General features: G+C 29.8%; 8 protein-coding genes, 1 non-coding gene and 1 pseudogene across 9 annotated transcripts; 7 read left to right on the top strand and 3 right to left on the bottom strand.

The window, feature by feature from the left end:
* The first annotated feature begins 8,678 nt into the window (after window positions 1-8,678).
* Window positions 8,679-9,778, top strand: LOC108478269 (uncharacterized). The gene has a single exon (XM_017780707.2). The coding sequence runs from the start codon at window positions 8,902-8,904 to the stop codon at window positions 9,619-9,621; it is 720 nt and encodes a 239-aa protein (XP_017636196.1). The 5' UTR covers window positions 8,679-8,901; the 3' UTR covers window positions 9,622-9,778.
* A 2,035-nt stretch (window positions 9,779-11,813) lies between these two features.
* On the top strand, window positions 11,814-12,731 carry LOC108477991 (short-chain dehydrogenase TIC 32, chloroplastic-like). The gene is made up of 2 exons (XM_053018756.1): window positions 11,814-12,001; window positions 12,394-12,731. The coding sequence occupies exons 1-2, from the start codon at window positions 11,903-11,905 to the stop codon at window positions 12,535-12,537; spliced, it is 243 nt and encodes an 80-aa protein (XP_052874716.1). The 5' UTR covers window positions 11,814-11,902; the 3' UTR covers window positions 12,538-12,731.
* LOC108476750 (uncharacterized) lies at window positions 12,623-16,123 on the bottom strand. Its single transcript, XM_017779054.2, has 2 exons — window positions 15,686-16,123; window positions 12,623-14,700 (listed from the first exon to the last, which is right to left on the bottom strand). The coding sequence occupies exons 1-2, from the start codon at window positions 15,776-15,778 to the stop codon at window positions 13,357-13,359; spliced, it is 1,437 nt and encodes a 478-aa protein (XP_017634543.1). The 5' UTR covers window positions 15,779-16,123; the 3' UTR covers window positions 12,623-13,356.
* A 3,480-nt stretch (window positions 16,124-19,603) lies between these two features.
* On the bottom strand, window positions 19,604-21,950 carry LOC108478902 (UPF0496 protein At3g49070). Its single transcript, XM_017781357.2, has 2 exons — window positions 21,715-21,950; window positions 19,604-20,721 (listed from the first exon to the last, which is right to left on the bottom strand). Exons 1-2 carry the CDS (start codon window positions 21,764-21,766, stop codon window positions 19,658-19,660), a joined length of 1,116 nt encoding a protein of 371 aa, XP_017636846.1. The 5' UTR covers window positions 21,767-21,950; the 3' UTR covers window positions 19,604-19,657.
* Window positions 21,951-41,027: 19,077 nt separating this feature from the next.
* On the bottom strand, window positions 41,028-43,069 carry LOC108479075 (cytokinin hydroxylase-like). The gene is made up of 4 exons (XM_053018642.1): window positions 42,775-43,069; window positions 42,450-42,682; window positions 41,696-42,304; window positions 41,028-41,456 (listed from the first exon to the last, which is right to left on the bottom strand). Exons 1-4 carry the CDS (start codon window positions 43,067-43,069, stop codon window positions 41,028-41,030), a joined length of 1,566 nt encoding a protein of 521 aa, XP_052874602.1.
* An 11,892-nt stretch (window positions 43,070-54,961) lies between these two features.
* Window positions 54,962-55,033, top strand: TRNAC-GCA (transfer RNA cysteine (anticodon GCA)). The gene has a single exon. It is a non-coding gene; the product is annotated as a tRNA-Cys (tRNA).
* A 3,044-nt stretch (window positions 55,034-58,077) lies between these two features.
* Window positions 58,078-58,865, top strand: LOC108477990 (uncharacterized; annotated as a pseudogene).
* Window positions 58,866-59,979: 1,114 nt separating this feature from the next.
* Window positions 59,980-61,067, top strand: LOC108478866 (actin-depolymerizing factor 7). Its single transcript, XM_017781324.2, has 3 exons — window positions 59,980-60,205; window positions 60,317-60,576; window positions 60,676-61,067. Exons 1-3 carry the CDS (start codon window positions 60,203-60,205, stop codon window positions 60,824-60,826), a joined length of 414 nt encoding a protein of 137 aa, XP_017636813.2. The 5' UTR covers window positions 59,980-60,202; the 3' UTR covers window positions 60,827-61,067.
* Window positions 61,068-63,528: 2,461 nt separating this feature from the next.
* LOC108477989 (late embryogenesis abundant protein At1g64065-like) lies at window positions 63,529-64,496 on the top strand. The gene has a single exon (XM_017780438.2). The coding sequence runs from the start codon at window positions 63,681-63,683 to the stop codon at window positions 64,290-64,292; it is 612 nt and encodes a 203-aa protein (XP_017635927.1). The 5' UTR covers window positions 63,529-63,680; the 3' UTR covers window positions 64,293-64,496.
* Window positions 64,497-65,218: 722 nt separating this feature from the next.
* Window positions 65,219-66,589, top strand: LOC108477988 (receptor-like protein EIX1). The gene has a single exon (XM_053018641.1). It carries the CDS (start codon window positions 65,219-65,221, stop codon window positions 66,587-66,589), a length of 1,371 nt encoding a protein of 456 aa, XP_052874601.1.
* The last annotated feature ends 2,778 nt before the right edge of the window (window positions 66,590-69,367 follow it).

Raw genomic sequence — 69,367 nt, 5'->3', positions numbered from 1 at the left:
AAAAGGACTTAATTGACTTACCAAATTAACTCCAAGCTTCAAATCCTTAGTTTTCTCTTTTATTTTTCTTTCCTTTTTTCTTTCTCTTTTTCTCCCCTGCTTCCCGTTTTCAATTCTGTTTCTATTCCCTTTTATTTCTTTATTTCTCTTTTATATTTATTTGCTTTACAAATTTAATTAGCATATATTATAATATATTTATTTTAAATATCTATTTTAACATCATTTACATATTTTACAATTGTACACATATTTAATTCTACATTTGTACCAATAATTTTATTACATTTGTCATTATTTAATTTGTTTCTCAAACAAAAATCTCATAATTTAAAATTTTAATTATTTAATTAACAAATATCTTTTACTTAAATTATAAGTAATTTAGTATTTAAATTACAAATGTACCAATATAATTTTTACTCATGTAAATTTTATTACCATATATTTATCAACTATTTAATTTATTTAAAATATAATATTCATTAAATAATCATAATAATTATAAAACCATAATAATAATAATTTTAATATTATAAATATATAATACATACATTCAAGAAAAATCTTGATTTTTCTTCCATTTACCGCCTCAATTTATGTAAATGGCTTAATTGTCATTTTGATCCTTTTATTTTCTATTACTTTAGAATTAAACTTTTACCCTTTTTCAATTTAGTTCTTTTGCTAATTATTCTAAATTAAGCTAATTTAACCTAATTAAATCCTAATTAGACACACCACTAGGCTCATAAATATTTTTAATAATTACTTTCGAACTTATTTCACTAAGACGAGGGCCCTATAACTCACTTTTCCGGTGCCTGTGGATTTTATTAACATTACCTCTTATTTATAAGTTGGAATATTACCATTTACCTCATCAAGGTCAGTATGGTCAGATTCTATTAACATTCATTAGATCTATAAGAAAATATTCTTAACCTCGTTTTCAGGCATTTGTTGAACCTGTATACTATGACTTGCACCAGAATCAAAAGTTGGAATGTTACTATTAACTTCATTAGTTTCGTCACGATTAGATTCAGATGACATCTTTATAATCTACAATAAAATAGGGGTTAGATCGGATCAATCCATATCACACTATCACTGGTTTATATGGCATGTAATTTCTAGACTTCGAACACGCTACGTTCATTCTAAGAATCGACTAAATTGTGGCTCTAATACCACTTAATATAATACCCATAAACCATTTTCATCATCAGAATAGGGTTACAGAGTATTATCGTATAATTCGGACCATCTCATAACAATTAACATCTAATAATCATATCAATTTTGAAAATACATATATAATTTAGAATGAAATAAACATATATTTATGGAGCTTAAATCGAGCCTAGGAGGCTTTAAAAATATATTAGGAACAATTAGGGACCAATTCAAATCAAATCAAGAAGTTCAGAGAAAAATTGAAAATTTTCAAACAAGGGTCACACGGTCGTGTGTCTAAGACGTGTGACAGAATCTAAACCGTGTGCCTCTAGACATGGCTATGTGGCTATCCCACACGCTCGTGTGGCTACTCCTCACGTCCGTGTGCTCACCTGTGTATCCACTTGTGTAACTCACTAACTTGGCTCACATGTCAGTGTCTCCTCCGTGTGCCAGCCCGTGTGAACCCTGCACTTAACACACTCGGAGCATACACCTGTGTAGGTTGCCCATGTGTGATACAGGATCATGTGACAACCTATGTCTCGGCCGTGTGTGCCCAAAAATGACCCAAAACATGCACTTTTCACATCTAAATGCTTAGGTACCTAAACCATTTTATAACACATGATCACAAGACTTCAAAACACATTTGAGAACATCCAAAACATGCTAAATCATTCAGCCAAGACCTAACCTAATGTGTCAAAAAGACACCACAAGTCCAACCCTATGATCTCATTACCTTAGCAAATATACACAAACCACAAACACACTCAAATTCAGTCCCAACTTACCATGTCTAATTCATGCCAACTTATCATTCCATGTTCATCCATTATGCTTAAGTTTAGAATTAAGCATGCATATCTAACAAAGTTATTCAAGCCACAACCTTACATTCACAACAACTATACAATATAAGTAGTTAGGAGCCATTACAAAACATAATAAAATTTTCCTATTACATGCCATATAAGCCAAATTGAATTCAAAATCTACCAAAAAGGTCTTCAGGTAGTGTGATTCTTTGAGTTGATTCGATCTCCCGATTTCCACAAAATGTAATCTACAAAGAAAAAGACAAGGAAACGAGTAAGCTTACATAAAGCTTAGTAAGTTCGTCAATTAAACAATAAAACTTACTGAATTAAACAAAATAATTCAAATAACAAGATAAATGAATAGAGTTACTGTCAACAAGGTTATTATCAGAATTCTTGTCAATCACATCTTACAGCAAGTGAGTAATGCTCAAACATTAGTTCAAATCAAATTTCCACATTTCAACAACATTCGCATTTCTTACTATCACAATGCATAATCGCTTTAACATATAATGATAATAAAACATTTACTACCTTTACACGTATATATTACAAACCGCTTATCGTTTCACACATCAAATCACATTTAGATCCTCATTTATTTCCATATGATGAATATAAAGATGATTGAAACCCCAATACACGTTCCATATTGTGCTCTCACTATGGTCTTACGTTTATAATTTTCATAGCCTTGTTATGGTCTTACGTACGAATATAGCCTGTTTCCATTGATATAAAAAAAAATACCATTTTCGTAACTTTTTACAGTTTCAGTTCTATAAATAAATCAATTTAAATATTAGTAATTTTATATCCTTTAAGCTCTAACATTCATAAACAATTAGAAATATAATTTATTTCATATTAAATGAACTTACCAGAGCTAAACTGTAGAAATGACAAAAGTTCAAGGACTATTCAGCAACTTTCTCTTTTCTTCGATTTTCAATTCATTCACAATCTAAATAATAATTTCATCCAATTATCAATTTCCAGCAACATAATTAACTATTATATGCAATTAAGTCATTTTTGACATTTTTATAAAATTACCTCCAATATTTTACTTTTATATAATTTAGTCTCTAAGCTCCAAACTTGCTATTTAACCAATTTTAACCAAATCCAAATCAAATCGAATCGCGTCCTATTACATTAAAACTCAAACTTGCTATTATTTCACATCAAGTCCTTGTAATTTTATCACTTTAACATTTTGGTCCTTTAACATTAAAATTACAAAAAAAAATGCTTTACAAAATAGTCTTATTTAACAACCAAGCTTAATAATCTACCATTAAACTTCAAGAACACACTAAATCATCAATGGCATAATCTACAACGTTTAACAATTTTACAAATTAGACCTTAAGTTAGCTAGATCAAGCTAAAATAAACTTAAAAACATAAAAAATACTAACAATGAGCAAGGTTTAGCTCATAAATGGAAGAATCCTAGTTGGACGAACTTGTTTCTCCTCTAAAAATGGTGTTTTCAGTTTTCTTGAATGGATAAAAAGATGATAGCTTTTTAAATTTAGTTATCTTTTATTTTTCATTAACCTATTTACTTATTTACAAAATTAACCTTTAAATTACACTTATAATATCTCTAACACATGTTCATAATTTTCCATCAAATATATATGGCATAATTACCATCTAGGTCCATCTAATTTACATTTCCAATTAATAAAACTTAACTTCTTCATTCTTTACGATTTAGTCCTTTTTAATTCATTACTAAATAATAAGGATCTAATAGCAATTAATCACAAAACTAGAGAATTTCATATCCTTCCTACCGTTTGGCCATTTAAGAAAAGTCCAATTGCACAATTGGTCCTTCAATTATATTAAATCAAATCAAACAACTTTATTTCAACTTAACCTTAAACTAATTAGGACCTAATGAACAAATATCCCAAAGGTTAGTGGAATGATTACCATCCACCACCGCTTGGACTTTTGGCAACGGTCTAATTTCCATGTTAATCCCTTTGGTAATTTAAAATCTATAATGGGTAATTTTTACCTTTTTTACAATTTAATTCTTTTTCCTTAATTAAGAAATCAATCGTCAAAATTACCGAACCAAACTTAAATTCACCTATAATAAGACTCCATAAATATTTAATAAAAATATTTACGGCCTTAAATTACGGAAATGAGGTCCCAACGTCTCATTTTCAATAACTACTTGACTTTGGATTAAACCACTTTTACTTATCTATTCGTTCAATTTATAAAAATTATTAATCACGAATTCAATATAATATTGAAACTGACTCATAAATATTAAATAATAAATATATAGACTTATTCATCGAATTTGTGGTCCCGAAACCATTGTTTCTGACACCACGGAAAAATGGGTTGTTACATGCCTGGTAAGGTAACCCGGCCAATTAACAAGTCTAGCTAACAAGAGATCAAAAAAGAGAAAATTGAATAATTGAGTGATCATTTTGTAAATTTTCATAATTCAAAGCATAAAAGAGAAATTTACTAATAGTTGAGTGACTACAAGTGTGCTTTACCCAAATAAATATTCGAATAACATATATGTTTATAATTTAATAATTTGATCTACCCTACCCATTTCTTTTTCTTTTTTTAACTATAACAATGTTTTCAGAACTGGACTGATGGTCGAATCAGTTAAATAACTATTTTTCATTTAGACCAATTCGTCCAGTTTTATTAAATAAATTATTTAAAAATTCAAATCAATATAAAAATAATTTTTAAGAAATAGTGAAAATCGATTCAACTAGTCTCTATTGGTTCGTGGGTCAACCAATCTAACCCCTGTAATTATACTAGTATCCAAACCAGTTTCCAATCCAACCAATCCAGTACGGTTCAAACAAAATCTAGATCATTGTGTAGTTCTTTTAGCACATATGTAACATGAATCAAGACAATAAAGGTAAATAATAGAAAATCACCAGTATCATTCCAAAAAAAAAAAAGAACACAGGTAAATTATAGTTGAAATTATGAGTAAATTAGTTTTCAAATAAAATTTTTATTTATTGAGATGCCACATTATCCCAGCCAGAGATAGTCATATGAAACCAAACGGGATTCTAACAGGTGGAAGAATATGAAACTCCACACAATTTAGCCATTTTCGCAATCTCAACTCTGTCAAAAACACGTTTGACATCTTCTATCTTCATGTACTCGCAATAGCATGGTGCTTGTTCCTTCATCTTCTGGCAACAACCGGCTGATGGAGGTGGCTTCTTATACGCGTTCAAGCATGAGCTATACTCTAGGGGGTTATCACATTTTGGCGCTGGTGCTGCTTCTGAACCTGAAAACAACACCACCACTAGAGTCACCACGCACAAAACAATAAGGGAAAACCTCTTCATTTTTTTAAATAAAAAGTTAGCTAGCCGGTTGACTAATATTGGTAATTTGTGATGGCGTGTTTTTTTCAATGAACTTTGGCACAATTTATAACAGTTGGATTGGTAATTGCCGAGAGTGTTGGACAAAACGCGTAAATGTGTGAATTTGGTAAAAGGATGTTGTTAGGTTTACTATTTTTGAGAGAGAGAGAGAATTTGTGGTAAAAAAAATCGAAACGTGCCTACTAATCCTAGAAAATAGATTAATTTTTTAGATCACTGTTTATAAAATGATTATCCTCTTATTCATTTCCCTTCGGCTGCATTTGTTTCATGGAAAATAACTTACAAGTCATTGAAAAATAAGTTCATTTTCCTGAAATTTTCTAAAGTAACAATCTACTTCGAGGTTTAAAATTGTTAATGTAGAATTCCTTAAGGAAAGTAGCATAAGTCAGAAACCTTAACCATTTGGTCTTTTGGGTTTTAAAATTATCCGCTCTTACTCCACTTTGGACAGCCAACAAATATGCACAATTCTATCTGTGCTTCCAACTTTTTTTCATCTTTAGCCAACACGTAGGTTGGGCATCCCCAATTCCTAAAATGATTTAGGCCTGGCTTCATGTTGTGCCACATTTTGTATGGATCCTAAGGTGCTTCCTTAGTTTGTATGTAATTTAGAATATAGCAAGTAGTTAGTAATGCTTACCCCTAGAATGATATTGACAATTTTGAATAACTTAACATTGAAGAAACTATATTAAGTAAGGTTTTGTTCCATCTCTCTACCAGGCCATTTTGTTGTATTGTATGTAACACCTCTAACTATCGGGTCATTACACGATGGATGTGACTTGTATTCTAAAAGTGTCGATTGCCCAGTATAAATAAATGAACAGGCTTATTTGGCATTTCAATAGGGATGGTGTGTATACAGTTCACTCTGGGTACCAGTTAGCGCTGTCCTTGAACGCTGATATTGAGTCTCTTTTTCTTGAGGGACCATGGTTGAAATTATGGGGATGTCGTGTACTGCCGATGGTGAAGCACTTTCTTTGGCGTTGTTTATGTCATTTCATTCCCACGAAAGAAAGGTTGCTTGAGAAAGGGGTTTCTATCGCTGTTGAGTGTGTCTTGCTGTTTGAGTGAATACTTGGATCATGTTTTACTTAACTGCAGTAGAGCACGAACGGCATGGCAGCTTGCAAGGTTTCAATCCGCACCTACAGTTGTTAAAGATTTTATTATTTTTCTTCTAAAATTGCCTCATGATCGGCTGCAACAGAGAGGTATCACAAGTTTATGGTCCTTGTGGTTTCATCGTAACCTTTTGTGCTGGAAGGGTGTGTAGGTACAACAGGTTGGTATTGTTGTAGGCAGGTATTTCCTTCTTATTATTCGATTTCTCTTGTTTTTTCGGTTAATGAATTTGCTTATGTTTCCTTTAAAAAACTATATTAATTAAGGTTAAAAGATTTTTGTTAAATTTTAAATTATTTTTATTTTTAATTTTATAAGTAAACTTTTATACTTTCATAGTTATTAACGAGATAAAATAGAGTTATAACTTAAATAAAAGTCTAAATATATAAATAGAGATTGATTTTATTTTTAATTATCATTTAATTAGTGTTAGAGTTATATTAATACTGGAGAAATATCTAAAATTATTTTAATTGATGATAAGCTAATATAATAATTTATTTTTGAAGTTGTCTATATCGTAAAGCAAGTATTATTTTATACTTTTTTATCTTATTATTTATGATATAATATTTCAATAAATATTTTTAATTATCATTATTAAATGTATTTATTAATTTAATGTAAATATCTTTTATATTTAACCAATTTAATGCAATTATTTTTTGCACTTATCGATATTATTACTATGATTGATGCATGTTGTTTTACTTATTTTTATTTTAATATAAAATTATTATTTACTTTATAGTATACTTCTAAATTTTTATTTTTTTCAATAATTTTATGCATTAATTCAAAGATAATATTAAGAAGAAAAACTTAGACATAGTAAAAAAATATATATATATTCGATAGGTTTATGAATATGATAATAAATTTGAATTGTTATTTACTTCTTATATTACGGTTAAAGAAACAACTTCAACAATTCATAAAAGTGTTCTATTTTATGAGTTTTTTTTATGATTTGAAAGAGCACGTGAATAAGTAATCCGGTATAATTTTATTATTAATTCTATACTTGATATTAATTACTTTTTCCTTTACTTTGTATAATATATAATTTTTACTTAGTATTAATTTAAATTATAATACTAAATTCTTTTATACATAAAATATTATCTACATTAAATGTGTTATATTTTATATATTATATTTTAATTTGTAAAGAATATGTCTATTACCTACAACGCATATGAGAAAGAAAATTAGTATATATAACAGTATAAGTTTAGAAAATTTTTGAACTGGTGAATTTAGTTCTTATTGTTCATTATATCATAGAAATTGTTGTTTTAAATTTTTATTATTTATAAGATTTATTTATTTTAGTAAAGTTATATATTAATCATCAAGAAAGTAAGAACAGTTATATCCAATCCTATGTCTCTCCAACATACGGAAATCAAAAGCACTATGATTCGACTCTACAATAAAATAAAGCGACGTGGGAAAAGCATCCCATAGATGATACAACCGGCATTGGACAAAGCTCTATCTAAGCAACCTCATGAGCCACTTTGTTAGTAAATAGTCTTAGCCCATTGGAAGGTTTAGTAAGAGCCATTACGGTATATGATTTAATCTTAATTCCTTAAGCCACGAAAGAGTCTTGCAGAGAGTAAGAAGTTTTGCCATCCACACTTCTACTGCATTAAGAAGGGTGTCGGACAATCTGCACACAAACAAACCATCATGATTTCGAATAAAGGAGCAACTTGATAAAAAAAAATATAAGAAATTAAAGCTTTGATTGTTAGTTGATATAAAAAAATCCCCCTGCCTTACCTTTATCATTTCCATAAAAAATTCCTTTATTTTTTACATATTCATTTTCAGCTTGAGTTCCATATAGATTGAAGTCACTATTCTTTAACTAATAACATAACAAAATACACATTTTGTTGGCACAACAACAAACTATCTTTTTTCTTTTCAAAAGAAAAACAGTATTCAATGGATAAAGATTAAAGTTGCAAATTTAATTATTATTTAATCAATTCCCAATTTCTATTAAACGACATAAGTCCCATTTCCAATTCCAAGCCTCGGTTTCCGTACAAAGTCCACCTGGAACTCTTCCACGGCTGCTACATGTCCATCTTCATTACCTCAACCCTCCTATCACCTCCTCTCCAAAATTCTATTTCTCCCTTCCTTAACTTACCCCATCCAAGCCTTTTCTCTCACTTTCCTCTGCACTATAACTTTTCCAGGAAAAATCTTCATACAGTATTTCTTTCACTTTCTTTCTTTGCTAGAGGAAAGATAAACAAACCTGCTACTGTTCGTCATCACATCTGAGAAAGAAAAAAAAAATGTCAGGAGGGGTTGGCCCAACCTGCAATGATATAAGCCTACCAAATGAAGGAATTCAAGGCCATGAAAAATCATCCCACCCCAATCCTCTTAAACCGACTCGATTTCTCACCCTCAGGCAACTCAATTGTCTTGCCGTTATGATCATCGTGGCGGCGAGCGGCATGGTCGGTCTCGAAGACTTCGCCTTTGTGGTATTTTCTATCTTCTACATGTACTTGCTTCTCAAAGTTGCCTTCCCTAGGAAAATCTCTCCACCAAATTCCTTGGTTTTCGATCCAAGGAACAAGATCCTTGGGTTGTACGTGACGGTGGGTGCCATTATTGGGCTTTATCTCCCGGTGGCGTACATCTTTCACGGGATCCTGGAGGGCGATAAACAAGGGATAAAGGCCGCGGCGCCGCATGTATTTCTTTTGTCAAGTCAAGTTTTCATGGAAGGAGTGGCGTTTTCAGACAGGTTTTCGATTCCGGTTCGGGTTTATGTTCCGGTATTTTACAATACGAGGAGGATTTTCAGTCTGGTAGACTGGTTGAGGTGTGAGTTTACAAAGGTGGATAACGAGTATGCGGGATCTGGTAAGAGAGTTTACGTAGGAAGAGTGCTGGCTTTGGCTAATATGGGGTTTTGGTGCTTCAATCTGTTTGGGTTCTTGTTGCCTGTTTATCTACCTAAAGCTTTTAAGATGTATTACTCTGAAACTAAGGTCAAAGACTGAATACGATAGTAGAGTAGTTGAAATGAAATGTTCTCATTTCATATCTTCCCACTAAAGTTAAATTGGTCTGGTTTGGTTTATGTAATTTTAATCCTTCTATATAATGTGTCTCTGTAATTTTGATCTTATGGTTGAGGTTTCTGGTTGAGGTTTCTAACGTTTATTCATACATGTGCAATCTAACATTTGAAGCCACTCCATATCCCAAAGTGTTCTCTAGTCCAACAGTTGGTAGAATGAGTGATGCCCTTGTCACGATTCTTGGATGGATCATATTCCCTAGCCTGCCCTAAGTAGTGAGTTAGAAGTAGGTTGGGTCCATTCTGTCTACTCTACGTTCTTGCATCATTTCGGCCTAATCCACTCATGCTAAAAGCATCAAACTCCTAATTAACAGTGACAGAAGGGCAGATATTAACCCATCATCCCTCTCTCTTCGATAATAAAACTATAATCAAGACCCTGTGTGTTCGGCTGTTTGGACAGAAGTACGAGTCTAAAAAATATGGATTTAGATAAGATTTTGGGTCGGTTTGGGAATATACTTATTATATTTTACTAAAATTTATAGTTATATTTGTAAATTAATAAATAAAATTCTTAATTTAAAAATCAAACCTAGCACCGTGAACAACAGAAGGATAAGCAAATGCTACATGGTAAGCCCGAATCTCACTTTCAAACCATTAACTCAAAAAGTATAAAACCAAAAATAAAAATGCACGTAGATGGTGCACAAGGGAGCTCGAGTTAAAAATCATATGGATGCAAATACAATCCCTATGGGCGTTGTTTTTTTAGTATTTGAATTTTCCAAAAGTAAATATTATTTCTATCATATGGTGATAATTAACATGTAACGACATTAAGTACATCATGATTATGCATACTCCCGTACTGTTAATTACGTGAAACTACAAGACAATGGATGATTCCTTATATATGCTGCAAAGCACAAGGGACTAAAGATATTCTTTTCTCTCTCTATTTCTTCTTCCTCTTCTTTTAACACTTGAACTCCGACTCTTCACTTGTCATGCTGAACCGACACTCCTATATTCACCACCTTTTTCTCCTTGTTGAAATCCATGATTATAAGAGCATCCAGTGATATATATTGACATTGAAACTACACGAGTTCTAGCTCTGCGTGGTGTTCATGTAATAATGGGGGTCAGAAACATTGTTGCCGCTAGAGATATCAAAGATGCAAATTGTCAAGGAAATTCCCCATAGCTAAAGTTGATGCAATGGAGCTAGACCTTATATCAATGGCATCCGTGAGAAAATTTGAATCAGATTTTAGCTTGTTGGATCCTCCACTAAATCTCCTTCTGTAAGCAAACTAAAATAGGGGAAAAATAATAATCATAATTTGCCAGCCGAAGATGATAAGTGTAATAGTAATCTCTGTGCATGGATGTGTTACTTGTGTTACCAATCTCCAACTCCTTGTATGTTTTTCATATGGCTTCTCTTCGGGCATGCTAACAAGGGAATCAGACAACAAGAGGATGATTTTGTGTTTGTGTTTTCGTCAGTAATAATGCAAGAATTATAGGGATTCCTTTCACCCTTTCAAAGGACAAAATAGAACTACTGTTTGCCACCAACCACATAGGTATGTTGGCAGAAAAGTGATCTGAATGGTATTTTAGTTACAGTACTTACATTGAAGCATCAACACACAACTCTAGAATGGAAAACGGATGATCTCTGACTGTAATGCATTTGAGTAATGCCCTTACTACACTTTCTTCATGCTAATGAACTCGCAAGACAGCTAAACGTGTGCAATCACTTTCAGTAGCGAGGAGATTATTTTAATCAGTGGTAAAAGTTTCTGGTGATTACACACCATTAATCAATTATAAACATTAGAATGACTTCCTTTTATTTCAATTGCAAAATTTAGTCAATATCATATCTTGGCTTTAAATGAATTTGTACCCATTACTTGCAATGTCGTTCTTTTGAAAGCCAATCTTTTGCACTAAATGGGTGAAGTTGTAGTGCCTGGCTCTATGTAAATCAAAGTACTTTATCGGGTATGTGTCTTGGGAGCACCTGACTTCCAAGTTCCACGAGGGCAATGTGGAGGGCGAAGTTGAAACTCGGACATCGCCTGTCACCCAAGTCTTAGTTGTTGAACTTGAAGCCCTTTTCTTTATCAGAGATGTTAATTTGTATGTTGATATAAATCATGTTATATCTCTGCCAGTTACGTTCATTCTAAGTACTCAATAGAAATTAATGTCTGTGCTAACTGAATTTGGCATAAATGATGGTGGTTGGTGTCAACGAGCAGGAGGATGGAGTGAATATAACAGCAGTCAGCAAATGCACTTCATTCAGGAGGAGTTTCCACCAATCTTTTCCGGTATATGGATGTTTTTGGTGGTAATTATTCAGGTGTATGACTATAATTTATTGGTTAAATATGGACTTAAACATCTAAGATTCGCCAATGCAAGCATGCATGCATTTTACATATAGTTTTTGCCCTTGATAGTAGTAGGGTTGCATTTTAAAATGTCCAGCAGGTAAACATCTTTTCTAACTGCATATCCTGTTACTTATATCATCATCGGCCCCATTTTTTTCCCATAAAATACAAGAATATGCCCGTCGCGGAAAACCATACTCTATAGTAATGTTCAAAAGTCTGTCAAATATGATTATTTTTTAATACATATATATGAAAAGTTCGAGTTATATAGAATATTAGAACATATTTTCTCATTATATATTTGTCCTTTTATCTGATTACAGGGAACTGCCACAATGCATCCAGAAGTGAAGGGTAAAAGTGGTCAATATTTCAAGAACAGTAATATAGACCAAGCAAGTGAACATGGAAGGGATGTTAAATTGGCCAAGAAATTATGGGATTTCAGCATTAAGATTGTTGAATGAGCAAAATAGCCGATACCTACCGTCCCTGAATCAAATATATATATATATATTCATCTCAAGTACTAAGTTGATCTTCCTGTCAAACTTTTTAGAAAAAAGAGAGTATTTATTCGAGGAACAATATTACATATATTTGTTGTTTTGTGCTTACATTGTTGATAACAGACTGCTTCGGGTGCAAGCTATTTGGTTAATTCTGGATTCAGATGTTAAAATTCCTTCTTTTGCTGCAACTTGAGACTAACTCAACCCATTATACACGCCTGAGCATGGTTAATAACATAGCACAAGTTTCTGACTGTGGCTGGAAAAAGAAATCCGAAAGAATAAGAATGAACTAGCAAATCTCTTAAAAGAAAATGAAAGAATGAACGAATGAACTAGCAAACTGAAATGTATGACCAAATGTTGTTGAAAGGATGCTGAAGCATTGTAAGTACCTAAAAAGACCAAGAAACTAACCGTAAATATATCATCAAATGAACTGAAGATTGCTACCAAGAAGAAAAAAAAGTATCCTTACTGTCACAACTCTAAAGAAATAATAGCAATAAAACACAATACCATGTATGTGAATACTGTTCAATTTTTTTGGTGTAACATCAGGTAAGGAAGTATTAAAAGAATGCTCTATCAGTACCCATACTGTTGATGCCTTGGAACTTTTCATTGTATAATCTTTCAGGCCATTGGGAATAAAGGTTCTCTGAACTCTGAAACCTGGTCTTCACTCCACCATCTAAATTAAGCAAACAACCGAATGACATAGTTTATGCATCCAGGTGAAACTAAGTTCACATGGTTTCAGTATCAGCTCACCTATGACTGCAACATAGGAAAGAAAGACCAGTTGTTACCAGGCTTAACTTCCTTTCCAGCAACTTTTTCATTGGCCCACCACTCGGACCTGATGCTAGGCTTATCAGAAGCTTCTCCTTTTGTACTGTCAAAATTGAACTCTTTAATTGACCCAAGTGTAACAGAACGATGCTTTTGATAACAATGCTCCTCTTCAGATTCTCCTGAAGCTTTTTCAACCGTTTCATTGGAAGTTTCCCTGCTAAACAACTTACAAGAACTTTCTAGATCTTTTTTCATTCCATCTCTATCTATCCTGCCCTCTGCAACCAAGTCCTTCGGACATTCTGACTTGGTTCTATTTGATATAAATGACTTGCTGTCAAGATAGCGTGCAATATCTTCACCACTCAACTCAAAAGAGACCCTGTGGTCAACTATAGTTTCATCATTTTTAGGTCCATTCTCTGTATTTGAAAACAACGCTACCTCAGAAATCTGACTCTCCAAAACAAAAATGTCTCGTGAGGAAGGAGGCAAACCATCAGGTGTCCATGATCCTGAATCCAACCCCATACCATCTGGAGTCATACATCCAGAACCCAGTCTTGGACCTTGCCCCAGTCCATCTGGAGTTAATGATCCAGAGCCTAGCCTTGAACCCCATTTGCCAGTAGTAAAATGTTCAAAGCCTAAGATTTTAGGAGCCTCCGCTATGCGCAACTCAAGGATGGGACGTCTATCAGGAAATGGAGAGGAAGTGCCAGAATTAGAGATTACAGACCCAGGTGATATGAGATTACCACCAGGCGACACAGGGTATATTTGATGAGACTGAAATTCGTAATGGGATAACCCAAATTTCTGATTGATCCCACTGTTTCTCTGAGCACGCTCCAATGAAGATGTCAGCAATTTAGCAAATGGTACTTCAGGGGATGAAGGTGTGGTCACTTGAACTGATTCGGGAGGGGGTGTAAAAGGAGCAGTAGATGGTTCAGTTGCCAAGGCAGAGAATACAGGTGGCGTGACTAACTGGGTTTCATGTGCATAAGGGCCAATGGCAAAAATAGATGCAGGTCCACGGGGGGAGTAGGCATTAACTGAAAGCGATGCTAGGGATAGCAATCCAGCAGGCGACTGGGTGGCAGAAGGAGGATCTGATAGGAGAAATGATGCAGGAGATGAGGGAGGGGCAATAAAGGGCAATAGAATGCCAGTTGGATTACTTGCATTTTGTGCAGCTACAACTGCAACTCCAGGTACCAATGCTTCGGGGACAAGAACAGCATGACCTATTCGCTTACTGCTTCTGTGAGATCCAAAACACCAGTAAAAACTCCAGCAGCTTCCCCATCTTTTCTTCTGTAGTTAAACAATAGAGTGTGAATCAGTACTACATAGGGGAATTAAGTTTTTCATCCTCAAGAACCTATATAAGGAGCAATAAACTGCTAAAATAAGATGGGAGCAAAGGATCAAATGAAGAGCCAGATGCATATAATCTTCAGTCTCTACGCCTCATCTCCCTCAAGGAACGTATTACAACAATCATGAATTGTAAATTTAAATCAACCAATGTTTAAGTATCAATTCTCATGCTGCTGTGGGGAGACAATTTGGAGAATACCGTGATCCACACTATATCAACAATATCAATTTTCAAGTCTAGAAAGAAATAAACCTATAGGTTAAAAGGGAAAATGAAAAATAAAAAAGAGTATACTTCAGATCCAATAGCATCTACCAGACTCTAGAATAAAAATTTTCCTTTCATTTCCTTGAAAACTTTAAAAAAATAACACCTAACTTTCTAAAAAATCAAGTCTCGCTTTAAAAGCATATATAATCAGAATTCCAATATTAAGGGGTTTTTTTTTCTTTGTATGAAAAACCACAAAGAGAAATGGACCTTGACAGAGACTAGTTCAGCAAACTGAATTGCCTGCTAAGACAAAAACATAGTAAAATCACTTTTCCCTCAATTTCTCAGCAACCAAAAAGAGAAGAAAGAAATAAAAGCAACAAAGTTCAATACTGAGAATAAATCACGAAAAAGAATATCAGACGTTTCAACATCAATAGAGCAAGCAAAGAGCAACACCAACAAAATTTGCGAAACTCCACTTTTCTGTTCACTCTCCCCTAGAGAAAACTTAATCCAAAGAGACCTCCAGTAATCTCAAAATCCCGAATTTTTCCGGTGATTTTTTGGGTACCAGGAAACAAGCACAAAACAAACAAGGCAGCGTTTAGAAATAGCAAAAACCAACTTTAAAAAACTATTACTGACAAAAGTGAAGGTTAAGATTCATATATTTAAAACAATATACATTCATAAACATGTTACCTGAACGGTTGAAGGCTGGACTCTGGAGTCGGCGGAGACGATTGCTGTGGCCGCGGCGTTGACGGTCTGGACGCTGTCGCTTACGTTTCTCATCTTCGATTTCTAACGTTAAGAACGTCAGCTTCATGTAACTCTGAATCTCTCGAAATTCAAATCTCAAAAACGACCTGAAGACTACGGGAGTGGGAATAAAAGAAATTAAAATTTCGAGATTTTCTTATTATTTTTGTTTAAATCAATTCATATTTTCATATAAGAAAATAGATTCATAGATCAGCTCTCTCTCTCTCTCTTTCTCTATTGGCCTTACTCTTACGGTTCAGTTGCCCTCCAGTCATTATCTTCCAGTATTAATCCATTTTGCACCGAGTTATCGCCACGTCATCTTATAGGAAGGTTGGGACCCACGAGCTTAGTTTTTCTTTTTATTGTTTTTCTCATTCATTGCTACCTGCATTAACGTATAGTTTTTATTAATGAATCCAACATCACTGCTCTGTTCTATGGGCAATATGTCTATGATCCAATCATTTTCAATTTAATCTCTTTAAAATTTTTAAATTAATTTTAACTTCAATTACCTTCTTTATTAAAAAAATTAGAGAAAATTAACTACAAATATCAAATATGAAATCATTATAAAATAATAAATATCTAATCTAATATCATACTTATATTTAATCACATTTTACTAAATTTAATTATAAAATTATAAAATAACCTTTTAAAATTATAATTAATATTACCATAACGGCACTATTACATTATTTTTAAATAAAAAATTACAAATTACAAATTATAAATCCAATGATTAAACATGTATTCGATAATACTGTAATACAAGTTTGTTATCACTTCATTTACATTTATTATAAAATCTATTTTTATAATTTAAATATTTTATTCAATTGAAGTTACTCTTAGCCAGATCACAAATTTAATTATGAAATTATAAAAATACCTCTACTTTTAAATTATAATTGATATTATTATGATTATGACTCTTATATTATCTTTAGATGAAAGAATTAAGAATTATAAACCTAAAATTGAACATATATTTAATAATATTAAAATATAAATTCATTATCATTCTACCTATATTTATTATTAAATAATTTTTTAAAAAATATAAAATTATTTTTCACTCAACATAATATAAATACACAAACATATTAAAATAGTATTAAATTTATCCAAACTCATATAAATAAAGATTAATTAATTATAATGGGAATTGAGAGAAGGGCGTGAGAAACTCGTGATTGTAATGAAGTGAGCAGCCCATCATCCCATGCATGCAAGAGTCTCGTGACTGCAATGCAGTCTCCTGGTTCTCGTGGGCCATCCCATTAACCAAAACATCACTTTGATTTTCTTTTAATTCAGATTATTTCTCTAACCAATAAGTTAAACATCACTTTGATATGATTGCTAATATACATAATTTATACTCTCAATTTTACTACCTATATAATCCTGAAGCTCCAACTCAATGTGTTTCTAAACATATAAAATAATTCCACGTGCAAAAGCCACCAAGTTCCACTATTTTCTTTTTCTATTTCATTTTTTTTTTTTACTTCGGAACAAGATAAGTGAAACTCGTGTTTGTCAAAGCTGCGCACGTGTGCTTATAACTTGTTCGAAAAATGGGTCCCTTTATCTTTTGGTTCTTTCATTCCACCTTTTCCCCTTCATTTACTTTTTTCTTCCTTTCTTTTTTCATTTTTCGTATAATGACTTATTTGGTTATGTAATTTTATAAAAAAAAAATATATTTTAGTTATTGATTTAATTTTTATCTTTTTAATTTTTTAATTTTTGTTATTTATTAAATCACCCTAAAATGAATAAAAAGTTAACAATTGTTAACTTTATTGATGCGTATATACGTGGTAATTTATGTGTATGTCATGTCAATAATTAATTTATTTTTTAATACTCAATAATTATGAAAATTATTTTTAAAAATTAAAATTATTTTAAAAATATAAAATATTTTAAAAATATAAAATATTTTTACTTTTTAGAAAATTAATTAATTACTAACTTGGTATACATGTGAACTGTTAGATGAATGCTAACTTGGCTACAATAAACTTAACATATGTTAATTTTTTTATTTATTTTGGCTTAATTTGACAAATAACGCAAGTTTAAGGGTTAAAAGAGACAAAAAATTAAAATGGAGGCCTAAAACGATTTTTTATATAAAGTTAGAGAGCCAAATAAGATCATTATGTATTTATTTTTGAGAATTATAAATTCTAAACATAAACAACAAAATAGACATTTGGAATATCAAGAAAAAAGTTAACTTTATTTTTGTACTAGTTTACATCCTATGCAATGCACGAGTTTAATTATATGTATCAATTAAAATATTATTTTATAAAGTAATAAAATCACTTAAAATAGTAACAAAAGGTTTATAGGGCAAAATATTAATTAAAGATAAATTACGAATAAAAAGTACAGAGTAATAATTGAGGAAGTAGTCTGGTAGTTAGAAAAAGTGATAAAATTTTAAGATGATAATTAAGGAAGTAATCTGAAACCAGGAAGAATGTTAAAACTCAAAAAATGAATTTAAAATTTAAAATTTTTATATACGATCTTCTATAATATATATTATTGATTGCTTTTTAGAAGCTATAAAATTTACCTAGATTTCATTAATTACCATATTTTATTTTTGTAAATAAGATGAAAGTGATAGGCAAATGATTCATACATCCTTTTGATCTTGGGAAAGCCTACTTTTTAAAAACAACCAAAAACAAAAATTGGTTTACCTTTATTCTTTCTCTTTTACTAATGGTTTAGAAAGTTACAATTTATGCATGGTAGATTCACCACTCCCCTAGTCCATTCAAAACATAATGATTTAGTCCATGAAATGTTATTTTCTTTGTAATAATACAATATTTTAAATTACATTCTTTTATTTGAAATTCGAAAATTATTTTGTATATTGGTAATTTTATATTCGTAATATTTTAGGATAATGCTGATTTTATACAATTTTACTCATCATTTGTCTAAACTAAACTAGCTCAGTTAAATTGATTAAAACTTATCTATTTATTTAATCAAAATGGAACTTGATGTACTCATCAAATATTCCAATGTTACTGCTGGTTTGATTACTCGGAACAAGGGATGGAGAAATTAATATACTTGGATTTTTCAACATATTTATAATCATAACTGAAAAATGAAGAGCACATTTATATAAGTCAATTTGCATCCGATAGAGCCACATCCATCGTTGTAGCAGTGAAGTGCGGATGGATCCCTCCGCACGCCTATCGTTTATTTATTTTGCATTCCACATAATATTCCGGTCAACTTGGAAGAATTAAAACGCTGTGTAAGTAATATCGGTACAACTTTTGTTAATGTTCGGGTGAAACCAATTGGATATTTTTTAGAAATGCGGTGGCTGAGTGTAGGTATGGTCCTACAAGCCCAAAGCCGAACAGGCACACCACATGTTGAAGCTATCAAAGTAGGTGGGGAGGGTGGCTTCATCCAAAATGAATTATAAACTTCATAAATGATAAAGAGTTCTATACTACAAAAATTCCTCTACCCATATGCACATTATTGTGTGTATATATATATCAATTAACATCATTCTTTTTCTTCTTTCAGAAAATAAATGTGAGGGAGAGGGACGTCACATATGCATGCAATGCTTGTTAGCAACCCCACACCATATCACCCAATTCTTCATCCCTCAGCATATATAACTTGCTTCCTTAAAAGTATATAATTTGTTCATCCTTTTTCAATATATTTGACAACATTCCTTAACAAAATTCCTAACTTAAAATTGTGGGTGACGAAGTTGGTAATTAAGTTTTTTTTTTCAATATTTGTGAAAATTAAAACCAATTAAGAGATATCAACTAATATGATGGATGGATTAATTTATTTATTTATTTAAGTAATAGTAAAATAAGGTCAGATGGGATCAGAATATCGGGTCATAAGTGGATCCAGATTCAGAATTTCTTTCACAACAAGGTTTCTAGCCCTATTTATGGTCATGAAACACAAATACAAATGCTCCTCTAATTCATCAAGTTGTTGAGTAAAGTTAGTATCGTTCTTCTTCAGTTGGCGCGCCACTTCTCCACTGGCTTGTAGTCGATCTTCTCCACCCGCAAGCCAAAACTTAACCATTGCATACATGTCCTCAAGTTCATCATTTAGTCGAGCCACTAGCCGACTAATTGTGTCCAGGTCTCTATTCAATATATAAGTTCCCTTAGCAGCTGCGTCCAGCTGAGCCGACTCCCTTGCAAGTCTTCTCGTGGAAGCCAGCTCAAGCGACACAGCTACAAGACCCGGCGCAGCCACAAGCAATGCTAGAGCATGGGATGCAACTATTATAGTGAGTGAAGCCGTTAACGCCACTAGAAATAGGCCCGACCCGTGTTGTAAACTGCTCATTATTTGGAGCTTAGATTGAACCTTGTGTCGGCTAGATTCAAGCCGTTTTAGCAATTCACAGCAACCGGCTTGAATCACACCAACTTTACTCGAAGATGGAGTAGTTGATTGAAAGGGGTTGGTTGAATTAGAGAATTCAAGTAAACAGGCGAGGATACCCGAAATTTCATTCCCAATCTCGAGGGCTTGAAAGGCGGCCCTAAAAGAACGGTACTTGACACGCGTACGGTCGATATCTTTTAGTAGGAGGCCACATAGGAGAGAAGCATTGGCTGTTTGGGAAAAATAGTCGGTTAAAAGAGTGCGGGTTTTGGGTCGGTTCTGGGTCAAAGTAAGGATCCGAGTAACTGAGGGTTGGTCCGGATCCAATAGATGCTCAGCGAAGAGTCGATAAGAAGGAAGGCGAGCTGCAGTGGTTGAATCCATGGGGCTAATACACGTGGCAAAATCCAAGTGGGATACTGAAAGAACACGTGCCCAAAACTCGTTGTATGATTCCGTCCTGAAGGCATTCGCATATTCTGCACGAACATCAATGCTATTCGGAATAATTGTAGAGTTGCCACTGGATGCTGGGAAAAAAATATATATATAACTTTCTATTTAAAAATTTTTAAGGTGGAGATTTATATAATTTTTGAATTTCTTTGGCTATCAGTTTGACTCTATTTCTTGGTTATACTTGTAATTCTTTTTAAAAATTAAATATTTCAGTAACATTTTGAATTAAAATTAAATAATAATATATTTTAATTAAAATTTAATTGTAAAATTTTAAATATTATTTTATTTTAAACATAATGTCAAATTTAGTTTTTAAAGTTTACATCTTTTATTATTTAGCGTTATTCTTTTTTAAAATTAAATTTGACTCTTAACTTTTTAAAAGAGTCAAATTATTTTTTAATAGAAATCTTGACTAAAGCTTTAAATTTTTAAGCATGACACACACATGGCAATCCACGTGTACTTCATGCTAATTTTATAAAAGATTTTTTATAATTTTAACTTTTATTTTAAAAATTCTTTTAATTTTAAAATTATTTATTGAGTTAGCATATAAAAAAATAGTGTCATGTCAATATAAAGTATATGTGAATTGTCACACCAACACGTTAAGAAATTAATGTTTTAACCAATATTTCCATTTAAAAAAAGCAATAAAACTCTTTTTAAAATATTAATGGCCAAATTTAACACAAAAAAATAATGATAAAATAAATAAAATTATAAATATTGAGGGCTAAATTTAAGATTATGCTAAAATAGAATTACTAGTTTGGCTAAACTTGACATTATCTTTAAGAGCATTTTCCTCCAATTTATATTAGAGAAGGATTTATAAGTAGAAATAGACAGAAAAGAAATTGTTTTAAAAAATCACAAGTTTAGTAACTCTAAATCATTCTTACAAGTAAAATTAATATCTAGTTTGGTTGAGTTAAAGAATTATGTATAGAAAAATGCTTGAACCCTGAATGGCTTCAAAATTCAAAAATGAAAATTACTTCATCCCACCCGGAATGATTATTATGAAAATGGAAATGGTGGTTTGGTGTACGTACCAGTACATGGAAGAAGAAACTTGCTGATCCTTGCCCTAATTCTTTTCTTCATAATTTTGCCTCCCACAACACTACCAAATTTCAGAGTGAACTATTCAGAGACATCTTATTATATCAAATTTACTTCATATAGAAAAAAAGAGAAGAAGTAAATGAAAGGATATATTGATGTGGTGAGAAATGCAGGGAGAACGAGGAAGAAGGCAGTTTATAATACAAGTTCCATTGGTGTTGTTTTGGTTATGCTTATAATGTAAGAAAATGGATGAATATAAAAGACTCTTCTTTTAATTTGGAAGTGAAGAATGGTCCCAAAAAATCTTATACTTGGAAGGCAAATAAGTAAGTTGCTTATTGCTTCTATTCTTAGACAAACCAAATTATTTTAAATTTGTGTCACACAAATACTCTTTTAAATTAAAAATAGGTTGGGTCCGGCTTCAAATAAATTAACAGCCCATGAATCGATGCCTATGTACTTTCAGCTTTCACTCAATGAATGAATGAAAGTGATAATAAAATGTAAGAACTGTGGTTGGGTTAAGGACAGACCAAGAGTCCATCATACTATATAAGATCGATGTTTTAAATTATATAAATATAAATATTCCATCCATCTAAACATGTGGTCCTTCTCCTTTAGATTTCCAACCATTTACTTACTATATGACACGAACCTTTACCACCCAAGGCTTTCAATTCGTTTGATAAAAGCGATAGATCTGGAGCAAGAATTAAACAAAGACCACCTAAAAGCAAGAAGAGGGTTTTTTTTTTTTTAATAAAAATAAAAGATGAATTTTGTTTATTCACATTGTAAATCCTATCTTTATTTTTTTAAAGTCCACTCGAAATGTACGAAGATTTGAACAAATATAAAAATTTAAAAAATAAGTTTGGGCTTAAAACTAAAGTCCGTTTAAAAAATGGGTTGAGCTCCGGGCAAATTTTTCTCAACTCAAACCCGACTCAAATTTTTTTACTTAAAATTTTTTATCCTTATTCCCAGACTCCTGGCCCTTCCCGATCCTAATCCTTAATTCCCTTTTTCAATCCCTAATCCCAGTCTCTAGTTCGTAAAAAGAAAACCCCTAAGTGCCGCTCACCACCTCCACCAATGACCTCCAACGCCACTACCCATCCCACTCCAGCTCATCAACGTTGCGACTTGCGTCTTCCATCTTCCTGTTGCTTCCTCTGTCATTGATGTTCACCACTGTTGCTTCCTCTATTGCCTTCTCCGCTCTAAACCAAATTTGGTTTGCTTCAATATATATTTCCAGAAGTGGTAAAATGAAGATATCAATATTATAAAAAGATTGTTTTGCTTTTGTTCTTGTGGTTTGGTGCCAACGTGAATGTTGCTAAACCCAAAAAGGGTCAATCTGTTGCGATTTTCTAACTAGACGTTGTTGGTCTTGCTGTGAGTTATTTTTGTCGCTTTGATGCTATATTTTCTTTTTCTTGGCAACTACAAAGAGTGTAGGACTCATTTATCATTAATTCTCTGTTTTGCAATTTAGGCTGCCGAATGAGCAAGAGTATTCGTTGCTTCAAGGACCATACAATATTTTTTTAATTCTCGATTCTGCATTTTGATTTACAGCTTGAACAAAAGTTTAAGGTCATTTTTAAGTTAAACTTAGGCCTACTAATTAAGTCTAAGTTTTGGTCGAATTCAACTTGACCCATAAACACCTCTATTTTAAACTAATTTAATATGTTAAAATATATCTCACATAAAATTTGATGTTAAGTTGAATGATCTAAAATCTATTATTCCCTTTTTTCCCTTTTAACATATTAGTTGTTTTTTTTCCTATCAATTTATACCGCATAATTTTTATTATCGATAAACTTATCAGCTTTGCAAAGTTTATTAAATAATCTTAGCGTATAAACAATCTTATCATCCATATCGACTTATTTTATAAATAAAATATTTTAAGAGAAATTAATGAAGGTTTCAAGATGTGTATCAATATCATTTTCTTTGAGGTTTTATTTTCATCACCTATATTTTAATGTGCAAAAGAGTTATTGGTAAATAAACCTTGAGGATACAGTGAAACCCAGTGGTTATCGACGTTTTGCACTGATGAAAATAATCTATTAAACATTGAGTGGAGCATAACAAGAATATTAATTTCTATAAAGAATTTTTGCAATAATTATTTATAAAATAATCTAGAAATGTAAAAATAGAGGGTGAATAGAAAGAAATTTTTTTTTTAATACAAATGAAATTTCATTCATATTTATAGGAACCTCGTATCTCTTCATAGAGACATAACTATCCAAATAAATAGTTATATCTTTAGCCATAAATATAATTATTCAATAATTATGACTATTTATTAATAATCAAGTGGCATAACTTTTAGTTAATAGCCGATGACATTTTTTTTGTTATTTATAACTTTTAATTTACAATTATCAAAACACTATATATATTTTAAAAATGTTTTAACACTTTTTAAATTTCGTAATAAGTTACTTATTCATTTTAAGTCAAATTTTTGTATGAAAATTACTTAACACCATTGCCTCCGATTCTTTACTGTTTTATATTATTTTGCAATTCTATATTATTTGTAATATTTAAAATTTTATATACTATTTTGTAATTTTATAGTTTTAATTTTTTTTGAAATGATCATAATTTAAATAAAATTTATAATTTTTACTTTTTTTGCAATTTTATCTAATTAAAAAATTATTTTTGTAATTTTTATGCTTGTTTATAATATTTTAGAACTTTTTAAAGTTTTCTTTTACCATTTTAAATTTTGGTAATATTTGTCAAGTCAACATTAATATTTCAGGTAGATTCCATGTGTCGTATGAGAGAGTTTTCGGCAGATAAAAAATATATATATTTTAATTCTTATAAAAATTATACAATTTAATTTCTAACGCCTCAAAAAATTGTGATATTACTCTTGTGCCCGGTTCTCATTAATGGAGAGATTTTAAAAAAGGTTACAAAAAGAAATGAAGAAGGTGAAAAGCGAATTAAAGTGGTTGATGGTGGATGATTCCCAAAATGAATCTGAAATGGCTTTGATTGGAGACCAACCTTAATTTGATGAGAATAGCCACTCTCTCAACTCATTTAACTGCCATGCAATTGCAATTCAAAAGTGGGGATGCCCTATCTCCCTAATTACCTCAACCCAACTGGGACCCACTTTCACCATACTCCACTACTTGAATACCTAAACCTAAATTTTCTATATTTTAATCTAATCAATAGGGCTATGCCGCTGATTCATGCTTGATTCATATGCAAGCTTACATTTATTTCATATAAATTTAATTTGTCCTACTTATCCCAATATTATATAAAAAAATTTATTGTCCTAAGATTAGATATTAACCAATTAACTCAACATTGGTAATTTGCTCAACTAAAGTAATATTATTTAATAATTAAAATTGAGTGTAATTACACAATAGTCACATATTTAAATAATTATTATAATTCATATATCTTACTAAATTTAGTGTAATTGGAACAACTCAATTACACATTTCAATTCTTAAAAGGAGAGTGAATCTTGGAGTAATTACAGTTAAATCTAATATTAAAAATTATTTTTATACAAATTATAAAATTTATATTATAAACATAAACCCATATCAGTGCTTAGGAGGGTTATGGTAACAAAACATATATTCTAAATCCTAAAAACTTTATCATAAAAATAAATTTGTGTATTTTATAATGTTATAATAAAAATTATAGTATTTAAATTCTTAAAAATTCTAAATTATGGTAAAAAGTTTATTATAAAAACACATGTTATAAAAATATTATAATTTATTATTTATAAAAAATTTATGGTCAATAAGTATGAACATAACTTATTTATGTGTCCATGAGTATGAACATAACTTATTTATGTGTCCATATTATATATTATAAAAAAATACTTATTCATAAAAAATCTTATAATTTTTTATCATGAATTATTTATAAAAATAACTTTATAAAATTATAGGAAAAAGCGTATTATTTAGAAGAAATATTATAAAATTTTTGGAAAATTTATAAAACCTTTTTAATAAAGGTTTTATCTTTTTTATTTTTCTCAATTTAAATATTATAAAATTGATATAACCTAATATAATTATTTCTTCAATTTAAGTTTACATAAGTTTTTATAATCAAAGTTACAAATTGCTTTAACCATAAACTCAAATATTATAAGGTCGACACTAACTTTACCATATCCCACGATAAACACCATAAATAACTTGCAAAGTCTTTAATTTGAGACATTCAAGGTTTCAAAATGTGGTTGAAAAGACATTTATTGTTCTAAAAAAATTCTCATTTCGTATAGCATAAAAAATAATGTTGGATCCTACTAATATGTTACATGGTCTATAACTTCAATCGTAAGTGAAAATAAGATAACTCATATTTCAAAAAGTACATGGAATATGAAGATTTTAATGATCTTAATTATGTATATTTAAATTCAAATGGCAATGAACTTGATCAATAACCAATAAATAATGATAACGACCAAATATTAAATATTAAATATTAAATAGTAAATAATTGAATAAATATGCACTAAAATAATTAAATATGTATATATTAATTATCAAAGAAGGAATAATTTAATAAATAAATAACGATAATCAACATATGTTAAGTTTTAAAATTGATTATACTCAAACAAAATTAATTACAATTAAAATAAATCTTCACGTTTACATGTGCATAAATTATTCTATGAAAATTTCATCCACAAATTCGTCCAAGTACAAAAATATTCGACCCAAAAAAGGAAAATGTACGAAAACCAAAAATGTTATCTGACCTAGAAATCTAGTCTAAAGGACCGATCCACCCTCCTTATATGTTAGCTATTTATAGGTTAGTGTGGCCACTGTCCCGTGGCCGTATAATTTTACGGTACATTCATATCGTGAAAGGAAAATATTTAATGTAATAAATACATTTATGAATAATTAATATAAAAATAAAAATAATTTTTTATTAAAATACTAAAGTTGAGGCATTTAGATGGTCATGGAATTGATGACAGCTCCAGTTTGCTAAAAGGGAAATAAGATGAAAAAAAGAGAATATAATATTAAAAAAAAGAAAATACTTTTATTTTAGAATTAACATATTTCAGCAAATGATGGAGTAACAGTTTTGTAATAACTATAAAATGTTAATGGGGTGTTAGTAAGTTTCAAAAATTAAATAAAATTAAGTAATATCTAGTATAGTTTATCCTAATAGGTTGTTTTTGTATTTTATATGTCCATTTGAACTTTATAAAAGATAATTTAATTCAAAATAAAATTAGTAAATAATGAGATTTACAATATGTTTGGTTGGTAGGAAATGGAATAGTATTCCTCTTTATTCATTGAATGGTAAATTATTTCTTTATTTGGTTGAACGTAATACTCATTTAATGAATAACCATTACTTTCTTATTACTTCTCTTCCGATAATAGCTATTTTTTGTATCACCAAAGAAGGACTATTCCGTACAACATTGAATAAAAAAATCTAATTTTCAAATTAATCCTTTAAAACTTAGACTCACAAAATATAAAAATAAAATATTTGAAATATTTTAATATAATTTAATATAAAATTAAAAACAATTATTAAATTATATATTATTTTATATTAAATTATTTTAATAACAATCCTAATAAAATTTAATAAGAATAAAAGAATCATCTACCTAACAAAAATTCTACCAAGGATGTTCGGTCATTTCAATTTTTCCTTATACTAATAAAACATCATTTCGTTCAACCAAACACAAATACTATTACTATTCTTATTCTATTCCATTAAACCAAATAGTTGAATTACTTATTACATTTCTATTATATCACAATTCTATTCTATTACAACAAACATAATGTTAAATTTATAATATTAATATGCTCCTACTGCTAAAAAAACAACCTCATAACCTCAAATGTGTATATTTGGCACCGAGCATGGTGACATTGGTCGAACATGAAATGAACACCAACATGACGCCGTTTGTGTTGTGGGTAGGAGAAGCGTCTGCATATTACGGAGCGTTATTTGACTCGATTGAGTCGAGCGTGCCGAGGGAGAAGTCAGAACGAGTAATGGTGGAGGAAGGGTTGTGCCGCAAGACTGCCAACTCAGTGTCGTGTGAGGGGAGAGAGCGTGTGAAAAGATGCAAGATTTTTGGGAAGTGGAGAGCCCGAATGACCATGGCTGGGTTCGAGTTAAAGCCACTGAGTGAGAGCGTGGCTGAGTCGATGCGTACTAGACTGAATTCGGGTAACCGGGTTAACTTGAGATTCACTATGAAAGAAGAAAATGGAGGGATTTGCTTTGGTTGGATGGGCCGAACTCTTACCGTCGCATCTGCTTAGCATTAATGTCATTTTATTTTATATTGTTAACGTTTTTCCATTGAAAAAAACTATTATGACGAAAATTAAGCCTCACTATTTCATACATACTTTCTTTTTTTAAAAATTTTGATTGTAGACTTAAAAGCTTTATTATTAAAATTAATAAAAGTGTAATTAATTCAAATATAAATTCTCGTAAAATTCACATTCTTGGTTTAATGATTTCTATGACTATTTTGTTTACCAAGCAAGAATGTGGTTCTTCATATAAAATATTTTGTGTAGGGTTCAAAATGTAGGGCGTGTGTTACCTTTTGTTTTTGGGTCAATATGTTACAAATAACACATTGGCATTCTTTTCATAATTTTAATACGTTTTCTTTATAAATATATTACATGCTTTCATATGAAAAGGACAGGTAAAAGTTGTCACTCATTTATTTCTAACTAGATATTGGGTTTTTACCTACATAATATTTAAAAATATATATTTAAATTATAGGTTTTTTATTAAAATAATCTAAAATTTTAATTAATTATCAAAATAATCAATTTTTTAATTAAACATAAAATAACTTGAAATCTACAATAAAAATTGGTGGAGCCAAATGATATGATGCCACCAACATGCCACGTCAGCTTCTATGAAAAAAAATTATTTTTTTTATGGAGCCATGTAAAATGGCGCCACCTGTATAAATATCAAGAAAATACTATAATTTTTAAAAATATTGAGAACTTTAAAAATATTTTACCATTTTCTGGTGGAGCCAATTAATTTGGCGCCACCAGCCTAATAGCCACCTACATTACTTTTTTACTTTTTTTAATTTTTTACTTTTGTCATATTGTTTCTTTTTTTTTTTAAGTTTTGTCTTTATCTTTATTTATTTATTTTTATTTATTTTATTTATTATTAATTTTAAAAATTTGAAATATATATTTGAAATGTTTTATAATATATATTTTTAAATTTTAAATATATATATTTGAAATTATTTTTCTAAATTTTAAATATTTTTTAATTATTTTTAAATTATAAATATTTTTTAATAATATAAAATATTTAAATATTTTAAAGATATGACCTTTCAAATTTATTATTAGTTTTATAATATTTTAAATGTATAAATTAAATTTTAAATATTTTTCAATTTATTTTATAATATTTTAAATTATGATTTAAATTTTTAATTTAATTTAAATTTTTAATTTTAATATATATATTAAATAAATTCATTTTTAACAAATATTTTTTTCTAATTAAATCAAATTTTACTTTTTAAATAAAATATTCTTTTTAACTTTTAATTAGAATTTTAAAAATGTTTGAATATCTTTAAAATAATTTAAAATATTTTATTTAAAATTTAAAATATATATTTAAAATATTATAAAACTAATAATAAATTTAAAAGGTTATATATTTAAAATATTTAAATTTTATATTATTAAAAATATATTTAATATTTTAAAAATTATATTTAAAATTCAAAAAATAATTTCAAAATATATATATTATAAAACATTTCAAATATACATTTCAAGTTTTTAAAATTAATAATAATAAAAATAAAATAAATAAAGATAAAGACAAAACTTTAAAAAGTAAAAAAAAAGAAACAATATGACAAAAGTAAAAAAAGTAATAAAAAAAGAAATACAAAAAGTAACGGGGTGGCTGTCAGGCTGGTGGCGTCAAATTAATTGACTCCACCAGAAAATGGTAAATTTTTTTTAAAGTCTCCCATATTTTAAGAAATTGTAGTATTTTCTTAATATTTATATAGGTGGCACCATTCTATATGACTCCACCAAAAAATTAATTTTTTTCATGGAAGCTGATATGACATGTTAGTGGCGCCAAATCATTTGGCTCTATCAACTTTTATTGTAAATTTCAGGTCATTTTCATGTTTAATTAAAAAGATGGGTCATTTTGATAATTAATTAATTTTTTAGATTATTTTAATAAAAAAGCCCTAAATGACATGTTGCAAGAATTATATACCAAAATGGTACTTTCAAATAGGTAAAGGGTGGTGCATAGAGGTGTGCATGGGTCGGGCTGGGAAGGCCGGCCCGAAATGTGGGAGGGTTTGGCCAAAAATATAGGCCCGAAAAATAGGTTTGGGCAAAAAAAAAGGCCCGTCCTCGGGTAAGACATTTTTGGCCTGGGCCCGGCCCGAATTCACTACATGACAATTTTTTTTTATATTATTTTCTTATTGTTTTCTCCCTATTTTGCTACTATTTTACTATTATGTTGCTACTATTTTGTTGTTATTGTTTGGATATTGTATAAAACTTATTTTATTGTTAATTTTTTATTATTTTAAAGACATTTGTTAATTTTGTTATTATTTTAGAAATTTTTGCTTGTTAAGTTGCATCTATTTTAGTGTTATTTAAGTATACATATTTTTTAAAATTTATTTTCAATTTGTTGAGAAATATTTATTTGATGTTTTTAGTATTTTGATGGTTTATATATATTTTAAAATTATATAAAAATTAATATGGGCGGGCGGGTGGGGCCTGAGTTTTAACATTTTTATTCAGGTCGAGCTTGGGCAAAATTTTAGGCCCATTTTTCGGGCGGGGCCGAGGTCGAGCCTAGCAAACAGGCCTAAATTTTTAGTTGGGCCCGGCCTGGCCCATGCACACCTCTAGTGGTGCATAGGCGGCACCACCCTGATTCTGACACAATTTCGTAAAAAAAAAAAGGGGTATAGGGGTGTGATATCTATCTGACAAGCAGCACCAGTGACTCCTATCTGATAGGCGGCACATCTAGTATTCCCCCCCCCCCCACTTCCCTATCTAGCTCATTTTTGTAAGATTTGGTTAAAAAGAACTATTAAGGTATGTTTGTATTTATTTTATATTTTCGTTCATTCATAATTTATTTTTAATGTTTATTGAAGTAAAAAAGCCTATTTATGTTATGTACAAAGAATGTTTTATTTTTTATGTAATTTATTTGTTATGTGTGTTTTAGGTTGATTAGATTTATTTTTATGAAATTTAGTTGGCATGTTATTTTGATTATTTTAAATTTTTTATTTTTATGTAGGTAAAAGATGAGACCATTGATATGGAATTTGAAATTTATGAGATAAATTACTAATTAGTTTATATGTTCTAATTTTTAAGATTTTATAATTGAGAATAAGAGTTTATATTTTTAAATTTTATTTTATATTTTTATAAATATTAAAAATGAAATTTCTTTTGAAGTTCTATGCAAAAAAATTATATTTTTGACAATAATTAAGTTGGCATGTTATTATATATAATATATATATTATATTTTAAACCAAAATATTTTACTTATTATCATTTTAAAATAATAATAAAAATATTCATATTTATTATGTATCATTTATGTTATGTTTTTGTTATATTTTTTTATTGGCATGTTATTTTTATTATTTTAATATAATTTTTTGTTTTTTATGTAGGTAAAAGATTAAACCATTGAGATGAAATTTGTGAATGGAACAATTGAGTTGGAGTTTGAGTTGGAATTTATAATATATATTTATTTTGTTAATGTTGTATAGAAAAAAATATGATGTGGACAAAACTATTTGGTATTTTTTTGTAATTAAAAGTAATATATAAAATTTAGGTATTTTGATAAATATTTAAAATGAACTGGATGGGGGAGTGTGGGGGGAGGGGAAATACTAGATGTGTCGCCTATCAGATAGGTATCACAGTGTTGCTTATCAGATAGGGGTCACTGGTGCCGCCTATTAGATAGGCACCACACCCCTATACCTCTTTTTTTGTTTTTTTTAACGAAATTATGTCAGAATCAGGGTGGTGCTGCCTATGCACCACCCTCCACCCATTTGAATGTACCATTTTGGTACATAATTCTTGCAACATGCCATTTAGATATATATTTTAATGTTATTTGGGTAAAAAACCCCCAAATATTCATGCACATCAAATCAGGTAAACATATCACTTACAAATAACCAAATTGATTTACCCTAAACTATCAAAATAGTCACTTGCATTTTAGTTACTTATGTTTTGAAATGTTACGTTTTTGTGTTATAACATTTTAGTCACTGAGCGTTATTTACCGTTAATGGTGTAATGGTAAGTTGATGTGGCACGGTAAATCATCATTTCAAATGAATATTTTAGGTTAAATTATACAATTGTTCCCTATATTTTTTCATTTTGAGCAATTTAATTTTTTTCTTTTATGTTCTTTAAACTTCTTTTCTTTATTTTCCCTTCTCTTCTCCTTTCCCCTCTGTTTTTTTTTCTTTTAATAACTGGTCCCTACACTTTTATTTTTTTGAACAATTTAAACTTTCCTTCTTATTTCTTTATTTTCTTTTTCTTCTTCCCCTTTAATTTTCTCTCTTCTCATATTCTTCATTACAGAAACATAATCTTTGCCAACCAAATACACCAAGTCCTTAATTTTTTTCACATGATTCTTAAATTAAATTTCACTCAAAATCGAATATCAATCATTCTTAATCAAATCTCGATTTGAATATAATCTAATTTTGAAAATAAAATTGGATCTAACTAATAAATATAAAAAACCATATTCTTAATCAAATCTAAACATAAATTGAAATATTTATATTCAAAACAAAAATTTACGTTTCCAAACTTTTACAGAATCATGTAGATTATTCATTTCATTTTTTTATTTTCTAATAAATAAAATAAAGCAAACGATAAAACTGATCTAAATCGTCATAGATATTCCCAAGCAAGCTTGATTGGAAGTCAAGCATGGATGAACCGAAGAGAGAAAGGGAGCATGGAACTAAATTGGTTTGGCTAAAGTTGAGGGTAAGTTTCGTATGGTGATAATTTTAGTCATTGAGAATGTAGAACTCATTTGAAGAATCCATGAAACAACATAGTTTCGAGAGGGTGAGAATGTTGTAGGTAAGATAGAAAAGGTGGTTGTGGGGGTTGGTTAAGAGGTTAAGGGAATGGGCTCGAGAAACTTTGTTAAGGGTGGACTACTATAAGTCATGACTGGCGAGGACTTCAAGTGAGGCGAGCTTGTGGACTAGGTTATTGAGAAATTCAAATTGGTTCATTAAAGCGATGATGGATGATGATGGTTTGTAACGACCCGAATTTTACGGTTATCAGAAAAGTATATTTTCGAGTCTCCGTTTCTGAAAAATGGATTCGAAAATATTTATTAGAAATATTTATGATGTTAATTGCGAGGTTAACTAGATTGTGGATAGGTGAATTAAGGGTAATTAGAAAAAAAGACTAAATTGAATAAGGGGTAAAAGTTGAATTATAGATTAGTAGAAAGTAAAAAGGACCAAAATGAAAAATATACCATTTAGCATAGATGAGGCGGCAAACTTAGATAAAATCTAAGATTTTTATTAGATTTTGTATGTTGAAGGTTTTAAATTAATTTATAAATTATATTAATTATTATTATATTATGAAATAAGTTAAATAAAGATAAATGTATGGTAGTGATTTAATACAAGTGTGTTAATAGAAATATATACATTTGTGATATTTTTAGTAAAAGATATTTTTAGATAAAATAATTAAATTGTGAGATTTTTGTATAATGGGCAAATTAGATAGTAACACTTGTAATAATGTGAATATATACATTTGTATTATATTTATTTATTTACTTGAAAATTAAGTAAAAGATAATTACTAATTAAATAATTATATTAGAAGATTTTTATTAGTAAATAAATTGAAAGTGTGACAATGGTATGGAATTGATGGTGTACATTTGTATGTATATGATTAATTATATAAAATATATTAAATGTTATTATATTATAATATAATAAGTTAATTAATAAAAATAAAAGAATAAAATATATATATATATATATATATATATATATATATATATATATATATAACATAAAAGAAAAGAAACAAAGAAGGAAAGAACAGAATAGCAAATGGGAAAGAAAGAAAGAAAGGAGAAAAGAAAAGAAAAGGAAAATTAGGAATTTGAAGCTTTAAGCTTTAAAAGGTAAGTCAATTAAGTCCTTTTACTTAATTTTGATGTTAAAATAAGGTTTTGATGAAATTAAGTTAATATTTTGGAAGTTCATAGGTTTTCAAATATAGTTCATGTTGAACAAAATGATAAATTAGAGGTTTAATTGATAGAATTTTTAGTTATAATTGATTAAAGGATTAAATTGTAAAATAAGTTATTAGTTTTACATAGCAGAGACTAAATTGAAAGAATTTTGAAATTAGGGTTTTATGATGAAATTTAGATAGTTATGTCTAAGTTTGGTTGAAAATTGAGTAGAAACAAAGTATGAATTGAGATAGAAAAGTAAGTGAATTTAGTTAAGATTAAAATTGAAATTAAAGTAGAAATTGAATAGAAATTGAATAAGAAATTTAAATATTAAATGTAAATTAGTATTGTATTAATGATTATGAAAATTGTTTTAATTTCCAAGCTAACGTTGTTCCGGAAAACCTTGGCTAAGGAAGGAAAAGGCAAAGTCAACGAGGGTTAGCTCAGAAATTACGGTTTGTATTTCTATAATCTGAACTTAATATTTAATAGTTGAAATTATTATTTAATATGTATGATAATTGCATTGAAATGATTATTTGAATTGGAGTGAACATTGGTTGAAATTGAAAAGTAAATTTAAGTATTAATTTTGTGTTTTGATTAAATGTTATGGCAAGTAATTAAGGTGAGAATTATTTGTATTATGTTTTACAATTGAAATGGATTGATTTGGTATGTGATAAATTTATCGAATTTATATGGATATATATGATTGATGTTGAAATTGAATATTGAATGTATGTTATATTGAAAATTAAATTGATTGAGATTATGATGAAATAAATATGCATATGTGATTATTGTGGAATTTGAATGCATGTTAATAAAAAGTAATTTGAATTGTATTGAATTATTAATTTTTGTGATTAAATTGAAATGTGTATTGATTGGAAACTGAAAATTTATTAAAACCCTATTAATAGTATTGGGCTAAGTCGGATATAGTTGGCATGCTATAGGATTGGAAGTGTTCAGGGATACTTCGACCTTGAGTCGATGAGGCACTATAAATGTCGTACTGTTACTTCGACTTTGAGTCGATCAGGCACCTTGTGCATCGTACTGCTATTGTTACATCGGTTTGATCTGATGAGGTATGAGTACCGTACTATTACTGTTTACTTCGGCAAAGCCGATGAGGCACTGTGTGCCGTACTGGTGTGTTAGTTGGATCCGTGTATCCGTTAATGTTCGAGTCATGTTAATAGGGGTAAATAAAGGTACTGAATGACTGACTGTTACTGAATGATATTGATAAATTGATCGATACTGAAAAATATTGACTGAAATTGAGCTTGGAATAAAACGAATTACTGATTGAAATGTGAATTGTTGAAGATTATTTATTGATATTGAACGTTGAACTGAAACATGATTGAAACACATGAATTATGTAACTCTAAATGAGATATAAGTGAATAATATTATTGTTCAAGTGAATTGTGAACATATTGTGGAAAAATTATACGGGTTAGTAGATGAAAGAATTGATTGGGTTAAAAAGGATTTATCTATAAATTGAATAATTATATAATTGTGATTGTTATATGATTTTTAAGTGAATGTTATATTTTCATATTATTAAGTGTTCGAATTATAAAAATACCACTGAGTACATACTTAGTGTACGGTTTGTTTCCGTGCACAAGACAAGTCAAAGTCAGATCGTTGGATCAGCATCCCAGGCCAATCCCAAACTCTAAGTGGAGAAGTATATTATTTATTGGTAATGTCATGTACCTAAGATAACTTATTCATATGAGTGTCATTTTGAATTATGAAAGTAAAGGTGAAATAAGTAAATTTTAGATTTGGTAATGATATATGGTAGGAATTGGCTTAATTAGTATGAATTTGACCTGTTTGAAAATGTATGTGAAATGCTTAAAAAGATTTATCATATAGGCCCATAAAATATCTAATTTGACATATTTTGAGTAGGTTTGAATGAGATTTAAAGTAATTGAATGAATGGTTATTGGAATGTTTGGTATATTAAATTGCAGGGCTGGTAAATTTGTTGTTTAATACTCATTTTGAATCCACACGGCCTAGCACACGGGCGTGTGGACTGGCAGTGTGAAAATTGCTCCTTGAAACTTTCAAGTCAGAGAGTTACACGGGCTCTTAACACGGCCGTGTGAGTCACACGGGCAATCCACACGGGGCCCTATATATGTTTTAGAAGTGATGTGAGACTAAACCGGGAACTTTGGAAATTTTTCCTTGAAGATAGGGGCACATGCCCGTGTGGTTTGGGACACGCCCGTGTGGCTTGGAACATGCCCGTGTGGCCTGCCCATGTGCAGATTCTGACTTTTCCACATGGCCTGGGCACACGCCCATGTGATTTGGCCGTGTGAAAACATAATTTTTGACCATTTTAAAGCTATTTTCACATACTAAACACACCCTATTCATGCCCGAAACATTTACTTATATATCTTAATCAAATAACATTCTTTTTATCCATTTCTTGTACCTAAATACAATTATACACTAATAGAATCCAACCAATCAATTATTTCAAGCCAAAACATGTATATTTTATTTTCCATTCACAAAACATCACATTCAACATAGTTTACATACTTAATTATTCATATAATTATGTTTCTAAATCAAATCCTATACATGCCATATAAATCAAAAATTTGTTTAACAAAGTCTACCGAAGTAAATCTGGATAGTGTGACCCTTGGTGTAGATCCGATCCTCCGTATGTATATAAGTCAATCTACAAAACAAATCACATACACGAGTAAGCTTATAGAAGCTTAGTAAGCTCATAGGCATAATAACACAAATCTTACCGAACAATGTACACAATTATATATGTATTAGTTAAACTATTTCATCTTGCAAATCACAACTTCATTAATAAACTCATTTGAATGATTTTTATGATGCAATTCACGGACTTAATTCTTTTGGGCCCATTTCTTATTTATTTCCATTGTCAAATTAGGGAACAATAATGGAGTTGAGTGCTTCATTATCACATTACCATAGTAAACTATAGACTTTCTTATTATCACACATCACATACAGAAGCCATAGCCCTGCCATGGTCTTATACGGATCACATATCATACCGAAGCCATATCCCAGATATGATATTATACGAAATCTCATTTTCACATCACACCGATGCCATAACCCAGCTATGGTCTTATATGGGAGTATGAATCACATTGTACCGATGCTATAGCCTAGCTATGGTCTTATACGGAAGCACATATCACATCTTTTCCGTCAACTCATTATGGTTATAAAATGAAAGCACTTAAACCATTGTTCCAACTAATTTGTTCTTTTAGTTACACGTTATTCATTAGTTAATACAATTTGATAATATTCATCTACAATAAAATACTTTAACAATCATAAGATTTTCATATCAAACATTGAACTTTTCCATATGAACTTACCTGGGCTAATTTGCAAAAATCGTAGAAATTCAGAGACTATTCTTGAATTTTCTCCTTTCCACGATTCACTTCGTTTTCTTGATCTATAATTATAAAATCATTCCTTCATTAGCATCTATTTCAATTTCATTCTATTTCACAATTTATGCCCTTAATTTTCAAAATTACACAATTACCCCAAACTTTTCAAATTTTACAATTTAGTCCCTATTCAATTTATTCATCAATCAAACTAATTCCTTTCAAATATCATTTTATCTAAACACTAAAAACTACTTCACAGCCTTTTACATTCCAAGCTTCAACACAAAACCCTAATTCCAACAACTTTCACAATTAGGTCCTAAAATAAATTTCTATGCAAATCTCTTCATAAAATCATCATATAATGAAATTAAAACCTTAATTCCATGATAAATCATCATAAAATTTCAGCATTTACTCATGGTAACTTTCCAAAATATTCATAAAAGCAAAAACTATTGAATTAGATATTAGGACCTAGTTGCAAAAGTCTCAAAATCACAAAAAACACAAGAAATAATCAAGAATTGAGCTTACATGTAATAAAAATATGAAAGACCAGCTTAAAAGAATCCTTCAATGGTGTTTTTGCTGGAGAAGATGAAGAAAATTGAAGAAAACTCTAGATTTTTACCTAATATATCATATTTTACAATTTAATAATTACCCAATTCCAATTTTGCCCCTTGTTCACACTTGATTTTTATTTTTTCAGCACACACCTGCCGTCCAGCCCAATAATAGGTGTTTAATTGCCTATTTAGTCCTCCTTTAATAATTACTAGAGCTATTTAATCACATTTCATAATTTTGTACTTAATTCAATTTAGTCCTTTTTACCCAATTCACTACCGAAACCTTAAAATTTCTTAACAAAAATTTAATACTAACTTACTAAACTCCATAAATATTTATAAAAATATTTATGGCTCATTTTATGAATTCGAGGTCTCGATACCTCGTTTTTATCTTATTTAATATGCAAATTTCTTTTAATTCATAATTTCACTAATTCGAAATTATTTCTAAAACCACACTTAACTTTTACTTATTAATATCTAAACTCACATGTCGGATTTAGTGATCTCAAATCACTATTCCGATATTACTAAAATTTGGGCCGTTACATTAAGAGATATGGAGAAGGGAGGAAAACAGAGGGAGAAGCAGAAGAGAACGGAAAATAAAGAAAAATAATTAAATTGCTCAAAAAAATATGATGGCCAATTGTATAATTGAACTTAAATTTTTTGTTTGAAATGATGATTTAACGTGCCATGTCAGCTTACTGTTACACTGTTAACGGCTCAATAACTAAAATGTTACAACACGTTAACATAAGTAACGAAAATATAACACGATATAAACAAATGTGACTATTTTAATAGTTTAATGTATGTAAAAGAAAACAAAGTAAAACGATTCTTTATTTTGATCAAAACCTAAAATATCCTTCCATTAGTGTTTTTATGATTAATTGTTGATGGGAGGGAGTTTTACATTGCTAATTTGGATTTATTAACACCTAAAAACTTATTAAAAACTAAATCATCATCTATTTCATTGAGATTGTGCGTAATTACATTACACATAAAATAATATTAAATTTAAAAGTTCAAAATAAATTAAATATTTTTAAATATTAATTATTAAAAAATGTACTTCAAAAGATTGCAAAAAAAAAAAGTTAAAACTTTTGTTAAACATTTATTTCACATGAATTTAAACTCTATCATTTTGATCTCCGCTTAATATTGCATAAAATAAAAATACAAAGAAGAATAAGAGAATGTGGTTGGGAGCATGCTAAAGGTTGTTCATCCTATTATTTAAATATTATAATTAAAGAGAATATAGGTAGTTTTAAATATTGTATAAAATATTTTTATAAAAACAAGAGATTGCTTTGTCTAAACGAGATAATATCAAGTAAAACTTTAAATTTTGTCACACTGGTGGACTTAAATAATCTTTTAAGATATAAATATTAGTATGCTATGATTATCATGTATTGCAACAAAATTGTAACATGTATGTATGTATAGTAAATCAATTTTGTGGGTGCTTTTTCTTCTAAAATTGTAAAATAAGTATATATATTTTTATTTATAGAGCATATAATATAGAAAACAACATCATCTTTGGTTCAATATTTATTTTCTATTTTAGGTGTCAAAAAAAAAGTATCCTCAAATAGCATATAGGAGCCACATTTCACAAATGCCGGCAACTTAAATTTCAAGCTTTGAAAATGGGATTGAATTTGGATTTTTAAAATACTATGCTAATATTATATTTATGATTGTTTGAATTTTTTTAAGAAATTTGTTAATTTCAAACTCAACTAATTTATTTATATGTATCTATTTCGTTTTACAATTTATATAATAAATTAAATTTATATTTATATTCTCAAAAATAGCATAAAGAATAATTTGAAGTATGAATTCATGAAAGAGTTTAAAGGTGCAAAAGGTTATTGGCCCCTTAAGTTTTCAAAACTCAAAAAAGAGAATTCACACGTAGTAAAATTTAAGCCAAAATAAATATGAAAACAACGCACATATTATTTAAGGTGGGAATTAAATTTGAGCAATTAGACGATAGAATCTCAACCTTTGCCAACAATAAGGTGAAAAGGAGGGTTAACTAGAGCCCTTACCTCAAAAAGGAAAAAGAAAAATTATTGCTTTAGTCTCCCAAAATTTATAAAATCTTAAATTAATATATAGTAAAATTATAATTTCTCCTAAAAATGTCAAAAGTTCAATTTAATCATTTTAAAAACTATCAAGATATAAGTTAATATAATATTATATTTTAACTCTAATAAAATATATAACTTAATTTTAATCCTCCCAAAATTTTTTTCTAAAATCACCCATGCGAACAATTTAAATGTCTCTTTTGAGTTTTCCTAAGATTAATTTTCAAATACAATAAAATATATAAGTCTTTTGAAAAATTTATTTATTCTAAATCTTTATATATCTATCTACACTTGAGGCGGCTCCCTAAAATGATTTCTCACTTCACTCTTGATCGGATGCCTTCTTACTTGCTATTTTATTTGAACATTAAATGTATAGAATATGAGTGTTTATATGATATAAATATATTTATTAAAAAACATATAAAAAGATGATTTTTAAATTCATGTTTTCTATTTATATATATTAAAAAAGAGTACAAAGTACAAAGAACAAAGACCACGTAAATGATACGCAAATGGAAGGAAAAGAAATACATAGAAGAGAAGGGGATACAAATTCCTTTGGATAAGTAAGGGTTAAGATAGTGTGTAACCCTTCTCCTAATGTAATTCGACTATACCCTTAGGAAAGGAAAAGAAAAGGAAAAAAAAAAAAAAAAAAAGGAAAAGGAAAAGCTTAAAGGGGTTTAACAATGAGAGGAAGTCCGAATTTAGGCCTTAGGGAAAGCATAGTAGAAGGTGAATGGCGATAATTAGGAGAGATTGAAAAGGAAAACCTCCTAAGCATAAGGGTTAATACAACTTTGTACTCCATCATTGTTAAATTCCTCCCAACACACATTCTCCCTCCAAATCCGAATGGCAAAAACCCCATCTTATGCTTGCATCCTCCGTATAGACTATCGTCCTTAAACCTTTCTGGTCGGAACTCATTCACGTCGCCTCCCCATATTGTAGGATCATGGTGCAAGGAAACTACGTCGATCCAGATGTTGGTTCCATTAGGGATAACAAGCTCATCCACTTTTATATCTTCTCTTGCTTGCCTTTGTGCATTTGGTGCTGGTGAGTAGAGTCTTAGCACCTCTTTCATCACCCACTCCATCTGCAAATACAAGCCACACAAATGGTATCAATATCTATGCAAGCATTGATCCACGTGAAATTCGTTTCATATATACAAAAAGGCTATGCATATGAGGTTTTTGAAGTGTCAATTTAACTTCCTCGTTTGCTTTCTTCTTTGTTTTTGGTTTAGGGTAACGTTAAAATAATGAGTTGTTACTTTGGAGAGCATCAAAAGAGTTAGATCACATTGGTATATAAAATAAATCAACAAGGTACCTTCTTTAAGTGGGCAAATCGAGTAAAGTCGATCTCCTCATCTCCAATCACTTGTTTAATTTCCTCCCTCAATTGGTATTGCCACTGGGGATGCAAGGACAAAAGCAGCAAGGTCCAAGTGAGAGCCAATGCAGTGGTTTCATGGCCACCGAAGAAGAAAGTCTTGCACTCATCAACAAGCTCCCTAGCGGTTAAGCTCTTCCCGGACCGGCCGTCGAGGTGGCTGCCTTCCATCAATAAACCCAGCAAGTTCTTCTGAGGGGATCCATCCCAAGACTGCTTACGAGCGTGGATGATGGATAAAAGGAGTTGATCTATTTCGTGGCCAAGTTTTGTGGCTTCGAGGTTTTTCTTAGGGCAAATCCATTTGCTGAAAGGAACACCCACATAGCGGTTGGAGTTGAAAAGTGTGGTTTGCGCGGCTCTCAATTTCTCAAACACTTTATTGCCGTTTTGGTGGCTCAAGCCGAAGCTTGTCCTTGCAATGATCTCCCCTGCCGTTGTTGTGATTTCTCTTTCAACATCGATTTCAGCTTGACCACAACTTATTAAGGTAGTCCACCTGTTTAGCATATTAGTGGCCGGTTCCACCATCAAGCTTGCCATGGCCTACATTATCATCAAGCATAAATGAAGTTAAGTGGATGGCACACCCAGTAACCCTGGCTTTAGTCCAGTTGGAATGTTTGTTTGAAAACCAAGAATAACGTAGTGGATTAGAGTAATAGTATGAGAGTGGTAAAAGGAGAGAGACCTTCAAGTTAGCTGGGGAGAATGCAGGAGTAATAACATGGCGATGACGAACCCAATCCTCTCCTTCAACCATCACCAATCCGCTTCTTCCGAACATAGCCTTTCTATCACGCCTAAACACACTGGGTTTTCCCCAGTTCTTACCCAGCACTCCCGATGACATTTTCTTAAGGAACTCTGGCTCAGCAATGTATAAAAATGGCTCAGTCCCCAGCCAGTAGATGAACACTTTTCCTGCAACCCAACCAGATATAAATATATAAAATCATTTAACAAACTAAGGGTATTCATTTTGTTTATATATATGAAAGATAGCGAAGACTGACCATGAGTCTTTTGCCACCGAGCAAAGTAAGGAAACACAGTGGAGTGTATATCATGGGAAATAGCGGCAGAGGATCTAAGTAAGGAATCATTAACATAATTCTTAGTATTTTTCATGTCTGTAATATTTCCTAGAGGAAAACTAGGAGTTGGACCTTCAAACCCATTCTTCTTGATCTTGCGGTAAGCTCGAATGGGCAGAATCCAGCAAGAGAATAGCAATCTCAACAGCAAATAAACAAGAAAAGCCACCATGGCCATGCTCATAAAAGCTTGGGATAGCTTCAAAATCCCCATTTTTTTTTTTTTTGGGTTACAAAAGATCTCTATCGATCTCTAGCAGGCTAGCTCTTTTGGCTATAGAGCAACTTAAGAATACACGTATGATTTTGATGTTCAACGAAGCGAATGAAGTGGGTATTTATAGAAGAAAACGGAGTTCCAGAATGTCGGAGTTTTGACTATTTGCTCCACCCCTTGGTCAGTTTGTATGTTTTCATAGTCTTCGATCTTTTTCAAGCTTTTCTTTTAAAAAAAAAAATTGCTATTTTGTATCTATCCTGTCTTTTGCTGCAAATGAATAATATACCTAATATATTTATATATACTTATAAAAAAATAGAATTGTTCTTATTCCAACTCTAAACTTAATATAAAGATAATAAATTTTGATTAAGTTAACACCATTTAAGTTGTAAAAATATGTATTAAATATAAATTGGTTTCGCCGACCAGCGTGATTAATTGTCTTTGTCAAATATAGGTCACTGTTGGTGTTTTCGCCCTTATGCGGTTTAAACATACACGGTCCGATATATAAATTTGTCTTTGTCAAATATAGGTCACTGTTGGTGTTTTCTCCCTTATGTGGTTTAAACATACACGGTCCGATATATTCAGATTCTGCCCAATCACTTCCCTCCACCCAGGATCCTTTTGACTCATCTGCATCAGCCTTCCACACTGTTGTTGACTTTTACATATGCCATTAACTTCATTTTAACTCTTAAAATATGTAAATATTTAATGATAAAAATTTAAAAATAATTTTAAGTTAAAATTCAAATTTATTATGTTAACTTTGAATTCTTCATAGTAACATTTAATATAAAATATAAAGTTCTGACTTAAATTTAAAATAAAAATAAAAATTGAGAGTGTTGAGGTCTAATTGTTTAATGAGTGATGTGAGCATGAATCGTGGAGCGTTAGCATCCACCATAGGAATAAAATATATTATATACCCTTTCTTATTACAGAGTCTGGACAGTGGACAAGTGGAAATTTTCTTTTGGATACTTTAATGAATATATTTATTTACAAATGATGTGACTTTAATGAATATATATATATATTCATGATTTACATTTGATGTTTAAGCCTTTGACCGACGAGGGTTTCCACGAATGAGAAAAGTCAAAGCCCTGTGATGAAATTGAAAACATTCATCTTTTTCTTTATTAATTAAAAAAACATAAAAGGCATATATATATATATATATATACATAACTTTGCTCATCTAATTTACTAATAAAATATATTTATTTACAGCAAGCTCGTATAGATAATTAGGAAATAAATTATAATTAGGAAATAAATGATATCACAGTTGTAAATATTTATTTATAAAATGATAATTAGGAAGTAAATGTCACTTTATTATAAATATTTATATATAAGCTATGTGCAAATAAAATGGTATCAAAGTTACCACTTTATGAATTAAAAGATGAAATAAAATAACATAAAAAGCAAATATATATAACTTTGCTCATGGAATTTACTAATAAAATATAAATATTTATTTATTTACAACAAGCTCGTATAGATAATTATATATATTTAAATTTTATAGAGTTAGTTCATCAAACTTAAATTTATAGATCAAATTAGGAAATAAATGTCTATTTTTAGAAGTGAGGTGGACTAAAAATTTCAGAAACTATATTAAGAAAAAGTTATTAAATTAGTGACTAAATATTACTTTATTCATAAAAACTATAAAAGATGATATATTAATATTTTATATGATTATAACATTTAAACAAAAATATTTCTAATTATTAAATGATAATTAAGCATGAGTTAAGAAAACTTTCTTTTGTATTAGTGTTTAATACGAAATATTTTTGTACTTAATTTCAATCGTTCGTTTTTCGTCGGTTGACGGCAACTACTTACTCCATTTAGTGCAACTTTGATAATTGACACTTGTATTACGTGGCTGATTTGGCCAGTACATACAGACATAGTTATTTGCCACAAACTTTAAAAAGAAATTGATGTTCTTTTCTTCCCATAGCACCTCCTCTTTCAAAATCGCAGACCAGACTGTGAATGAGAAGAAAGTAGAGGAGCCGGATTTTTAGCAGGTTTCAAACAATGATTTCAGAATTAGGGGATTTGAACAATGTTTGAAACCCATGGCTTTGCTTACATTTTCCGGTAGGGTTTCAACAACACTCCATTCTTTTCCAGTTTTTGCATTTCTACTCTATTAATCCTTCTTTGCTCTCACGAGTTGTAATTTAATTAGGAAATATTTTTCAAGAGAATAACAAATTTTTATAAAATGATTTTATATTTTTATACAAATAATTTAAGAAAAAATATTTGGTATACTATTAATGAAGTTTTTAAACTCCGTTAATTAATAGAGTTAGGGGTTGACAAATATCCTATAGCGGTCAATAAAATATTACAAAATAGATATTTAAAGAAAAGAGACACATGTTAATTTTTAAGTTGTTTGTGGAATTAAAAAAATACTTTACCATTGTACCAATACTCACCCATAGTTTAAACTCAAGAAAAAATAGTTTTACAAATGATGTGACTTGAACTTAAGTTGCAAATATTTTAAAAATATAACATTTATAAAAAATAAAATTGATTAAGTTAAAAATTATAATGTTTAAGTTCAAATCCGATTATGAATATTTATTTTTAAATATTTTTATAAAATGTAAAAAGTAAAAATACTCTCATATAAATATTTATTATTTTATAAAAAATAAATTTTGATAAATTTTCATCTAGATTGAATCTATTTTATAAAATACCAATTCAACTAAACAATATAAGTAAAACTAATTACACTTATAATGATGTATGAAATAATCTCCGTTACATGAATGGCTTGATATTTTAGTTAAAAAATTTTAGAATATTTCCACTGCAAAGAAAAATGCCCTTTCTCTTTACAAAAATAGCATATACGTGAAGGCAACGACATATGCCATAATGATGCATGTTGTCACATACAATATCCACATTTATAACGTAGATGATCGTTTAGTCTCTCTTTAATTGAATTCAACTTTCTTTTATGATTTTAAAATTTCATGGTTTTATTTATGATAAATAAATGAATAATTGTATAAAAATTAATAATCAAAATAAAAGAGATGCCAAACTAGAATATGTAACATAATTTTGTATATTTCTTAATTTTTTAATGTGATTGTTATGTTTCATGTGGTTTTTCCCTTAATGTTATGTTCAAGTTTTGTTCTTGTAAATTTTACAAGTCAAAATTGAATATATATATATATATATATATATATATAGTGTCTAATTACTTATTTCATGTAAAAATTTCTACAATTAAAATTTATTATAAAAGGATAACATTCTTGATTTAATCAAAATATGAATATCAAATCAATTCATTTATTAAAAGAAAACAATTCAAAATTTCATGTTATTATAACCGTTGCTTTTTAAAATATCATTATACATAAAATTATAGAATATGCAAAAATTTCGTGTATGCATAATATATGAGTAAATTAAAATAAAGTTTTGATTAAGTTGTAAATTTGGATTTTTTAGATGTAATTGGTATGGGTATAAATTTTATCATATACATAATTTTATTGGCTTTTAAGGTAAAAAAAATTAAAATACTCTCAAATATATAACTTATTTTAAAAATGAAAGGATATTTTTATATTTTTTAACTCAATTACTATCCGATTGACTCATAACATCAAATAGAATATATTATTATATTTTGTTTAGAGAAAAGAGAAATCATTTTTCATGCATATAAAACAAATTGAAAAAAAGAGTTTTGTTGGAGCCAAATATCAAAATATTGAATTATTAGAAGTCAAAGAGTGATAAATCAAAGGTCAAAAAAAGAATAAAAAGAAAATACAAATACCCATCAAATGAGGCTAAGTTCCAAAATGAGGGGGAATGGATTGGGTAGCTAGTAATATTTTTAGTGAGAAAGTGGAAAGATTGGAATTATAGAAGAGGAGTTACGTTTGCGCATGAGCTAGGCCCAGCTCCGGCCACGTCTTACCCGCCAAGAAATGTCATACAGTGCATCACCTGAATGACTCCCTCACAATAAAATCTAATCAACGAATAGGAATACATATCATGATCTCCAGTGGTCAGCATCTCTATGTGGATATATATGAAAGTTTAGGAGGCTTAACCAAGATAATTTTTGTTTACTGCTCTGTTAGTTAAACAGTTGAACTAACTATTGAGTTTGAAAACCACTTATTTTGTAGTTTTAAACATAAAGATTTCAAAGTTTTCGTCTAAGCTTCTCAAGTTTTGAAATTCATACCAACATGGTTTTCCCTTTTCTTTTTCTTGATATAAACGTGTTTGGGGGATGTTGTCAAACAAATTCCCATATCTTAATGCAAAACCTGCTTCACTTACATTCAAAGGTTTTAAGACAACATGTTATCTTAGACTATACCAATATGTGTTTCCACCTATCTTCATATCTCAATTTAATTAAACCTTTAAAAAACAAACTAAATCACTTCAATAATAACTTTCAATTTGTTCAATGACTTTTTGTATTTTTTTAATTGAATGATCAAAATATAGTTTTTTAATAATTTAATGACTTTAAGTATATTTAACCCTTTATTATGATGAACAACTCACATAAAATTGTACTACTTGATTGTGAATCCCCTGCGTGCTTAAATACATTATCTCACATTATGTAATATATATTGATTGAGTTGGTATCATTTATCAATCGGGTTTCAATTTTGTTAGGAAATTATCAATTACTCATTTATTTTATAAAGTAAAAAATATCATTTTTGTAGCGACGTAAAAATTTCGCTTTCGGTCGCTAATTGAGGCTATTATTTGAAAATTTGAAAATGGAATTTCGGTTTAAAAAAAAGGGAGTCGCCACCGATCTTTTTTCTAGGTGTGATCGGACACCTAATAAATCATCTTTTTTAGAAAAGAAAGTTTATTCTTGAACAAAAACGAAGGCCAAACTTGGGTCTACGCGAAAATCCTGAGAAAAATAGGGTTCGGGAGTCAGTTATGCACGAGGAAGGTATTAGCACCCTCATGACGCCCAAAATTGGTATCTTTATTAAACACGTGTTGTCTTGATTTTCAAAAATACGAATTCAATTTGCCATTTAACCGTGATCCGATTGAAAAACGATAATTTTTTAAAACACGAAAATTTTGAAAACACGAAAATTTTTGGGATCCGAATTTTTTTTTAAAACACGAAAATTTTTGGAAACGCGAAAAGTTTACAGCATTAAAATTTTGACAAATTACATATCCTCATCTACATTTTAAAAATAAAGTTTGATCACTTACCAATAATCACAAAAATAAATATCCTATTTCAAAACACGAAAATTTTTAAATTTTTCGATTTTTTTTTAAAAAGGACGTCCCATTTTTAACACTAGCCGATGATATTCACCCAACATAGCGATGAAATCAATGGCTTAATATTAAATCGCACGTTGCCTTATTTATAAATAAAAGAAGAAGAAAAATGAATAAACTATTTTTTAAAATAAAAATTCATAAATAAATAAACAGTGCAAACATGATATAATGAAGTGATTAATAAAAACATTATAACATAATATTAAGATATTAGAGTAATAACAAATAATATTACAATAAAAGAAAAAAAGTAAAATGTATTAATACCATAATAAAATAATATATGTATAATAACAATATATACGAGAAAGATGTATGTATACCAAATAATACATAATAATACTAAAAAAATAATAAGTAACAATAGTGAAAATAATAAGCATAATAATAAATATAATGATATATAAAATAATACTATATATAAAAGTATATATATACGTACAATAAAATATATACTAATATTAATAATAAATATAACAGGTAAAAATAAGTATAATAATATATTAGATAGTAAAAATAATAATAATAACAATAATAATAATAATATGTGAAGGTTGAGAAAAATAACAATATAATAATAACCAAAGTTTTAAAATCATAAAGGGATATAAATAAATGGTAAAACAAAGTAAAATATATGTATGTAAAAAAAGGAATAGATAAATAAATATAAAAGAAATATAATAGTAATAGTAATAATAATGCAAAGCTAATTAATTTAATAATATGATAATAATAATAGTAAAGTAAAAGGAAAATAATGAAAGGAAATACGGGAAATATATAAAAGGAAATAAATAATAGATGGATAGACAAATAAATAAATATTAGCAGCGTGAAAATGATAAAATAAAAAATATTTAAATGAAGATAATAAGAACAACAAATATTTAGAAAGTAAGCATTAAAGTCCTTAATATATCTGTGAGGGATATAATGTAACAAACAGATGAATAAACAAAAAAAAAGAGACTGAAATGAAATACGCGCAAAAGTGGAGGACCGAATTGGGAATATTCCCATACCATCAAAACGGTGCCACTCCAACCAGTACTAAAATGTAATTAAAAAATATTTTGGGCGGAATTTAAAAGTAACAATGAGCTGATTTGAAAGGACCAGAAAGGAGGAGAGACCATTTACACAATTTGTCCCAAAAGCAGAAACATGCCTGACCTAGTATTTGTGACTCCATTTCATCTTTGTTATTTTTTTTTTTTTTTATTCTTTACTTCATTTTTGTTTAAGTAAACAAAGAACACCCCACCTCCTTTCCCCTTTTTCGGTTAAGGTTTCTAAACCCATTTTTGCCGCTATTATTGTGGCTTTTTGAAGCCGTCGGGGCTTCCACCGTCGACAGTGGTTAGGGCCACCAAGATCCAGGTAAATTTTTCTTTTTTCTTTTTATTTAAAAATAATTTATAATGAAAAACTATGAGATTGAATCGAAAGAAAACAAAAAAAAAGGAAAGAAATAAACTAAAGGAATAAGAGAAATAGAGATTAAAATCCACCTTTTTTCTTCTGTTGTTTTGCTTTTTGATTTTCAATACATTTGTCTAACAGCCTTTTTCTTTTTTTCAAAAACAGAACAACAGTCAAAGGAAATCAAAACTAAAAAAATCCTCCCCTTTTTTTTTTTTTGCTTGGCTTTTTATAGCCATTTTACAAGTTTTTTTATTACTACTTTTGCTATTTTTTTTGTCTTGCTTGTTTGCTTTACTTTTTGCAAGGTATGGAAGTGACTGGTGGAGTTGTCAGAGGCAAGTGGCACCGAAAGTTGAGGCTAGGGTTAGGTTTTCCCTTCTTTTTTTTTTTCCCCTAATTTGGGCTATATTATTGGGCTAGGGATTTTTATATTTTTTTTAATTTTGAGTTTGGGTAGTTGGGTTAATTTAGATGGATGTGGATTGATTGAGGTTTAGATAAATTAGGTGTTTTTTTTTTGTTGTAAATGGGTTCAATTTGTGGTAGGCCAAAATTGGCCTGCAACAATTTTGAAGGTATTTATGTTTATTATTATTATTATTTTTTGATAAATCTAAAAAATTACATGCATATAAATGAAAATCATAACATTTGACCAACAAGTGGTTGGGACACATTGCACTAATAAGGAAATGACTCAGTTTCGATCATTGAATACAATATTGTTGTGAGGGGCAACTAAGAACCCTGAATATGGATTGTAAAATGAACATGAAGTATATCTTATATTAATATTATGAAATAATATTTGGTACATTGTTAATGGAGTTTTACACTCTACAAGTCGAGCAGGGGTTGATAAGTGTCTTGATATAGTAAAATATTAAAAAATAAATATTTAAAAAGAGATACATGACAATTTTAAGATTACTTGTATAATAAAAAATATTACTAATATACCAAACACTAACCTATTGTATTAAAAAAGAAACTTTTAAGTATTAAATAAAACTACGTTACTTCACTTTTTAATAATGGAATACATTTCCAAAGATTAAAAAAAAATTAGGTATTAAATAAAACTACGTTACTTCACTTTTTTTAATAGTGTCATTAATAATAGAAATACATTTCCAAACATAAAAAAAATAGTTATTAAATAAAAACTACGTTACTTTACATTTTTTAATAGTCTCATTAATAAAAAATACATTTCCAAACATAAAAAAACATTTTAGGTATTAAATAAAATTACGTTACTCCACCATTTTTATTAGTGTGATTAATAATAGAATACATTTCAAAACATAAAAAAAAAAAAACTTTTTAGGTATTAAATAAAATTACGTTACTTAACCTTTTTTCTTAACAGTGTCATTAATAATAGAATACATTTCCAAACATAAAAAACTTTTATGTTACTTCACCTTTTTTTTTTTAAATAGTATCATTAATAATGAAATACATTTCCAAACATAACAAAACTTTTTAGTTATTAAATAAAACTACGTTACTTCACTTTTTTTTAGTAGTGTCATTAATAATAAAATACGTTTCCAAAAATAAAAAACCTTTTAGGTATTAAATAAAACTACTTTACTTTACCTCTTTTTAGTAGTGCTATTAATAATGAAAAAAGTCTTATTTTAATACATTCAAAATTCGTATGTTGATCAGAGTTGTTAAAAATTTAATTATGAATTTTTATTATTATCTTTTTGTCTATTTTGCTGTCTATATTTCACATTCGTAATTATTTTTATAACAATATTATCTTTAAAATTTAAATTTGTGTTTGAGTTAAAAGAAGTGAGATTATTAATAATGAAAAGATGGAAGTCGGGAGACGAGTATGTAGTTTGGTTCGACCACTAAAACCTGCCAGAAAATGTTGCAAAGCCGACTCCGCAGGCCATGGCTTTTGAAGCAATAAAAAAGCTAATAAGGTGAACCACTAGCTTCTCATTGTATAGTTATTGCAGCAAGCCTAACCTAACTACAAATTAAGGGATTGTTAGTGCATTTCACCTACTCAGATACTTGGCGGCATTCCACATCTATGTTATGATGCCTTTTCACTTAATTCGCGTTACAAAATCGGGTGGTGTTGGTGGTCAACTAATGCAACTGCTACTAACTGCAACCATGCTATCAAGTCCTTGCTTTCAACATTTATCTTATTTTAAAACCCAACTATTCCGGTGGCCGGTGGCGCCAACTTCCTGGGATCTTTTTTTTTACTTGTTTTGGTTCAATGAATAAACGCTGTAGAAGTGTGAAAGACATCAGTCACTTTCCCTCTCCCTTACGCGGCTCCCTTCCCATATCCCATGTCCATGTTTTATTGCAAGAAAGCACCACGTGTTTTTCTAGGGATGCAATTGGTCCCACCCTAGCTCAACAAGTAAAAATAGCTAAAATTTAATTTAGTTTAGTTTGAAGTAAAATTGTTTAAGCTTCCAATTAGTAAAACATAAGTTGGATTTTTATTCCATATTTCAGATTGAGCTTCTTCATCTTTAATTTAAAAGTAAGAATGATGAAATTTTGTGACATTGATTGGTAGAATATGCGTAACACACTAATGTTGTTCATCGTAGCTTCATTGTTTTATGAATTTCTTAATTTTAACCTAAACACTAATCATTCAATTTTCCCTCGCAATCGTATTGCTGATATGAAATTGATGTACCGCTAAGCACCAAAATGGGCTTTCCATTTTTAAGATTTTGTTTACTTCCTCTTTTATAAATTACCCTCATTCAAACATAAAAATATTCTTCTTTTTTTAATATCAAATTTTCTTATCATGGTTGGAATCAATACAAATTTTATTTTATTTTATTTTTTATGTTTCTATTATAAGAAAATAATGCACCAGCATATTTTTATTATTGAAAACAAATTTTAATTTTATTTATTATATAGGTTTTTCAAATTTTTTTTAAAAAAGGAGTTAATTTAGGTTGTAAGTGATTTTTGTTAAAAGATAAAAGGAAGGTTAAAGAAAGAGTCAAAAGTCCTTAAAAGATTTGGTTGGAGTCCACATTTACCCTTCATTTTATAACTCCACCAGTATAAAACGTATATAGATTAAACTAAGAACGCTTCACGTGTACAGGGCAATTATTGTTGAACCCAACAAATATAACTTTTAGCCGCATTTTGTTCTATTACCTTTTTATTTTCTTTTGAGTAATTTTAAAATTAAAATCATATTTTTATTTCTAGTTTTTATCATATTTACTTTTTTTTACAATATCTAGAGTTATTTAAAGTCCCTCATCAGTATTTAAATAGGAGGATAATACATTTTTGTTACAACACATTTGAATCTATATCTTTCTGCATTAATGATAATATCAATACCAATCAAACTAAGACTCAATTGATCTCTTAGCCAATTAGCTTAAATCATCAATAGTGTTTGAGATTCAATAATATAAGTATTATTCTCGCATGTTGATCACATTTTTTTATAATTTTATCAACTTTTATCATTTAAACCAAAAAATATCATGTCTTAATAAAAGAAAAAACATATATATATATAAATCAAATAATTTATTTCTAGATAAAGTGCAACTTTGTACAAATAAAAATACAAATTGCTATATCGTGTTATTGATAAAGATAAATAAGATGTTAATAATGTTAAGCAGACCTGATTAATTTGTGCATTACCGACATTTGAATTAGTTTTTAATTATGTAGCATGTCATGATCAATTTATAATTTGAAGAAAAAAAAAAGGAAAAAAGGAAAAACAATAATCATGGAAATATCCAATACAACTTCTTTTCCCTCCGACCCTTATCCTAAGGCAATTACGTGGCATTACCACCTATCGATTAAATACTTATGAGCAATATACAATTATCCATGTATATCTCATTCATACAAAATTTAAGATGATTTTCAGCTTCATCAATTTTACTATTCATTCTTCATAAAGTAATTTTTAATCAGTACTAAAAAAAATACTTTTTAACTTTCGAGATGCTTTTATTTACTATTTATAACATCATTAAATTTAATTATAAATATCACCATAGGAGTGACAATAAGTTGGATATTTGAATTTTATATTTAAATTAAATATTATTATATATGAGTAAGAAAAATTAACTTTCAATTATTTTTCTAGATATCTAAAGTTCACTAGAATTCTTATTATATTATAAGCATTTTGTAATCAAAAGATTCAGATATCTGAATCCACATTAGTTATTTAAATATATAATACTGAATTCAATAATAAATATATATTTGTATTGTTTCAAATTTGTAACGAATAATATATTTTATCAACCAAATCCGAATATTATTTAAAATTGTAATATTTAAATTTTAAAAAAATGAAAAAATGGAATATTGACAAACATCTGAATATACAATGGGTGCCTTTTATTTATATTTAAAAAGAAGAAAGGGAGATCCTGATGACTAGTATTTAGTACACGTTTTTCATTTCCCTTAGATGTACCAAAGTGGCCTTCCATTATATGTATGAATTTGGAAGTGATATAGAGTGCATCTATATAGCTATAATCCTCATGTGAAGGAAAATATTAATGCCCCATACCTAACAATAATGATTATCACTCCTTCCTCAGTCTTAGTGGAGTTATAAGATTGGGAATTGTAAAATTTAGATTTGGTACTACAAACTTGACTTTGGATAATAAATTTTGAGAATTAATTGTAATGAGTTTTGGTTAATGTGATATAAGTAAATGTTAAAATGATATTAGAAAGATTGACTTGATCTTGAATATGTATGAGAACTGAGGAGGAGGAGTGTTTCATGGTACTTGTCCTCCTTTTTACTTGGTACCAAAAGTTTTAATTTAGAAGCTAATAAGTTTAGAAAATTTATTGCCAATTGACAGAATAATTGTTTTAATTTTTTTTAGCAGAAAATTTACAAATTAGAAAGATAGCACAAATTTAGAATAAAGAAAGTAGTTTGTTTGAAAACAAAAGCTAGGCAATGGTGTTGGAACAGGAGTAAGTAAAGCTGGTCTTCACAGTATCTTTATAAATAATAATTTGATGAGCCCTTAACACCAGGGGTCTATAGCTCAGTGGTAGAGCATTTGACTGCAGATCAAGAGGTCACCGGTTCGAACCCGGTTGGGCCCTTATAATTAATGTTTTCGTTGGTAACTTTTTGATGGGCCTTAAAATTATATATGGTTTCCTCAAAAGTCCATATTCTTTTGTTCAAATAAAGACTAATGAATTCAACTCTCAAAAACAGAAATGGTGTAATTCAATGGAAACATATATGTGATAAGAGTTATGAAAATTACAAAAGACTCTACTTCTGTTGAGTTACTATAACAGTGTTCTTCCTCATGTTAATTAAATTAGTGGCATGGTAACTGTTAACTCCTCTTATCCCCCAATATTTTCTTGCAATGTATTCTACTCATGAAAAACATCAAGTATTTCTTTCCATAAAAAGAATTTCAACTTATTGTTTTCCAATCGTAAGTCTTAGTGGTCACTACACATCAAGTACAAAGGTAATTTATTTTGGCTCTTTTCCCCGTAAGTCATGGTAAATTCAAGTCCACCTTCACTTTAATGACTCCAATCAGACATGTCCATTTTAATCACATATCTCCATTATGTTTTGGTTTGTTTTCATCAAAAGCCAGAGTGTATTAACTAGTTACAAGATTTTAATATTTTTGTTAATAATAAAATAATGTTATTTAACCTAATTGATTCTTTTAAAATTTATATTTACATATATACATTTTATACTTATGTTATTAAAGTATTTTTGCATATAATATATATGTTATTAAAAACTAGGATTATATTATAAATATATATTTTGTGTATATATAAAATTTAAAAATATTAATATATTCAAAATGATATACCAAAAACACATAAATATTGATATGTATGAATATAAAAATAAAATACGAGTATATTTATCAATACAATATTGATAATCATAAGTCCAAGTCTCACGTTGGTAATTAAACTAAGTCAATGCTGGTTTATATCTAAAAGAACCTAGTTTTTGTGAATTGCATTACCTATAAGACAAAATTGAAATTGGGAAATGGATAGGTTAAAAATGTAACAAATGAATTTAAACCTCAAGCATATGATGTTGCTAGTGAGTATATCAACTCTACTTTGAAGCTCAATTTCACTATAGAAAATATATATATAAAAAGAGAGTTTAAAATTGAGAGGAATCATCATGTTTTTATTACGGAAATTCATTTTATTAGATTAATGAAATTTTGTGGCATATAGAAAAGACAATAGTAATTATCATAGTAGGTAATTTCCATTTTGGAATGATTACTTCAAAATTTGTAATTTGTATTTCTTTTATATGTTTACATTTACATAGCCTCTAAATTTTGTTTTCATAAAGTTTATTAAGCTATATTATTATATGGTGTTTTATCTTTCTTCAAAAATTCTTGTGGTATTTTCTTATTTGACAGTTTAGATTAATCTTAAGTAAGCAATAAGGTGATTGAATATATGAGATGATATTATGATCTTTTGTGGTAGAGATAGAAGAACAAGTAAAGGTGCTAATGAATGTATAGGAGGAGAAATTGGAAATGAAGTAAACTTACCAAATAAACAGAGCTAAAGCTTCACCTTCTTTTACTCCAACTGAAAGTTCACGTTAAAATAAATGGAAAAAGATGATTTGGGTGAGTGAATCGGCTACATCAATCAAGGAGTATGTGGTAATGAAGAAAACTTAAGAAAGATCAAGACCTACTTGTGAAAAGTTATATGAGGTGGTTTCCAAGATAACATGCCCTACTCGAAATGATGTTTAAATAAAAGTTGCAAGGTTGATGAATGGAAATCCAAAACAATTTTATTTATTCAAACTTTTATACCATCATGAAAAGATTGATTATGTGTTTTATTTACTACAAATTAGTTGTATGGATAATTGTATCATCAAGGGATTGAAGTTATTGCTTCATTCAGTAGTTGTATGAATTTAGTGGGTATTAACTTATAATTGGCTGGTTCTATTGATTTTTAGTTTCCTGCTATTTTGTGGTCATGGTGTTTCTTTTCTTTTTGGCTGGTCTTACGGATTATTACAATTACAATTAGTTTTGTGTTGATATTTTTCTCAATTTCATTCACTCGTGGAACCCTTACTATTCATCATCATCATCATCATCTCCCTCAATCTATTTTTGTGATTGAAAAATAATTTATCGATGCATTAGCAAATAAAAATCCTCAATTATCACTCATTCAGTTTAGAATTATAAATGATGAACAATAATCAATAAAAAAGTTAAAATGATGATACTGCATACCTAATCAGCTATCTATCATTAAGAATTTAGTGACTAAGTAATCAAAATAATAAATTATTGTAACAATAATGATCAAATCACAAATTTTTTATTTAAATAACTAAAATAAAATCACTACAAGAATTGTGTATAATTAAATAGTTGATGCTAGTCTTTGGAAGCTAGTGAAAAGTAATAGTAATGGGTTCACTTCACTTCTAATTGAGATGCTGCACCCCAATTACGGGTAAAAAATTCAGACCATATGCCGAACTTCTGGTTTTGAAAGCACAGCGTGATGAGTGATGGGGGCATTTCTGCGCCACTAATCGACTCCTTGACATGCAAAGCAAGGTCACCCTTGGTCGGTTCCCACCAATATCCACCATTTCTTCATGGCCCGTGCATCAAAAGTAGGGCTACTCTCCATTTCTAATTTGAAGTTGTAAATGTTTCTTTTCTTTCACATACTATTCCTGTGTATATATAAATAAATTATTTTATTATCACTACCGGACCTAGCCCGCGAGGTACGGGTCTTATTATGAAAACATAAGTTAAAATTGCCATGAATCTTTCAAAAAAATATATTTCTAGAAATTTCAGCTCACATCATTACAAAATTTATGAATTTATGCCAACATAGTCCAATTCAACCTAAATGTAACACATTTTTATTATTATTTAAATTTATTTATAAAATAAAACATATTAATAGTCAAATCAATCTGAGCTGAGTTTGTGGAAAGAAACAAAAGAAAACTCTACTTATATTTTTGTAGTGTGCGCAGAATTATGAGTTTATTGAGAACATTATGTTGTGACTTGTGATACTATAAAGAACCCTTTCCTTCCCCCATCACGCTCCATATCGAAACCCAACAAATCTTTCTTTTTCTTTTTCTTTTTTGTTGGTGTTCTCTCCATTCGAAAACCATGGCTTCCAACTTTAGCTTCAAGGCCTTACCAGTCCTTGCTCTTGCACTGCTTGCCGCCTTCTGTCAAGCCACCCTAGGTTCTCAAATCAAGCACTTTAATTAAAAAACATGCAAAGTTGTAATATCAAGATGGCAACACTTTGACGAAACTGTATAATTTTGGTTGCAAGGGAAATAACATGTGAACCACTTGACGAAGACACCTGCACCTACCCGGTATCATCGGCCGGTAAACGCTGCGTGCTAGAGAAGCACGTCAAGAGGAGCGGCAAGGATGAATTCACATGCCGGACATCGGAGATCGAAGACGATAAGATCAGCAACTGGATTGAGATCGACCAGTGTGTCAAAGCATGCGGGCTTGGCAGAAAATGCTTCGGCATCTTATCCGATTCCCTCCTTAAAGTCTCGCTTCACCCAAATGTTTGCTCCCCTCAGTGCTACAATAGCTGACCCAACGTCGCCGACCTTTACTTCAATCTCGCCGCGGGAGAAGGTAACGTCTTTTAACAGTACTAGAAGAGCATGCAAGAGCAATAATTAAATTAAATTTAAAAACTAATACTTGATATCTTGGCAGGTGTTTTCCTTCCGAAATTATGTGAGGCACAAGGAGCAAATACACAAAGAGAACTGGCTGAGATCCGAAGCTCTGGTATTGTTGCAACAGGACCCGCCAGTGGTGTGAAGTTCTTGGGCGTTGCCCCAACAATGCCGCCACTCTAAATTTTGGTTGACTGGTAAGTTTACAATAATAAAGAAAGTTCCATTGGGTAGGGGCTAGGTTTTAGAAACCGGGCTCAAATGCATGAACCATCTTATTAAAATTTTGGAATGAGCCATGACCCATGAGCTTGGACCCCGGTGTTGGTGTGTGCAATCTACATATGATAAACTGCAACTTCATAGATATATAGATTAGTTTGCTAGAGATATGTATGCTATGAAGATGTGTGGTTGACCATACCCCACTTATTTATATGCTTAATGGGTATGAAAAATGAAACTATGTGAAATACAAATATTTATAGAGTCATTTCAACATGGTTGATTAGAATTTATTTTAACTATTTCTAAATTTTGATGTTAGGTAAATTAAAATTTAATATTTCATAAAAATAATCCTACAACAATAAGGTTATTTGATTTTAATGTGGGCGTTGGATTCAATAATTGGATTTGACGGAAAAAATTAATTTCTCTTTTGATCCTTTTCTTTTCTTTTTGTTACACAAACTCTAAAGTTATAAATTTTTATTATTATTATGTATAACCTTAATAAGTAGAGAGATTTATATATGAAAAACTTTTAATATAATATGTTTATCAAATAATCGAATAAATAAATATAGTTTAATTGCTTTGGAAGTAAATAACGTTAATTACCTTAAATTAACCGCTTGATATTTATGATAAAATCTTAAACTCGTCCTTGATACACCTATGCAATATTAATCCATTTATTATGTAAGAGTTAATCCAATGAGACATCTAAATAAACTATTAATATTTTTTTTCAAACCCTTAAATTTTATCTCATTAAACTGGTATTAAATAACCCTTGCACATTGTGAGTGATTAATTCTTACTATAATTTATTAGTGATCTTAATCAAGGCTGAAACGTGAAATGCAAGGCCGAAGTATACAAATTTGTGTGATGAAATCTGATAATAAGGGATAAAATGTCAAAAGAAGTTTTACTCAAAATAGGCAACAAAAATCCTGGCCATGCAACCAGAAATGAACGTGCGTTTTCCTGAAAATCAACACGTAAAGAACAACTATTGTTGCGGACATGGTTAGCCTTTAAAGCTTGGAGAGTTGTTTACCATTGTTTTGCCCTCAAATTTCTCTTCACCACCGTATTCCTCTCGCCTCATAATATCTCCCCTCAACTAAGGATCTCTTCCCACTTTATCCCCTACTTCATTTCTCTCTGTCTTCTTCTTATTCTTCTTCTTCTTCTTCTTCTTCTTCTTCTTCTTCTTCTTCTTTTCCTTCTTCTTCCTCTCCTCCTCCTCCTGCTCCTCCTTACATAACTCAATTCCTTTGGACGAAAAAATGGTGAGTTCTTCTTACATGCCATGTTAGAAATGTTGTTTAATTTAGAATTTAGAGATGCTGGTCGGAAATCTTTCATTGATTCATATATTTCTTGGTCATATGTCGGATTAGGCGAACGCGGCATCTGGAATGGCTGTTGATGATGAATGTAAGCTGAAATTCTTGGAGCTAAAAGCGAAGAGAAACTATAGGTTCATTGTTTTCAAGATTCAAGAGCAGCAGGTGGTGGTTGAGAAAGTTGGAAGCCCTCAAGAAACCTATGAAGATTTCACTGCGGCTCTACCTGCCGATGAATGTCGCTATGCCGTCTTTGATTTCGATTTCACCACTGATGAGAACTGTCAGAAAAGCAAAATTTTCTTCATTGCATGGTATATATGCCAACCCCAAATCAGTCTACCTTTATTTCATTCATTTAACATATATTCCAAGAAAAACTCTCCAAATTCCTTCATTTTTCTTTTTAACAGGTCACCAGATACATCAAGAGTGAGAAGTAAGATGGTGTATGCAAGCTCAAAAGATAGATTCAAGAGAGAATTGGATGGCATTCAAGTTGAGTTGCAGGCAACAGACCCTAGTGAAATGAGCTTTGACATTATAAAAGCCCGGGCAATCTGAACACGCAAAGCTATTCTTGCGTTTTACTTTCTTCTCCAACATTCACCCGCTCTTTATGCATATGACTACCATTTGTAAGCATTGCTTAATTGCATTTATGCTAAATTTATACTTTTTCAATCATTTCTATTTATACTTTTTCTTCTTTTGTCAAACTTTTTTCTTTTTTTTTTTTGAAGTGTGGGTTTTACAATGGACTCTTGTAGTTTTAATGTAATATTATCCATACATTTATGCTAAATTTATACTTTTCGATCATTTCTATTTGGTCTTAGTTAGACATATTATTATTCTATTAATTTCTTTGAAATATATGATGTTTATATAATTATTATAAAATAATATTAGTTGTTTATAAAAGATAGAATCAAATTTAAATATTATGTATAAAATTAAAGTTAAAATGTATAATATTTAACATTAAATTAAAATTCATTTATAATTTTAAGATTTATCCTCTTAAAAATATAAAATTTTGTAGTTAGTAGAGAGTAGAGTAATATTCATAGGGATTAATAATAATTTTATTTCTCCAATAAAAACAAATAAAATAAATAGTAAACGGAATAATTTGCAATTAAAATGAAAAATTACCAAAAGAAAAATCGCAAAGAAAATATGAAAAATCAATGCAATGAAAATCTAGTCAAAAGTAAAGTTGTAGTTTTGATTCACAATTTAATCGTCAATGTAAAATTTTTTCATATACTCTTGATAAATTAATTTTAGTTATTAACAAAGCTACTAGCACTTAACCTCTACTTTCTTCTCAATAACTAAGATGAAACTTGTTGGTTATTTCCTTATTAACAAATAACATTGTAATGAATCAAATAAAATTTAGTCCATTAATAACATTAAAATTAAAGACTCATTTCTAATTAACAAGACAATATAAATTGTGAATTATGCTATTCAGTAAAATATATATATATATATATATATATATATATAATTAAACAATTATGAATACATAAACTCTTATTTACAAGACAAATATTTTAAGCTATCAATACAATTTCATATCTAGTAAATTTGAAATTTTCATAATTAAAGCAAAAGATATTTAAATATCAAATAATATAATAGATATGACCAAAAATTAATTACAACTCATAAATTAGTAAAATCAAATCCTAAAAATTATTTTGATTAGAAAGAAGGGTTTAGAAATTAGATATGTTCATCGATTAAATTGAATCGGATTTAAGCCGAGTTAATGTATGATATTAGAACACTTTATGTTTGTCAAGCCTAACACTATATATGGGTCTCAAAATTTTCTAAACTCATCTATATTTCTAAATGGCCAACTCAAACTAATTTTAGCCTTCCCAATATTATTTCTTAAATTTTTAAAAATACTATTGATATGTTGTTTGTTTTATTAAATTTTAAACATAAACAAATTGACATATTATTTAATTTTACATTATAATATTATATATTGAATTTAATTCAATATAAATTAAATCATATATAAAATAAAACAATATATTATAAAGTATAAAATAGACTAGGTTGGAGCCCTAAATGTTGGAGTCCAAATCTAACCCCGAGTTTAACAAACCTAACTTTTCTGGCCAAGTAAAATTTTCAAGCCTTATACTTTTGTTTAAACCCTCTTATACATACAATTTTATTTTATTTTTAAATAAATAATTTTTGTTGATGTATCAAACTTGATATAAGAAATGTAAGGAATGAAGAGGTAATGGCAAGGAAGAGTGAGTTGGGTATTGGGATGGCATTAAGGAATAAGAAATTTATATTATTAACATATTGTCAAATTTCAGATCAAATACCTGGTATGTAGAATTATTTTTCAGTTAAAAAGAGTAAAAAATCAAATCTGTAATAAAACATTTATGCTATTCTATTTGTTAAAAAGAAAAACATTAATTGTCAAAATTATAACAATTAAGCATTAGTGATATACAATTAACGATTAAAATAAAATAAAATATATATGTAACAAATAAATTGTTAATGAAAAAAGAAATACGGTCAACTGGCTCAATACTGTAAACTTAACTGCAGAATTTGAATATGCCATAAAACCCTACAAATAAAAAGGCCAACAAAGTTATTTTAGATGGATTGCTGAATGGGAAAGTGTATGATAAAAACGTTATATTAATTGAAAATTGGGAATTAAGAGAATTAATTTTGGAAGCGTCGAAAATTATGTACGGAATTTTAAAGGTAATTGGTAATCGTGTTTATATTTATAATATAAATCAATGTAAAATAAGAAAAAAAAATTGACCTTATTAGTATTTGGCTAGATGTATAAAGAAGTTAGAATTTACTTTTGCAAAGATTACGCTTAAAAATTCGTCAAAAGGAAAAAAAAATACACATGTCACTTATAGGTTATCACAAATGGCAAACAAAGAACTAAGCCAACAAAGTAAACTTTTCTTTTTTGTTACAAAACTTAGAAATATAAATTTTAACAAAAATACACCGAAGGAACTGCAGTGAGTTTAGAATTTTATTTTTGGAATTTTATGTAAATATATAATCTAGAATATTTGGTGTGACAAAATAGAAGCAATTGCTGTTTGACAATAGATACTACTCTTTTTCCTTATTACTGCAACTGAAGACAGTGAAGGGTTTGATGGTCTGGATTCTGGTTTCTAACTTTTCCACCTGTTTTATACAATGTTACACTAACAACTGGATATTCTGCTTGTATATTATATTGGAATTAATTGTTATAAGCCCTGAATATGGACGCCCATGGGAACTTGGCTATTGCATATATATACACACCCACACGTACATGGAGTTACCTACCTCTCCTTTAAAATTCCATTATTGAAGCTTTTCCTTTGAGAATACAGCAATGGCGAGGCAAAGTTACGAACAGAGAAAGACAGGAACGGAGTCAGCTGCAGAGGCATCCAAGGAGCTGAAGCGAAAGAAACGCATGAAATTGGTGGTATACGTAGCAGCTTTCGCCATTTTCCAGACTATTGTCATCTTGATTTTTTCACTTACAGTGATGCGTATCAGAAACCCCAAGTTCACTCTCACCTCTGTCACCGTCGAGGATCTCACGGCAGCCCCTAGCCCTGTTTCCTTCAACATGAAACTCAGCGCCCAAGTTGTCGTCAAGAACTCAAACTTCGGCCACTTCAAATTCGACAACACCACCATTTGGTTCGATTACGGGGGAGTTGGAGTTGGGGAGGCATTTGTTGCAAAAGGAAGAAGCAAGGCAAGATCCACGAAGAAGATGAATGTGACCGTGGAGTTGAACTCAAACAATATACCCAATAATTCAAGCTTGGAAAGTGAGATTAAAGCAGGGTTTCTGGCACTGACAGGCCATTCCAAATTGAGTGGGAAAGTGCAGTTGATGAAATTGATCAAGAAAAAGAAATCTGCAGAAATGAACTGCGCCATGCTAGTCAACTTAGTGACCAGAGCTGTCCAAGATATCAACTGCCAATGAAGTCGAGCTTTGCAACATCTACAGTACTTTTACAGCGTTGAGGCTTATTTATATATCATACTATATAAATAAACTTGTTATTCTTTACTTTTTTTTCTTTTATCTGTATCCATTTGTGGATTTATTGAATACTTATATTTATAAGATTGTTTTAGTATATGTGGATGTCTATAATGTTGATTAGTGTCATAGCTTGCGTCCTTGACATAGCTGCCTATCCGTTGCACTGGAAATACTCTAATCACATATGGGCAATTTTTAATTTCTAATGCGCAACTACCAAACAATTGCAAGCATCATGGAACACGATAGCGAAGACCCTAGCGTTGATTTCTTGATGGAAGTCAAACCGACCAATTGGATGCAGTATACAAGTCAATTGTGGAGTTGGTATTGCTCCCCTATTTCAGTCAACTTCCAAAAGAATGCCTCCTTTTCTCAAGTTAATAGCGGTCTTGGCCTGGCGTACATGCATGGTGCAGTTTCCTGAGTTTCTTTCTCTTTCACTCTGCCTGCAATAATCCATTTGAACCTCTTCTCAAATATGATCCGTAAACTTTTGAATCCTGTTCTCCTTATGCTTAGCTTGTGGTTGTGTTCATGCCCAAATTCAAGCTTCAGTTGCATAGAAAGTGAGAGAAACACTTCTGAAGCTGAAACAAAGTTTTAAAGACCCTTACCATCGCCTATCTTCATGGAAAGGCAACAACTGCTGCATATGGAGGGGAATAAGTTGTGATGAAACCAATGGCCATGTTGTCAAGCTTAATCTCAGACCACCCTGGGCCTCACTGCTTAGAGAGGAGAGGAGACCCTTAGTTGCTTCTGTTCTAAATTCTTGTTTGCTCCAGTTCACATACTTGGAGCACCTGGACTTTAGTGGAAATAATTTTCAATATAGCCCCATCCCGCAAATTTTTGGTTCCATGAAACAGCTGAGATACCTTAACATCTCCAATTCTCGATTCAATGATCAAGGACCACCATGGGCCTTGACGGTCCACGATGTGCAATGGATTTCTAACCTTTCGTCTTTGCAGCACCTTGGCATGGCAGGAATATGCCTCGGTGAGACACCAAGCTTGTTTCAGGTACTCAACAGGTTTCCTTCCTTCTTGTCCTTGCATTTGTCACAATGTGGGCTAAATAATTCTCATTTGTCTTGGCATCCCATAAATTCTTCATTTCATGGCGTTCGGCATCTAGATCTTGGACAAAACGATTTTCCAGGCACAGTTCCTAGTATGATTCAAAACATGACATCTCTAAGATTCCTTGATCTTAGTTTCAACCTTTTTATTACATCTTCAATCCACAACAGCTTTGGCAATTTTAAGAACCTTTTGCATCTCAATATTGTAGCTAATGCATTCAGTGGCATTGAGAAAGGGTTGTTATTGATGTTCGGAAATATATGTTACTTGAGATCATTAGATATATCATACAACCAATTACCAGGCGAGCAAATTGGAAAGTACCGAAATTTATCTGGATGTTTTGGGCATGATTTAGAGGCTTTAAATTTAGACTATGCTCGGATTAGTGGTTATGTACCTAATTGGCTGGGGATACTTGGAAACCTCAAACACGTTCATCTTTCTCACAATCAGTTGAATGGAACCGTTCCGGAAAGTCTCGGGCAACTTTCGAACCTTGAGACTTTAGATCTTTCATACGATTCATTGGAAGCTGCCATTTGCGAAGTCCACTTCGCTTCACAATCGAAGTTGAAAACGTTGTCTATTGGCTCCACTGGTTTAACTATCAAGATTAAATCCGACTGGATACCTCCTTTTCAATTGGAATACATTGAAATGGAGTCTTGCAAATTTGGAACACAAATTCCTCAATGGCTTCAAACGCAATCGAAAGCAACTACACTGCTTCTTTCGAATGCTAGTATCTGGGGTACCTTGCCGAAATGGATGAAGGACATGAACCTCAATGAACTGGACCTCTCCCACAACCAGATCAAGGGGACCCTTCCAAGATTTCCATCCAACTTGAAGTTGATAGATCTCTCCGGTAACTCGATCTCCGGTGTCCTTCCGGAAAGGATGGGTGATATGCTGCCTCATTTGAGCTCTCTGATTCTTTTAAACAATCTTATCAAGGGTTCAATTCCAAACTCGTTGTGCCATATTAAAACTATGGTAGTTGTTGAACTCTCGAATAATAACTTGGCTGGGAATATTCCTGATTGTTGGAGACACCATCAAGATATAGAAGTTGTAGACCAATCATCTAACAATCTCTCAGGTGTTGCTCCCACGCCATGGGGCATCTCTGTTGGCTAACATGGTTGGACTTGAGCAACAATAATCTCAGCGGACAGCTATCATTGGCCTTAAAGAATTGCACATCTCTTAGATTTTTAGATGTAGGCGAGAATGCATTATCTGGAAATGTACCTAAGTGGATTGGGGACAGCTTTGGGTACCTAAGAATTCTCAGACTACGGGGAAACAAGTTCAACGGTAGCATCCCTTGGCAACTCTGCCAACTCTCAACTGATCTGAGATCCTGGATCTTGCTGAAAACAATCTACAAGGAAGGATACCTCGTTGCTTTGACAACTTAACTGCCATGGTCTTTCCCCAGTGTGTATTTAGAAAGCTATAAAACCATGCTATGGTGGGAAAAGGAGCACTTAAATGAGGTGATCAAAGGAAGATACCTGGAATACACAAAAACACTGCAATTTTTGGTTAGTATAGACCTCTCAATGAATAACTTGGAAGGAGTAATCCCAGAAGAGCTGACACACCTCACCAGCTTAACTGCTCTCAACTTGTCTCAAAACCAGTTGTCAGGGAAGATCCCTGGGAAGATAGGGGAACTTGAGTCCCTGGAATCTCTCGACTTGTTTGTCAATCAACTTTCTGGCATGATCCCAGATAGTCTGTCATCTATAACTAAACTAAGCGCCCTCAGCTTGTCCTACAGCAACTTCTCCGGCAAAATTCCCAAAGGCAATCAACTCCAAACTCTTGATGACCCCTCCATTTATGCCGGTAACGCCTTGTTTGCAGAAATGCTCGGATGATGAGCCTCATCAAGACAACAACAAAGACAATAACCGTGCTGAGAAGATGTGGTTTTAAATTGTCATAATGTCGGGCTTTGCAACTGGCTTCTGGGGAGTTGTTGGAGTTGTAATATTCAACCAGAGTTGGCGACATGCTTATTTGAGGTTGGTAGACAGGTGTAAAGATGGGCAACTTTTGCTTGTTGAAATAATGATGGCAAGTTTCAGAAACAAGATGTGCATACTTGATTGAAAATGGAGACCCTTGTCAGGTATCGTATATCTATAAAAGTAGTAATTACATTTATTCAAGTTTCAATACTTTCACTTTGTTATTTTTAATCATTTTGGTACTCTATTCCGTTTGATGTTATGTTATGATAAATGAGTGCACTTAGTTTTCAAATACATGATATTAATATTTTCCCATTTGTCATAATGAAATTGTTTTTATACTCCAAATATATAGACTAAAAATTAAGTGAAAAGAAATGTAACTGAAATTTGAATAAAGTCAATAGATATAGATATAAATTATAATAATATTCAAATTTTATAAGTAAATTAATTATATTTTTTTATAAAATATATAAATTCCCTTTTAATACCTAAAATATCCCTGCTACCTAAAATACTCCTATTGATTTTCTATAAATTGACTTCACCTTTAATTGGATGCAATTCTGGACTATGTAAGCCTATCCACCAGTTAGGCTTGCCTTTTGACCCAACTAATCCAACTCACATGATTGGGCTTTGGAAAGAGATCCAGTTTAAATTAAAATTAAGTCATACAATTTAATTTACATTTAACTATAAAAATATTTGGTAAGTGGATGAATAATCATCAGCTTCCGGAAGAAATCAAAGAATTTCTTGAAAATTCTACGAGATCCATTTGTTCTTTTTTTCTTTGATAGATGGTCAAAATTTCATCTGGTTCAAATCTTACTAAAAGGTCCATTAGAGATCAGAAATTGTTAAAGAAAGAGTAAGATGATTCTTTTGTCCCTTCCAGGCGATTGGAAAATAAAGAAATAGTTAATATATTCAAAATAATTATGTATTTACAAAATACCGTCTCAATTCATCCTATTTCATCAGATTTGGGATGTGATAAGTGGATGATCTAAGTTTTGAGTACCAAATTCGAGATCCATCTTACACAATTATATATGTGGGTCTTTGAGTTTCACCATACGTGGTTGTCATTTGTGGGTTTTAGTCTAATCCAGTTAGTTCAGTTTGTTGACTTTAGTCTCGATTGTGCAAGTTCTTAATCCATTTGTAATTATTTGATTTACTTTGTGATTACTCAAATCGTCCATTTTATAATAGTTTGATATTTGTGACCACTCGAATATGTATTTTTATTATACTTGTAACACTTTTAAAAAGAAATTATAAAAGTATTGTACTTTTTTACTTATTCGAATAGTGAAATTAACTGATGAGCCCAATCCAATTCAAACGTAAATAATAAAATTTTATTTAATTATTAAATTATTTTAATATTTTGATTAAAATAATCATTTTTAAATTTTTATAAAATAAATTGCGAATCAATCCAATTACCAACTTTACATACACCTTTAAATGCATATCTTAATAATTATAATTATAATTAAAATTAAATATGAGAAAATCAATCAAATTAAGCTAAATCAGAATAGTTTATAAAAAAGGTACACATAATAAAATAAAAAATAATCCAGGTATAACTTAAAAGATATAAAAAAATTGCATCTTTACAGGCAAGGAAATGTAATATTGTAATAAGTTAATGGGCAGTGCAACAAAATGAAAAGGCCGCATCAAGTCATAAATTTCTAGTATCCTAAGGTATATGTTTTCACATTTTTAAAGTTGCAAATTCAACTTTTTATCCTCATTGAATTACATATTCTAATATGAGAGATAATAATTAATTAATTAATCCGGTCACGTGATATGTTTTTAAGAGTTTAGAAATGGAAGTTACGTTTTGTCTTTTTTTTTTTAAGAATAATGATTCTATAGTGTCAATGATAAAGAAAATTTAACTTAA

Source organism: Gossypium arboreum, chromosome 9 (genome assembly GCF_025698485.1).
Source record: "Gossypium arboreum isolate Shixiya-1 chromosome 9, ASM2569848v2, whole genome shotgun sequence".
NCBI classification, from domain to species: Eukaryota; Viridiplantae; Streptophyta; class Magnoliopsida; order Malvales; family Malvaceae; genus Gossypium; species Gossypium arboreum.
Note: the sequence above shows the minus strand (reverse complement) of the source record. Positions and strands in the feature narration are given on the sequence as shown.

Excerpts from the sequence above, each read along its gene's own strand:
- LOC108478269 (XM_017780707.2), top strand. The coding sequence starts at position 8,902 with ATGTCAGGAGGGGTTGGCCCAACCTGCAATGATATAAGCCTACCAAAT.
- LOC108477991 (XM_053018756.1), top strand. The coding sequence starts at position 11,903 with ATGATGGTGGTTGGTGTCAACGAGCAGGAGGATGGAGTGAATATAACA. Across the intron at positions 12,002-12,393 it reads GTTTCCACCAATCTTTTCCG|GGAACTGCCACAATGCATCC; the intron begins GTATATGGATGT and ends ATCTGATTACAG.
- LOC108476750 (XM_017779054.2), bottom strand. The coding sequence starts at position 15,778 with ATGAGAAACGTAAGCGACAGCGTCCAGACCGTCAACGCCGCGGCCACA. Across the intron at positions 14,701-15,685 it reads TCCAGCCTTCAACCGTTCAG|AAGAAAAGATGGGGAAGCTG; the intron begins GTAACATGTTTA and ends GTTTAACTACAG.
- LOC108478902 (XM_017781357.2), bottom strand. The coding sequence starts at position 21,766 with ATGAAGAAAAGAATTAGGGCAAGGATCAGCAAGTTTCTTCTTCCATGT. Across the intron at positions 20,722-21,714 it reads GTTTCTTCTTCCATGTACTG|CATCCAGTGGCAACTCTACA; the intron begins GTACGTACACCA and ends TTTTTTTCCCAG.
- LOC108479075 (XM_053018642.1), bottom strand. The coding sequence starts at position 43,069 with ATGGGGATTTTGAAGCTATCCCAAGCTTTTATGAGCATGGCCATGGTG. Across the intron at positions 42,305-42,449 it reads TCTCCCCAGCTAACTTGAAG|GCCATGGCAAGCTTGATGGT; the intron begins GTCTCTCTCCTT and ends ATGATAATGTAG. Across the intron at positions 41,457-41,695 it reads GATTTGCCCACTTAAAGAAG|ATGGAGTGGGTGATGAAAGA; the intron begins GTACCTTGTTGA and ends TTGTATTTGCAG.
- LOC108478866 (XM_017781324.2), top strand. Across the intron at positions 60,577-60,675 it reads AAAATTTTCTTCATTGCATG|GTCACCAGATACATCAAGAG; the intron begins GTATATATGCCA and ends TCTTTTTAACAG.
- LOC108477989 (XM_017780438.2), top strand. The coding sequence starts at position 63,681 with ATGGCGAGGCAAAGTTACGAACAGAGAAAGACAGGAACGGAGTCAGCT.
- LOC108477988 (XM_053018641.1), top strand. The coding sequence starts at position 65,219 with ATGAAACAGCTGAGATACCTTAACATCTCCAATTCTCGATTCAATGAT.